General features: G+C 35.4%; 1 protein-coding gene across 1 annotated transcript; it reads left to right on the top strand.

Moving 5' to 3' along the window:
• Positions 1-19095: 19095 nt before the first annotated feature.
• sema3e (sema domain, immunoglobulin domain (Ig), short basic domain, secreted, (semaphorin) 3E) lies at positions 19096-59614 on the top strand. Its single transcript, XM_041254613.1, has 17 exons — positions 19096-19709; positions 35909-36069; positions 37267-37326; positions 37495-37614; positions 42036-42129; positions 44304-44420; positions 45546-45682; positions 47667-47781; positions 48291-48360; positions 49300-49444; positions 51951-52173; positions 53736-53836; positions 54443-54475; positions 55415-55581; positions 57707-57774; positions 58285-58424; positions 58820-59614. The coding sequence occupies exons 1-17, from the start codon at positions 19595-19597 to the stop codon at positions 59273-59275; spliced, it is 2322 nt and encodes a 773-aa protein (XP_041110547.1). The 5' UTR covers positions 19096-19594; the 3' UTR covers positions 59276-59614.
• The last annotated feature ends 12475 nt before the right edge of the window (positions 59615-72089 follow it).

Raw genomic sequence — 72089 nt, 5'->3', positions numbered from 1 at the left:
CATTAAAGCCAATATGATATTGTATCTGAAATAAATAAGGGATTGTCTATTCTGGTTCTATTTTTATAGATTATTAAATCATTACCTTTTCTAATGTGAAACATGTTTTCATATATGAAATGAGTTAAGAGAGGTTTTTATAGCTTTGAAAAATATTTACATTGAAACAAACTGAGGTGCTTCTTACAGACTCTAAAATAACCATTATGTTGTATGTTAATAAAAATAATCCAAGTTTATGACATCAAGAGAGATATGAAATACATGTATATTAAATTAATCCAATGATTTACCCAGCATGTATTGACATTTGTTATTTATGCTCTGAACTTGAGATGGACAGGCAACACTGGCCTACTGGAGCCAGGAGCTGAGTCAATGCATAAAAATGATTCTTTCCAGATAATGAATAATAGCAAAATTACTTGTTCATTACTGGAACTCATGAGTCAGGAGTCAGGAAATGATAGCTTTAACAAACAGTATTAAACATTTCAAACAGTATGTTTGTATCTGAGCTAACCTCAGGGTCACATGTACAGCCCTCAAACACCCACGAGGGCCATAAGACCCCTCTCCGTTTTTAACAAAACAGAAATGAATGATTTCCATGAACAGCCTAATCATTCTCAAAATATGCACTTTTATGACAATATTTAGTGACATGACCTACCTGTATAGACTTTTATGCAGTAAACATTTTTTTAGTACAATTGACAAAGATCCGTAAGGTGCACATCAACCAGTCATCATTGAACATCGAACTATGGGGTGCAGATGTAGAACTTCATATATAACAGAGAAAACAATGCACTTTTCCATTTACAGCTGAATTTCATATATCTTTTTTATATTTTATTTGGTTCCTGGACATAAAAGTAATTAAAAAGAAAAAACTGAAAAACAACCTAACATTTTGACAGTCAAACTGTCTTCATCAGAGGACACTTAGCACCTCCACTTTATCCAAAATATATTCATTTCACCATTTAAAACTAGAACCGTCACGGCATTCATTTTGACCTCTGAGGTTTGAGGTTTTCACATTTAAATTACTCTGCATATGTGAAAGTTATGCAGTTGTCCGTTTATGACTTTATGACTAGATACATATATTAAGTACCTTGACGGTTTTTGAAAGGCAAGATTGCGCAAATAAGAAAGGTATAATCCCGCCCACCTAGAACCACCAAATGTTTTTATTTTGACTATAACCTCCAATATTCACTTTTTGTTTTTTTCTATCCAAGCCTACTGTTATCTCTACTGGACCTTCCAGGAGAGATTTAATCTTAAAGCGAGCCACAGAGCTTCGGCAGTAACATTTCAATCAGAAAACTGCAAAGACTGACACACGCAAAAGAAAACATATGTTACTTTGTTTTTACAATTTTGTATGTACATATACCTGTTTACACACTAGTTTCATTTGAAATTTTTATTTTATTATAGTTTTGCATTTTTTGAAGTAGTGCTTTGGTGTTAGAAAATGAACCCTTTTATGTTTAATTGTTCATTTAAATATGGTGTTTTGGCTGTGCAGATGTTTGATATGACGTGCTTGAATAAAACGTTTGACTTGTATGGGATAGTTTGTGTTTCATTTTAATATTGATGTTTAAAATGTAACCGTCATAATGACTGCCGACGGCGGTTTTAGGTATGAGTATAACCGCGGCGCTTCTAGGGTTAATTCAAAAATAATATTTCATTGCTCATACCCTTCATCAAGGTGAAATAAAAATAAATAATTAGTGCAGTTACATGCAAATTGTAATTCCTGTAATTATATTTCATAAACTCATAAAAGTGTTGTTTTTAACATAGATTTTGATTTAGTTTTCTAATAACTTGTAATAGAACACCACCAAAATTATACCACAGAAACATAGATGTGTGTGTGTGTGTGTGTGTGTGTGTGTGTGTGTGTGTGTGTGTGTGTGTGTGTATAAAGGATACAGATAACTGGCAATCATTTAACAACTCCACATGAATACTCAAGTGTTTAAAGTGAGGCATCTTTGGCAAATAATTCAGAAAAACACATCTGCAGACCAGCTTCCATGGTTTGTAGTCAAGGACTCATAAAAGGCCATTCCCAAACTGAATGATGGAACTAGTTGGGAAGAAGCATGGTGATAGTGCATGACTGCATGTATGCTATTTCACATGTCATCAGCAGTAGCTACTGTGCTAAATGGTCCCTTGGGTGCAGTCATTATGGCAATATTTGGCTGAAAAAACATAGAGGTTTAGTCAGGTGGTGAAGACAGAGATACGGTTTCTGTAAAGGGAAAGGAATGTAAAAATATGCTTGTTACTATAATTCTGATTTCATTTCATCAGGATGTATTCATAGTTGTGAGGAATGGCTGCAGTTCCATATCTCAGTTAGTTCATTCTAATGTTCTGGATCATTAATTGCTTGTTAGAAAGGAAAAAAAAGTCTTGCAAACTATATGTGAATGGATCCAGAGCCTAGAATTATCATCCGTGCTTGCGCAATATTCCCTTCTAAAACGTGCATATGCACAATTGAACAGAAAGTATGTGATTTATCAAGTTTGCATGACAATGTTCGCAGACTCACCCACACTGGCTCACACGTACTGTCAATTCCTTGTGTTAAAAAGATGGGACTACTTACTGTTATACCAAATATGCTACTATTAATATTTAGGCAGTAGAGTGATATAAATATGGGTTAAAACCACCTTGATTATTACTTAATAAGCAGGAAGTAATGTTTTTTTGTCACCTCCTTGTTTCAGTTTTGCACTGGTAATTACACATTAATATGATAAGTTATAGCTGGTGTGCAGGCTATTAAAAAAGCAATTTTTTCTATAAATTCAGAAACACACTTCTGGAAGACCTTGCTAATGCTGCTTTTCAGTGAGAGATCAGGCCTGGTTACCAACTCTTTCCAACAAGGCTGCATGAATGAGAGCTCCAGCATTAACACAGAATGTGCTGTTCATTGATGTTGCTTAGCACACCACTGCTATTCATTTAGCAAGTTCTCTTCTCGATTACAAACCAACCAATACCTCCAGCCAAGAAAACTAGAGCTCTGAGATGTCAAATCTAGTACAGGGATCAGTACAGCTCAAATTAACCACATCGTTTAACTTTGTTTTGACTATGCACAGCTGGAAAGCAGAGTATTGTATCACATAAAGTAAAGGAAATATATTACAAAAAACATATTTTCCAGTTACTTATTTAGTCTTCAGAATGTCTAATAATTCTTATAAGTCTTAGTTCACTCCAGACTCCTTCAGCATCCCATGCTGGGCGAAGCCAGCAATGAAGCATTTGTGAACTCCAGGCCGAGCCAGTCAGACCTGCCTTCTCTAGGGTCAGCAGTAAATGACTGAATGAAGCTGGTTCTGTATTTGGGTCCCTAAGGGCAGTATACCCTAGCACTGATGAAAGCTGGAAAATAGCAACTTTTTCTACCTTACTATTGTCAGGGATGTAAATTTGTAAGCTTTCCCTGTGTGATGAGCTACTCAGCTAGATCACCATGATAGCCATGCGTAATATTAATTTCAAAGTTTATTATTTCTCAGTCCAGGTTCAGTCCATTAACATTCCTTGTGGTTTAAAATGATCTTCTACAATTGTATCGGAGGCATTACAATATTCTTTGTGACATTAAAGGTATAATAAATTCATTGGTTAGATTTTGATGGTCAAGTCACATTGCACCAAAGCTACTGGTTCTGTGTGTAACTGTGAACAGGGTGGCTTCAGGGGTGACATCAGATCAGAAACACAGATTCAAAATAAAGAATGGCAGGGCAAAACTGAAACGCTACGGCGTTCAGTGCAATTATTTTAAATAATCAAACAAAAGATTTAAACATCGCAAAACACCAAACAAAAGGGCACTAGGGCTAAAACAGAACACAAAGCACTAAACAAGTATATTTGAAATAGAGCAATTGTTCTCTTGATTGATTCAGACTCTCTTCTCTCGCCTCTAACACATCTCCCCGTGTAGTCCAAGCTGAAGGTTTTTATAGTGGTGACCAAGGGATTAACTGACTAGCAATTATCTTATTATCCCTCTGTCACATTTTGCATGAGTTAAATAAGGATGCGTGACTGTCAGCTAGTTAAACAATCAGTAGCTGATCAGTCACACATCCATACAGGGTCTTTACAATATATATACAAAAAAAAATAACAAATAATATTGGCCTTCGTCGTCATATACAGATATAAATCATAATATACCTAAATAATAAACAAAGGGGTGGGACACAGTACCCCATTACACTTGGAAATAATTTAGATTACAGTATGTGGGACTCCTAGACCATATGACACATGAATGTATTAACTTGAGCTTCACATATGGTTTTCTTTAAGTCTTATTAGTGCCATTCCTTTTGCCAAGAACTTCAGCACACAAATAATTGTTATTTCTGTTCAGCTGTAAAATCTTTATTTATTTATTTATTTATTTATTTATTTATTTATTTTTTACTTGAAAACTAAGTAACATTGATAGTTGGTGTGGATTTTGGTCTTGCAGATTCACATGTTTTGTTTTTGAGTAAGATGTTGTGACCCAAGAAAAACCAATTCACAACTTCATGCTATTTAATCCTTTTTTTGGATGTCTATAAAACATGAATAAAACATAGCATTATCTCATTTATTCAATACTTTCACAATACCTCATTGTAACACAACATTAATTTGGGAGTAAACTTTTTTTTTTTTAGCTCTGCAAAGGTAAAACTTAATCGAATTTCTATAATACAATGGCGTCTCATTAAGTTTATGACTGCTGGCTGCAGAGATATGTATATTATATAACTGTTAGATTAGTGGGTTCATGCCACAAACCCCAAAGAGGCCAAGTTCAAATGCTAACATCAAGTGGAATTTATAATAGGTGAGAGGCTGAATTAATTTTTCTAGCAGCAGATGTCTTGCCCAGTGGATAAGCAGTAAACCATGAGGAAAAGAAACTCTTTTCCTCGCTGAAAGCACATTTAATTTGGCTGTGGTACACTTATATTTATTTTTTACAGACAAAGTAGGGTAAGAAAAGTAAGCAAAGCTCCACAGTAATTAGGACATTAGAGGACAATAAGAAAAATGAAAAAATCTAATCCTTTCATTTAACTTTTAATCTCATTTGAAGAAGTTATATGTCACATCAGAAACATAGCATGTACTGTAAATGCTTGTTTAATGGGTGATAACCCTTCTTTGTAATCTAGTCTACAGTCATGTGCCGTTCATGGTTTCAAACCTGTTATCCTTGTCGAGGAAGTTAATTTCTTAACATTTGACTACCACAGCTTTGACTTTTCCACTATTTCATACTAAGCTTTCCATTATAGATAAGTCTGCTTTTTACATCTTAGTGGCAATGCTGCCTTCTCAATTGCTATAGCAAACAAGGCCTGGTTTATTTTATTGAGACTTTTTTTTTTTTTTTTACTAAGTCTGCCTGGCTAAAACCTGACTTGCAACCTACTATACAAACTACAGAAAATATATGTGTAAATTATTAGAGATACAGAACATTACAGTGGTTTGCAAAAGTATTCACCCCCTACCAATAATGTCACATTTTGTTGAATTAGTCTTTCAAACTAACTTTTTTTTATTCAAAGTTATAGTGGTTAAACTGAACACTGTTATATGAGGAGAAGGTTAAATGTTAGCAAAACCTGCAAAGAAAATGTACAAAATGAAACTTACTGGTTGCATAAGTATTCAACCCCTCAAGTCAGTACTTGGTAGAAGCACCTTTTGCAGCAATTACTGCTATGAATCTTTTTGGATAGGTCTCTACTAGCTTTGCACAGTAGGATGGTGACATTTTTGTGCATACATCACAGGAAAATTGCTCCAGTTCTGATAGGTTTGTTGGGGATTGTCAATGGACTGCAGTCTTCAAGTCTCGCCATAAATTTTCAATTGGATTCAAGTCAGGACTTTGACTGGGCCATTCAAGAATGTTAATTATCTTCTTATTTAACCACTCCAGTGTGGCTTTGGCTGTGTGCTTCGGGTCATTGTCCTGCTGACATGTGAATTGGCTGAGTCTTAGCTGACTCAAACAGGTTTTCCTCAAGGATTCGCCTCTACTTTGCACCATCCATTCTCCCCTCTATTGTGACAAGCTTCCCAGTCTCTGAGAAAAGAAGCATCCCCATAAGATGAATCTGCCACCACCATGCTTGACAGCTGGGATGGTGTTGACTGGGTGATGTGCAGTGTTGGGCTTGCACCAGACGCAACACTTGGAATTTAGACCGAAAAGTTCAATTTTTGTCTCTTCTGACCACAAAACCTTTTTCCACATGTCTGCAGTATCATCTATATGCTTTTTTTGCAAACTCCATATGTGCTTTAACCCTTAGCGGTCCATTTATTCAGCACTTATCAGGCATGTCAGGTGCAATTTATTTTTATACGCATTGTATATTTTACAAGCTCTGTTTAAAATATCTTTTTCAGAGTAAAACAGGTTTAAAAGACAGTACATTGCAAAGGACACTCAGTACTGCATCTCCAGCCAAACCCCACCCTTTGTTCACTGTATTTTTCACATACCTTCATAGTCGTGCATACTGATAAATCCTCTCCTGACCACTGATCAAATAATATGATCCAAGTATAATATGATCTCAATAATATGATCCAAGTCATTATTTTATTACTATAACATCCCAAAAAGCTCTGCTCCGTGTTATCTCTGTGGTGCAGGGGCTATGTGAATTGTTCAGATATGCCCCCTTTTTTTTTCTCTCACCTCCTATCAGCCTCACTCAGCTAGTGAAAGAGAAAAAACGACAAAAGACCTGTGCTTGACGTCTTTTTGATGATGTCAGACAGGGTCCAACATCGGACTGGTAAGGGAAAATTGTAACGTCGGACCTCAAAGGGTTAAGAGGAAACTTTTTGAGTAATGGCTTCTTTCTTGCCACCCGTCCAGCTTTGTGTAGGGACCAGTTTATTGTTGATATGTGAACACTGACTCCCATCTCAGACACAGAGCTTTACAGATCTCTCAAGGTCATTGTCGGCGTCAGAGTGATATTCCCAACATTGAAGGCCCCATCAGCGATCACTAATGCCATTGCAATATTAATCAAAATTTGTCTGTTACCACCATACTACAACAGAAAATTAGTACAGAGGATGTTATTAGCATAAATACATTAAGTAAAATCCTAACAACCTCCAACAACAAATTACAAAGTGTAATGGACTAAGGTAGAACTTTTTCAGTACAGTTCATTTTAAAACAGAAATTGTCAAGATTCACAGTTATAAAACTCTGAAGCTTGCCTTTTTTTCTTCATGCTGGGGATGACAACCTTATTTCTTAAGTCTTGTTTGTGAGAAACTCTAGACTGTCTGGCACCAGGGAGTCATCAATATTCAGAGTATTTCATAGAATTGGCTTTACCTAATCCCCTTCAGATGTCCTGAATCTGGTAGATCTAACAGGGGATATCAAACGGTCATGATTAGAAAGGTAGTAGGCAATGGATAAGTTTTATTTGGAAAAGTGTTTTGGCTACACAGTAACATAAAAAAAAGCATAATGTTTTTCTCAAAATATTGCTTTTTAATGAACATAACATGTGAATACTGTACCCTTTATAGGCAAATGTGACAACTTTTTAAAGTTTCTTGATTTATATATTAATTCATTTAATTATTGATGCCAATGACCTATTTTCCTCTGCCAACAAAGTAACCAAGCTACTTAACCTTGGAGCTGAAGCCCAGCCAGGCTAGTCTCTGCCTGGACATCTTACCAGTGGGAGACGCTGAAGCACTAATCATTGCTGTACTTCGACTCAACACCACTCAACTTGCATGCATACATTTCCCCCTGGTCTTCACAACATATTTTCTAACCCTTGTGTTTCCTGGATCCCCATCAAAGCACCATTTTGTTGGCCTTGCATCCAATTCTATATGATCTCTGAAGAGATAAAAGTATGACGGTAGTTTTATATTAGAAACCTTTTAGAATATTTGGTGTGGTGTTTCACAATCCTTTACAGTTGCTGTCCTTCGTTACACCTCAAACAGTTTGAATCAATCTGAAACACAATTTTATTGCCATATCTGGCATGTAGCGAATTTGACATATATACCATCTAGTTTTTTGGTTTTTTTATTGTATTAAGAATCAAAGTAGTATTGTTGCAATGGAGAGACTATAAGAAATAGCAGCAGAAATGTGATCTGATTGAATAATTTTGGTTGTTGAGTCAGAAAACATTTGAGCTATTTAAGCTGTTGAACGAAAGCTGTTGGTTGAGCTTAATATGCAGTTTTATGAAGACAATAAATACTGCACCTGCCCGCTTTAATATTGTAATAATAATCTCTTCTGTGGTTAAAAAGAAGACTTTAAATACATTTGTATTAACTTGTTTAATGACAAAATCTTTTCTGTGTCTATTCTGCTTCACTCCATATGGTAAGAAACATATTTTAAATGCAGCGTGATTTATCTTCTGTTGCGTCAAATAGCACAGTGTTGCACCATATGCTCCAATTAGAGGTAAGTATGGATCTTGAATTTAACTATCTGGGCCATATAAGACAGCTTTTTTTGACAGATTTGATTTGAAATTGCCCTGAACTGGTTGCCTGAACAATGAAATAGTTTCCAAGCCCTGTGTTTTCTTTTCCCTTTGGGTGCTAAATTGAGACCCCCAAACTCATTTCACATGTGATCTGCACTAAATTTGAACCAATCAAGAGGTGAAAAGCGGGCTAAAACAAATGGCCCACTGTACCACTTAGTCTCCCAAACATGAATTCTGATGTTTTTTAGTTTTTTTTTTTTAGTTTTTTTTTTTTTTAATGTAATCAGGTTAGTGAATACCTTGTTAACTAAGATTGCAGTCTAGAACCTGGAGCTTCACAGTCTACAACGGCACACTGTAAATCAAGAAACATTTACAGTTATCAATTAATATTTATTTTTCCTTCATGAAAAAGAAGACCAATATTCCGACAGTTTTGCACAATTTATTACATCAAAATAAACATCTGGTTTACAATATTTTTGTCTGGAGGCCCCTTCTTTGACATGCAAATAGTGTGTTGAGGATTTAAAAAATGGTGGATTTAATGTTTTATCCTTGCTTTCAGCTGTTTACTTTGAACCAATGGTTCTTGAACATTAAGAATAGGGAATTGGATAACTACATCCACCTGGAATCAGATTTTGTGTATGTTTTAACATACAAAACACATTGAAACACATTGGACAACTCTGCTCTTCTCTGCTGCAGTGATCTGCACCCACAGCCACCCTCCTGGATGGGTCTTCCCTTTCGCAGACATCCACCTGGGCAGTGGTGGCATGTCGGCTCTGGCTGCAGCTTCCTCCAGTGCTCACATCACCTTCCACGCCTTCCAATGTAATGACTTAGTAAGAACGGAAGCGTGAAACAGGACTTCTTCAAAAGCAGCAATCACTTTTATTTTGCAAAAAAGCACAGGATTCGCAGGTCAGCAATACTTCTCAACAAGACAGGTTACACAGGTTACTTTCCCAACTTTCCACACCCGGCTAGCACGCAAGCTGCTTCTTTTATATCCCACAACCGTTACAATGTGTAGGTTAACCCCGACCAATCAATGGCCACTATCAGCCACTCTCAGTTCTTTATTGTTTACCTTGCTGGGATCCAAGAAGGGGATGAGTGTCATGCTTCACGTATACCAAATAAACTTGGCTGCATTCTTTTCAGGTTCTTCATAAAAACAGCACTGCATGAATAGTACTATTACTTTTATGGATATCCAGACACTTTACAAAAATGACACACATGGTATTTCAGTTGTAATGGTTCACCTACTGTAAATAAAACACAATTTTAGATTATTTCAATATACCATGAGGTTACTACACTCTTCCATCTGATTTTTATGTGATCTGCAGTATCCACAATTTAAACTTATCTTCCTGGGATGTTGATATCATTCATCAATTGATGGAAAGTTGTGATTTTCTTGTGGTTGGACTATGTAATGATGTTGCTTTTTGATGTAATATAACTCTTACTCAAAAATGCCTTTTGTTGACATATGTGGTTAGCTTTTTTACTTCTGTATGTATTAAGGTTAGACGTTTATCTAAATAATACATGTTAAAATCAATTTAAGTACAGTGATTATGCATAGGTCTACCTAATTCGTGATTTCGTGGAAATCAGTAAATTGAGGGTCACAACGGAAATTCACCTCTTTAGGGGCCAATGCATACTGGTCTAGTATGGAGAGAGAACAAAAAGAAACCTGATTTAAATGAACTACTGCACTCCAACGCAAACTACGTATCTTAATTCTGTAGATAGCCTTTTTTAAATTCCTTCGTCAACCTGTGTGCATTTCTAATAACTTACTTTTTTTTTTTTTTTTTAAACTCCAAAGCATATTATCTTTTCTGTGACCTGTACTGTACAGTAGGGGCTAGGCCAACGTCAGTGTTGCACTGTTATTTTCATTTAGGTTTCAGAAAAGGAAAACAAGCATAGTATCTTTCGGCTGATGATTGTGTCAGGATATTTCCCAAAGAAACTATACATGCAGATGGAGATAATTGTTTTGCTCACCTTGTAATGTGTCTTTGGAGAAAATACGATTGAGCACTATTTAGCTTCAGAATCACAAATTAAACGAAAGGCTGCTACAGAGGCTGCTGAACAGAACGTAAAATAAACAGCTTTTAGAAAATAAACTGTAAAGTCAGTGCAGGCAAAAAGTATTCCTGTCAGTTGCAGCCAAGTTAAATCAGTATTACAGGTACAATCTAGCACAGCCACCTCACTTCAAACAACCTGCTGCTTACTTTTTAAACACAGTTTTATTTTTAAACACAATTTTAGACCCTAATAAACACGTTTTCTTTCTTTTCACTCATTCCTTTGGTACTAATAAAATAAATTCCTGGATGAGACAAACAACATGACAACGAACATGTTGCATATATTGTCTTTATTAAAGTATGTCAGATGCCCTTCGATAACCGAGTTTTGGGACTGTTTCTACATGATATCCACATCTGTATAACTTGGCAGCTTTGTTCCTACACTTCCAACCAATTCAGTGGCTGCAGAATGTGTAGTCTCAATGTGTGGGCTTCACACCATAGAGACAGAGAATGTCGGCTGCAACTGCTGGGGGATGCTGCATGCTTGTCTTTAACAAATGACAGCACTCTGTTTTAGTAAGGAAGCAAGTACCACAGTTTTTAGGCTTTTATAGTGCTCTGAAATATTATCTACTGAGGTTTATTTAAAGTTTAAACAGGTCTGTGAAATGACAAATATCTAAATTCTTCGCGATTTAAGTAGACCCCTAATTATGCATATAAATAACACTTTGAGGTCACTAAAAGTCCTCCTAAAGTAAAACTTCCCCTTTAGTCACTGTTTTTAAACTTGTACTGTGTTAACTTTCCTCATGCTATGCCATACTTCATGACTACGTTTTTTAAAGGTTTTGGTAGGGCAACTTCTCTTATCTATAGAGTTCTCATAAACAGTTTCACCTAAAAGTGTGACTGATTATAAATTTCTACCATCCTTTAAAATTGTAATTAAATACTTTAGAGATCCTTGAATAGCCTAGCTGTGTCGCGACGTAAATGTAATCATTAGCATCTTTTTTTCCTTTGCTTCAGGAGATTTTGTATGTAAAGACAAGCAAGACCAACCTGCTCGAAGTGGCTTCGAGATAAACTCCAATAAATTAGCTATCATATTTAAACATTTGTGTATTAGCCATGTATTTAGTGAATTAGATTTTGTTTAAAAGAAAGTAAATCCATCTGTCTTTATCTCATGGCTGTGTCTCTCACTGTTTATGGCTTGATTGGTTGAACTTTAATGTATGTGCAGTAAATTATTGGGGGAAAGATGACTTGTCTGTCTTCAAATGATTGAGTTGTAATACGTGCTACTATCAAATTTAATTGGCAGCTCTCTACACTTCACGAAAAAAATGACACATAATCCAAATGAAACTTATTTTGTCTGAACAATCTATCATTTGCAAGCCTAACAGTAACCAAACTGACCACTTGAGACACAATAAAAATGCATTTATGAAACACTGCAGCTGAATCCTTATTCAGTAACAATGAGATCTTAAAGAAGAAAACAAAATAAGAGGTGGTACTAAAGGGAGATATAGATGTAGATGGAGCGTTGGCTCCAGTGACGATTGGTTTGCTTTTAATACTGTAGCATAGTTTAGGATAATGCAATCTAGTTACCAAACAAATGGAAAAGGAGCCTATTTATTTCTTGGTCTGAGATTAGCAGCATCCTGGCTTTCTAATGACAAACTGTGTATTCAGCTTTGCCAGACAATCCAGTAATGTTGTGTGAGCGGCTGTTTTGAAACCCACAACATATGTTTTGTGCATGAGAACAATTTAGAGTTGGTTCTAATAAAGCACTGCCTATTTTGAAAAGCGCAAACATGTTGCTTTTAAGCAGCCTTCAGGATATTTGCAGACATTTATTTAAATGCTAAAACATGGGGCTGATGTTCCCTTTAAAATGAGGAACTCACAAGCAAATTTTACATTAACTTTTGAAATATAGCTTAGCATCTAAACATAGGTAATGGCTTACTGTTTAATGAACAATTTTTTAAATATTTTTATTTATAAGCATATTCGTGTTATTTTTCAGTGTTAAAGGTTTAACTTGGTTAGCCACCATAGACAGATAGTGTGTATAGGTCCAGCTAAACTGAGCTCATAAACTTTAAATAATATGTCAAGGCATGTTTTGTGAACATTTGTTTATAGTTGGTTTGCTCAGTAAAGAGTGTGTGTGTTGTGGCTTCAAGACAAGGAGGTGTGTGCGTAAGTAAGTGTGTGTGTTTAGAAGATGTAGATGGTCACTACTGTGTGAAGAATAAATATCTAGACTCACATATAAAGAATACCAAACGTTCAGTATAATTAGTGACCAGAGGAGTTAGAAAAGGTCAATTTAGTATGTTTTGATTTTGCCCAGATGAACCACAAAGATCAAAGGTTCAGATAATCTCCAAAGCTATATAACACAAACAATGTCTGTTTAGTTTAGGGTTTTTTTTCTTGTTGAGTGTACTGTTTTTTCTTTCACTTCACCCTCAGCTAACCCTTAAATGGTCTAGATAGTAAATGATCAGTTGTTTAAGAGGATATTTATTGGGAGGTGTTATTGGCATAAATGTTCTGTTTAGACAGTCATATCCAAGATTTAACAAACATTGTTATTTATATTATCTCATGACTTGATTATCTATATTAGGATGTAGAACATAGAACTCTACTTCTTTTGCTACAAACTTTTCATAGACAAGATGGCACTCTCCCTATAATGTCGGCTTATAATATTGTTTTTTTAGATTCTGTACCTTTATAATACCATATAACAGCAGTCAGTGCACCAGCTATGACAACAACATGGATTTGGAATTGCAGAGTGTTCCCGATAGAGTGCATACTGTGACTGCATTGCATTATTTCTGTTTCATTCAGGTCAAATTTTGGCATACATTAGTTCTCACATATATTACAATAAACTGCCTTAGTTTTTGCAACTTTATTTTATTAGATGCTTCCCTGGATTCTGGGGGCGAGACAACAGTCCTTTCTATAGGTCCTATCAAATCCAAATCTATAAATCAGTCTTTAACTTTTTCCAACCTGCTGTTTTGTCTTTTTTCTGCCATCCCCCTATTTTCCTTGTTATCAGTGATATCTCTCTACGGGGTGGGGTTGTCAATTCCACTCCTTAACCCTGGAGACTCACGGCACGCATTTTTAGATTATTGTTACCGATAATAATAATAATTTGAGTATTATAATATTATTATTATTATTTATAGTATATTAAAATATTATTAATATAAATTTTACGCATGCGTGGTCCCAGTGGGTCTCCAGGGTCAAGGAGAGGAATTGAGGATATATTTCATATATGTATATATATATATATATATATATATATGCTCAATATAGGCTATGGAAGATATGTAGTGCATAGTGATTGCACTAAGTTTGCATAGTGAGTAATAGATATGTGAGTAATGTGTTGACAGAAGTATTGACTGATTCCCCTCGTGGTCACAAGATAACAATTGAGTGAGCACATGAGTGATCTCAATAGTTTTTTGATAAACAAGATGAACTCTGGTGGCACAAATTAAGAAGATGACTTTATTAGTACTGGACTAGACTAAAATGATCACAGTGATACAACACGATTAAATATCTTGAGTAAACCACCCCTTTTGTACGTTGGTTACAGTGGCTGCCTTACCATTATTTTACATTTATATAGATTAAAAAAAAAAGTTTGTGAAAAGGTGTAGTTATGTTGTGAATGATACAGATGGCAGGTTGAGTTTCTCTACCGCACAGTACTGTGTCAGAGGTGTGTGAAAAGAACAATTGCTTCCAGCCTTTGCAGATAATTATGTGCTGATAGAAACCTCACCTTTGCACTGTACAATATGACATGGCATTTATGGCCCGAACTAGTTTTTTCGTAAACTCAGGTATAATTATAGATCTATTTTGTATAGTGTGTGTGTGTGTGTGTGTGTGTGTGTGTGTGTGTGTGTGTGTGTGTGTGTGTGTGTGTGTGTGTGTGTGTGCGTGCGTGCGTGCATGCGTGCGTGTGTGCATGTGTTATACGTGAATTTAATTAATAAAAATATGTATGTTTGTAAAGAAATGACCTCATAGGCCTACTATAGCTTGTGATTTTTCTTTACTTAATGTATTCTATTATATGATGGTTTGTGTGGCTGACCCTGGAATGTATGTTGGTATTAACGGCATATAGGGGCAACAAAAAAAAAAAGTGTTTGAAAAAATTAAAGTTCATGTTCTGTGTTTGTTTTCTTATGTCATGTTAAGTTTTGCGCAAAAAAAGAACAAAATCTTTTTTTGACATATTGTTTTCACTGCACTTCACACAAACAATTGCTGCAGATGAAAATATAGATTACAGTTGGAATGCTACAATATTGAAATAAAGTAGACAGCTTTATATAATTAAAACACAATAAAAAGTACAAAAATGGTAATACATTAAAATGACACACACATGCCTTTAATTTTTGCTTTAATACCAAGCAATTGGGCAATTTTTGTTTTAATACTGTAGTGCTATTGTTAGGATTTACCCAAAGGAGAGAGGCAGACACTGGAGTTAGCTCTCTTTATTAAAAGCAGGCAAACCACCAGCCAGCTAAGCACTTAAGTACCACCCCACCCCCACAGATTAACATTGTACAGGCTTTCAGGGCAGCACATGCCACAGCATGGGTGGACAACAAAACTAAGCCAACAATCTTTGAATCATATAGCACAATAATAGGAACAATAAATGCAATCACAAACAAAAATTAAACAACACAATAACTGTAATAAACAACACGTTTCCCCCAAATCCTAGCATTGTTTGTGCTTATTTACATTGTTTGCATATTCCTCCCAGGATTCCCCTGGTAGGTGTCTGCTAGAGTGCAGTATCCCAAGGTTCCTCTAGCTGGCAGCAGGCAGCAGGAAACAGGTTGGCCATACAAGTTACAATACCAACATTTATTCTGCCTTAGCTGAGGCAGAACAGAATGTGCACTTAATCTGTCCCTGTGTCTACCTTATTAGTGGTGTTCTGATGGGTTGTATTTTCATTTTGATATTTTGATATGTACTGCATGTGCAGATACAGTATAGTGCAAATAGGCAATGACATGGTAATATTAGGTGATGATAGTTACATTTTTACGCCAAAGCATAGAAATAGTTTCCAGTGGTAATATAATAAAGAGCACAATCAAAATAGTGTTGCCATAACCACACCCAAATAAATGGAGAGTATGGTACCATAAAATGCAAGTGGTTCCAAAATATTAAACCTAAGTACTGCCTTTAAAAGTTAAAGCCAAACCTCTATATACTCACATGTTATGCCAAAAACCAAACAAAAGGGAATTGAAGGTTTTGCAGGATTATTGCAGGAGACAATCCTAATATATTTAATGTATTGTAGCAGAGCAGCCAACTAGAAAAGGTAGGAATATTTATTAAGTTATTTATTTTTGTGTATAGAACAGCTAAGGAGAAGGAGAAGCCTGGAATCAACATAAATAAATGAATGAATACATTATTATTATTATTATTATTATTATTATGAAGAAGAAGAAGAAGAAGAAGAAGAAGAAGAAGAAGAAGAAGAAGAAGAAGAAGAAGAAGAAGAAGAAGAAGAAGAAGAAGAAGCCATGATAAACTCATATTTAGATAAATATGTTTATGCTGGTTCCTTCATGAGTTTGTATTACAAATGCTAACAATTTGCAGGATGAAGGATGTCATTTAGTGGGCAACTGGCCAAAGGTAACTATGCCTCCACCTTGAAAAATTTAGATTTTTATTTTTTTTTTTTGCCATGTATCACTTGCTCCACTACCTAACCAGCAGTTTAAACAAAAGTTTGAAAACCACGCAAAACATCATTATGAATAAAAAGGAACTGATTTTTTTTTTAACAAGCAATTTATAAGAGTTACATTTCCAAGCCACTGAAAAATCTGATTGTCCTTGTCAGAGTGAATAATGGAAATTTCAGCCTGCAATTGCTGTAACTGTATACTGTCCTGGACATTCACACACAAGTGTTGTTTTCGAAGCTTGTACTTTTTTTTTTTTTTTATCAAACAGCCCTATTGATCTTTTTTTATTTTTAAATGGGTCTATTGAACTGGTACTTTTTTATTTCAAGTTCACATCCAACTGCTAAAATGTGAACGACCTCCTCTGTGTAAAGCTCCCAGCCTTGACTTCAGAAAATCTAAACTTTTAAAATGTATGGTAAACAGATACTATATAGAAGTTATATAGAAGCATTTTAAGATATTGTAGGGAGAATGAATCAACACATGATTTTGATCAAAACTACTTTATATGCATAAAAGAAATGCTGTTAATACAATCATATAAACATTGGATACAAGCAAGCAAAGACACGCAGGTCACAGCATGAACCAATGTATATGCTTGCATCACAACACAGACATCATGTGGAGTCAAATCAAGGAAGTGACTGGTGATTTAACAAAAACATTACATTAAGTACTATGAATATTAACCTTTCCACCCCCATTTCTTCCAACCAGTACGGATCCACCCTACTATCACACACCTTCAACACATCTGGTAAGGGGGCGAAACTTGTCCAAATCTATAACATTCTATAGTGTGTCACATTTAAGCATTTTACAGACTGTCTTAACCTAATCTGCTCTTTGTTTGTGATGTTCTGTTTTCACACTGTGTCCACACATCTTGATTAGACATCTGCTAACTTTGGCTATCTGCACAGATGCCAAGATACAAGAGACTGCAAATGTCTTGCTTAGCTAGTTACACATGCTTTAAGCTATATCAAAATATGAAAATAATATATAAGAAACGTATAATCAAATACATAATAAATACTTCATAAAGAATGTCATCTCCTACAATATTTTTAAATACGTAAAGATATCTCTAAATCATTTCTAGATATCTCAAATTGAATTACAGATATATTTTATTATACAGAAATTAATTTTAAGATATCTGTAAATCATTTAGAGATGTCTAAAAATAAAATGAAGATATCTGAAATTGATTTACAGATATCTTTAAATAATATGAAAACCCATGTGGTCAAACTGTATTAAGAGATATCTTAAAATTAGGCTTTTAAAGATATCTCTAAATCATTTGAAACTATCTCTAAATGACTTCCTGCTCATTTAAAATATATCTCAAAATCATTTAGCGATATCCCTAAATAACTGCCTGTTCATTTGGAGATATCTTTAAAGAGACAGGAAGTCCATTCACAAGAAGTAATTTAGAGATATCTTACAACACTTTAAAATTACAGTTAACATCAACAAAAATTTAACTTGATAAGCAGTTCTGCGTTTAAAAATAAGCCAAACAATTTTAAAAATGAAAATTAAAGAGACAAAATAGAATTGCATTTGAAAAGTACAAAAATATATTGAGAGCCCAGGAAACAAAAGAGATCAGAGCAGAAAAACGTTGTGAGACCACATCTACACAAAAAATGTACCCTAAAATGCCAGAGAAAATATACAAATAAGCTTACCTTAACAGTTTCTAATAACACTGATTGTCTTTTAGTATGGGGTTTGTAATAGTGTAACTCGTTTTTCACATTTTCTTTAAGATTTAGAGTATTGATAAGACTTTTCAATTGCATTATTTACTATAACATACACTGGCAAAGGTGACATTGATAATTTAGTAATAATAATACTTATTATAACATTATCTAAATCTATTTAAAACTGATAAAACCTAAGGAAACCTCACAATAAAAACAACACTTTACTCAACATTTTATTCAGAAGCACTGAAGTTTAGGCACATGGAAAATATATATAAGATATACATTTTTCTTTCTAGTCCTGGGAATGCATACATAAATGAATTAACTTCTTTGCAGAAAACAAAATATATTTCTTTGGAAAAAAAAACTTTGTACCTGCCGGTGTCTGGAAAACTATTATTTTAGAACATGTTATGATTTAAAAACATGTTCTAAAATATGCTCCCTGCAATTTCTAGACCAATATATAATATATCATAATAGACTACAATTTACTTATCTAAATATAATTTCCATTTATAAAAAAAATGTCCACAAAAGTGTTTATCCAATGCTAATTGTAATGAATCAATCTTTCTGATTGTAAAAGTATTTGTGTATACATAGGGTGTAGGCTCTGTATAAACACACACACACTACGTTGACAGAGAGCACATGTCTCACAAAAACCTCTCTTACTCTCTAAAATCGAATCAGAATTGCTTCTGTTAAAAGAAACATGCTGCTCAAGAGAAGTGCTGTCATAATCAAGGCAGTAAAACATTGGCCCCAGTCCTAGACACCAGGGGATCTGAGAGAGTGGAAAAGAAAGGGCGGATCAGTGAATGGCACGTGGATGAGAAATGTTTTGGCTACAGAGCATACTTCAGTTCCCAATGTACTTCTCTACTGAGGACTGCTGCATCCCTGCTGGGTGGAGCTGCTGGATCTGAGACACACTGGGACTCAGCAAGGGAGAGAAGGCTGCTTTCTTCTAGTTACCAGGGGTGAAAGGTGAATTAAAATACTTTTTGGCAAGTAAAAATGGCTGCAACCAACTGACAAATAAACCAGAGAAGCTTTGGAATGCTGTTTGCTATGCACCCAGAAAGAAGTAACAAAAAATGAACAAGGGTTGCTCATTGCTATTTGGAAGAAGCCTCACAGTTGTTGAAAGCAGAAGACAACAGATAAAGGCTGAGTGATACTCCTGAATGCTCCTATCGAGAGAGAAAGAAGCAACACATTACAAGGAACTATTAGTTTGACCTTGTATTTAGGCATTAAGCAACTTACATTCACTCCTTCAAATGGACTGACTGGACTGTTACTTGTTTAATATAGTTTTGAACTGAATGAAAGTGATTTAAGGAACCACAAGACAAGATACGAGTTACACTAACAGGATGGCAGTGGCACACAAGGTGCTCACATCAATGCTGTTTCGCTTTTGGTTGATTCTGGGGAGTGGAGTGCTGGCAGCCCATAGCAGCCGACCAAGGTTACGGCTATCTCACAGAGGTAGGTGAAAGTGCCAAGGGGGTCACATATTGTATATTGCACAGAGAGACAAAACAAATAATAAAACTTGCAATCTCTCCTCTTACAGTAGTATTTAGAAACTAAGTAACAATGAAAATAAAAACGGTAACAAAGATGTGATTTATCTGCTATGATTATTTGAAATGAACTGTAGTGTATTTCTTGCATTCAGCACTGACAACTGAAGTTCAATATGACACTGATTATTGATTCATTAATGTAATGTTTAATAATAATAATAATAATAATAATAATAATAATAATAATAATAATAATAATAATAATAATATCATACCTGAATTCTACATTACTCTACCGCTATTAAATATGTGCCAAATCAATTTATCTCAATTCTTCAAGTGAGCACTTTAAGGGTATTTCTTTACATATAAGTAATATATCATATTGTTGTGATGAGCAAGGTATATGCTAAAAACTCATAACCTAAGTAGGACATGTTGTTTCTGTTGTATATATTTAGGTTCATTCAGTTTGTCTGGATTCTGGTTTATAAGGCAGAAGGCAGTAATGCTAATGTTATGGCAGTCAAAACATGTTCTTAATATACAGAGAGGTATAGTAAAGTATGGCAGAAAAAGAACATGATGAATTATGCTATACGGTATGTACAATAAATCTCATTCATGACATTTATATATTTATCACGCCCCCCCCCCCCCCCCCCCTCCAGAACCTCTCTTTCTTAATCCTTTCCACCTGTAGGTTCTTTCGATGTCACATTTCTGGAAGCTTTAAAAGCAGCCTGTGTATATGCCTCCCAATGTCTCTTTATTAAGAAGTTTATTAAACAGCTACCAGCTTGTTTCAAATTGGGACTGTATACAATGCCCATATGCAGAAATCGACCAGTCATGCCTGCAAGCTCCAGCAAGCACCACACTGTAATTTTGGATACAGTGATTTAGATATAGTGTAAGCCTAAGTGCTATGATGCCGCATAAGATAAGGAAACAAAATGGTTCAGGTCCAGATCAAGTGTGGAATGTAGTTACTGAAACCTTTATCAGGCTCTGCTGTACAGTATAGAATTGCATGAATTCCGGTCATGCTATTTTGTTAAGCTAAAAATGTCTGGGCGTGTTTATTAAAAAGTTATATCACCAAATGCATTAGTACTGTGATATATGGACTGAATCCAGTTTCATACCTGTATGAGTGGTATAGTAATAGATTTACAATGACGGGAAGCTATTTATTTTATAATTATGTATGCATTTTTGCGTTTTGCTTATCTGCCAGTAGAAGAAAGCAAGTACACTTAAAGGATTCTCTGCTGTGTATTGATATATCTTGCAGCAAGTTGAGCTGGTTGGTCATAAAGTTGTATTTTGCACTTATGATATACATGCTTGACTTAACTTGCAGCTCATCATTCCCTGTTGTTCCAACTCCCTGATTATTTGTTTGCACTGGGAATTATTGTGTTTGCCCTGTGAAGTGGGTTGCCTTAAAAGATTAGGCTGAAAAGGACTACTTTCAATCTGGCCCTATTGTATATTATATTATATAGAAGTCCTATGTATACATTTAAAGTTAATAAAATACACTGTAAGAGAAACACTATTTATCATTATAGACTAAAATTTGCATAACTTATCCAAATGACATTTAAACTTGTCAGACATCCAGGCTTTTCTGGTTAGCAGTTCCAGAGTGGAACATTTTCATAATACTGGCAAAGTTTATATGTTGAGTGAGAATTTCTCTTGCTATTGTTATGGAATTTTAATGTACCCACCCCGTTCTCAAGATCCATCTGTTCCATTGTAATGATGACGTCAATACCCACTTACTGACATAATGTTATTTAAACTGCAGGAAAACAGTCCTGTTAAAATAAAGCAAATGTCCACTACAACGTGTTACCAAATATCAAATAAGTGAATTAAATATATTTAATAATACAAATACCCCCCCCCCCCCCCCCCCCCCCCCCCCCCCTATCCCCTCTCTCCTCTCTCCTCTCCTGAAGCAGCCCGTTCCTAATCAGGTTGCTACAGTGTTATACCTTCAGTACTGTCCTATATCGTATTGAGGAGATACAATGTGTTTGGTGTTTAGGAGAATGCAAACTTGTCTTGTGTCTTGTGTGAGCTCTGTATATTATTATATATTATTGCAACTGTATAAGAAAAAAATGAAATCAGATATAAAGCAGGTGTACAAGATAATTGCCTCTAGCTTGTAGTGCTGAAAGAACAGCTCTGCATATAGAAATGTGTTCCAGTGACAAAAGCCTAAACAAAACATACAGCTACAACATATAGAACACATCTGCGATGTGGCAAATTCAAAAGTCTGAAATGTTTTTGAGGCCACTTCATATCACTAGTGATAATAATGCATATTGTCTAAAGGGAACACTTAGCTATATCATATCAAAAATGCAATAAAAGTGTATATATATATACACACACACACACACACTAGCAAACCATACAGTACAACACATTACTTTCACAGTGATGTGTTTGCAAAGCTAAGAGTACACCTCTTCCTGTAAGAACTTTATTCTGAAAATGCTGTGATTAAGAATGTTTAACAACTATTTCAGGAGAAACTTTATTTTCATACTACATGTAAACCTCGTGGTCAAATACCTTATCACAATAGTTACTATAATAGAGCTAAAATGATGTTATTCAATTGATCTCATGTTCATGTTAAGTGGATGATAATTATGCATAGTTATACAGTGTTATGTAGTTTTAATGATGCCCAATAAAGTGTTACGTGAAAGAGTACTTTCTTGGTGGTTATATCTACTGCTGCAGTAATGATCATTTCATACTCAATACCTCCTTGATGGGACTGGGGTTCTGTAATAACAGTTGCATGCTTGGTTAACTGAAAAGTCATTCAATGTAACTTGTTCAAATAAACACCCTTCACTATGAATATTATTGCTGTATTTTTTAGCTCTTGAAAATGTACTCTAAAGACACTAAAAGCACTCTTGGGCTATGCAGTATGTCCGCACTATATACATACTGTTCTATTTAGCTTGTACTGTTTATTCATTAAATAGTTTAACTAGTTTAAACTATGATAATCTATTTCATCCTTTCAATTGATGGCAGTTTATAAACTACACACACACACACACACACACACACACACACACACACACATATATATATATATATATATTATATATATATATATATATATATATATATATATATACCTATATATTATAATATGCTAAGAAATTTTATGATTTTTTCAAAAAAAAAAACTATTACGTTTGACCTGCCTGGCAGGTGTTTATCCAAACTGTACTGTGTTGTGTTATCACAAGACTTGGAGTCTCAATGAAGGCGAATAGCAGAAAGATTTCACTTGTCAAATAATGTTGGATATTTACAATAATAAAACATTCAGCACAACTAAGTGCAGCAAAGAAGAGCAGCTTCTAAGTTCACCCCTTAAGCAGTACCAGGCAGAGACTTTAAACAGTAGTATTTGTAGTTAATATTACTTACGATTGTATTCACTGTGTTTAGTTAAATGATATAATACAGGAATGCTATTAGTTTGAATTCTACTTGAAAAAAAGGAGAAAGTGTGCACCAGTTTGCATTTTTCTAATAAGGCTACTACTATTACAGATTAAAGCAAGCTAGCTGAATGTATGTCCAATTGCTTTTGTGGTTCACAGTGACCAACTGAATTCTGCTCCCTTGTCTTGATCTCAATAGCTCAGGCTTTCAAAGACACTACAGGATCTATCTCACCCATTACACAAAACTTTGTTTTTAATTGTGTCATCTACACTTCATTGCCAGATAGCCTGCTCAACACAAAGCCTACAAACAATGTTGTAATTGCTGTTCACTGAGGGGTAATTGACTTGAGTGGAACCCTAGTGACTTGACCGACAATCTGTTTCTCCTTGTATTACGAGGAGTATCTCATATATCTATATATATATATATATATATATATATATATATATATATATATATATATATATATATATATATATATATATTTCTATATCATTTACAAGATATGTAAAGTCCATTGTTAAAGAACAATATAATCAGAGCATACCTATGATAAATGCATGCCAGTAGATTTATTTTCTTTCTGATAAGACTGAAAGGATTTGGCATAATTCATATACAACCCCTAGGTACATGCATATTTAACACTATCTATGTACATGCATATTTAAAACCATAAGCGTACAAGGTTTCTTACCTCATGTGTTGTTTAAACTGAACTATGAGATTCAAGTCAGAGGCACCTTTTTTTTTCAAGAGATGAACTAATCTTCTGATAATGGAAGACAACTGGACGCTTTGGCTTTGCCTGGTAACAATATATTTTTCACAACTCACATATAGGAGAAATATCAGAAAGAAAATATTGATTTCAATACGTCAGTAGCAATGAAAATAGATGACATAGTGGATGGTATTTTTTATGTTTTTCAATACATTCTGAAATATAGCAGAAATTCCATCGTACAATAGCTTAGGTTTACCGTTGATCGTGACAATGAAGACAGCATCCCTGCGAGAGGACTGGACTTTATTAAATATACTCTAAAGATAAAACTTGGACTGTTTGAAAGTCACAAGTTTGCATGACTGTTAGTGGATCCTTCAGCGAAACAAGAGCCACATGTTGTCAGTAATCAATTATTGACATCCGTGAAGCATTAAGCACCTGGAAGTCAAGGAGCATTAGTCAATTTGATGGAAAAAATTGCACATGATATGTTAACAGGTTTTGGGGATGGATTGTTGGTCAACGTCTTTTGGAAAAGTTATAAAGGTTATGATGCTTGTTGAGTTTTAAAAGTCGAAAAATAATATGACACGTGAAGAAAGATTATGTTCAGTTAGAGACAGGGATCTTCCAGAGAGATCAAAACCAATATTCAATATCCTGGTCAGAGATGTACAGTATTCCAAAATCTCCTCCTGCTAGGTAGTGACTTTCATGTTACATTTCAGTTCTTGCTGTAATATGTGAAAGGGCGTCTGACATTCTATAACAAAGGCCTGTGACAGAGCGAGACAATGATTCTTGGTGGTAAATCAACCCACGGATTACAGATAAGCAATACACGGCGCTGTAATTATTTACTGTTGTTTACCAGCAGGCATTTGGATTACAAATTACAACCGTTAAACAACACTGCACCTGGATTATAATTGTCTGTCTGTTTATTGATCACCTGAACCTGCAAAATCTTAACCACTTTGCCACAAGGCCATATATATGCAGCACGTTCATCGTCATGTTGTTTGGCCCCTAAAGAGGTGAATTTTGTGGTGACCCCTCAGTTTCCCGATTTCCGCGAAATCGTGAATTAGGTAGACCTTTATCTTTATCTTTAAATGTCAGATTGATTAAGCAATATAACCCTGATTAGGTGGTATGGTTTGCACAATAACCAGAGTTTTATTGCAATTTGAAACTGGTAAACAGCCTGTATTGTTGTTGTACATCTTTCATTTACATTTACATTATTTAGGTTTCTTTATAGAGATATGGTGTGGTAGTGCCCTGCAATGCTGCTTTCTAATTGGCAGATCACAGTTTTGAGTTTTCTAATAACAAGTATTGCTCCTTAAGTACCCACCCTATTTATTAAGCAAGTAAATGCAAGGGGTCTTAAGGAAAAACAACATGTTAAATAAATGTCCTGACTGTGGATTTTTTTCTAAATAAGAGTACATTTTGTTTTCACTGCTGCTAATACATGAAAAGATAAGGATCTCCCACACTGAAGATACATATTAAACTTTTTTTTATAGTATATAAGTACAGGCAATTTCCCTGTGTCTGTTTGTCGATGGTCGAGGGCTCAATGGGGTGGTGCAGAGAAACAAAACAGAATTCCAAACAGATTTAAAAAAACAACCAGGGTTGTTTTTGTTTATTTATTTATTTATTTATTTTTGTTCAGTTAAGCCCAACTGAGTTGAGGGAGGGCAGGTGCCAGCGGATCCTTGTAAGGGAAAACCATCAGATGGTTCAGCTCCCTCTAATAGCAGGAGGTTGAATTACAGACCGGACCCTCCTTTGTCCATCACACTGTTACATCAAAATCAGCCAATAATTCTGGAAACTGTTCATAACAAGGTTAGGGATGTTCAGCACTACTGGGGCACATGATTTTAGAGATAAATGCTGTATTTAAGACAGAATGTGTATAATAGAGTTTCTTATTGTTTTTATCATTATAAAGTTATAATATTAGTATCTGCCAAATTACTTTTTTTGTATAAAAAGTTAAATGTAGAGGGAATTAAAGCAGCACAGTTCCATTAATGTACTGTACAAAATACTGTTTAGACACATGGGATATACCATGAACAAGCTGGAGCAGCTCAGTGTGACAGTCAGAATTTTTAGAAAAGGGAGATCGCGTCTAACTAACCTGCTTGATTTTTTTGAGGCTGCAACATCGACAATGGATAATTGCAAAGCACATGACATGGTTTATTTAGATTTCCAGAAAGCTTTTGACAAAGTCCTGCATAAAAGATTAATTCTCAAACTGAACACAGTAGGGAGGCAAGGAAATGCATGCACATGGATTAGGAAGTGTTTAACATGTAGAAAACAGAAAGTACTGATTAGAGGAGAAACCTCAGAATGGAGCGAGATATCTAGTAGAGTACCCCATGGATCAGTATTAGTTTCTCTGCTCTTCCTAATCTACATTAATGACTTAGATTCTGGTATAGTAAGCAAACTGGTTAAATTTGCAGACGACACAAAAAGAGGAGGAATGGCAAACACCGTTGCGGGGCAGCAAAGGTCATTCAAAATGATCTAGACAAGATTCAGAACTGGGCAGACACATGGCAAATGACATTTCATGGAGAAAAGTGTTAGGTACTGTATGCAGGCAATAAAAGTGTCAATTATAAATACCATATGGGAGACAGTGAAATTTGAAGACAGAATCTATCTAAAAAAGATCTATGAGTCTTCATTTAGACAATGTGGGAAGCTGTAAAAAGGCCAACAAAATGTTTGGATATATAGTAAAAAGTGCTGAATTTAAGGGAAGTAATGTTAAAACTTTACAATGCATTAGTAAAACCTCTAGAAAGAGTGCAAAGAAGAGCAACCAGAATTATTCCTGTTTTAAAAGGCATGTCATATGCAGACAGGCTAAATTTTTTTTTAAAAAATGTATTCAGTCTTGAATAAAGGAGACATGGCGATCTCATTCAAGCATTTAAAATTCTAAAAGGTATTGACAATGTCGACCCATGGGACTTTTTCTACCTGAAAAAAGAAATAAGGACTAGGGGTCACAAATGGAGATTAGATAAAGGGGTATTCAAAACAGAAATTAGCTGCACTTTTTTACACAGATAATTGTGAAAGTCTGGAACCAACACCCCCAGTAATGTTGTTGAAGCTGACACCCTGAGATCCTTCAAGAAGTTGCTTGATGGGATTCTGAGATCAATAAGCTACTAACAACCAAACGAGCAAGATGGGCTGCATGACCTCCTCTTGTTTGTAACCTTTCTATGTTTTTTATGAATTGCATCATTATACAAGGCTAGATGTTGTTGATATTAAGTGTCTGGAAAAATGAATCCTAAAAATGGAACTCACTTGTTTTGTTAAAGACTGGGACAAGCAGATAATTGCTAGACTTGCTTAACTGAAATAAACACTCATTCCAAAGAGGAAACAACTTGAAGAATCATCATTACCACACCACTATCATTCTGGTGTCTGATTAAACAGAACCATTTTAACAGAGCAGACTTAGATCTAAGAGTAGATCAAGTGTGGTCATTTAAAAAAAAAAAAAAAGAAAAATCAGCTGCATAAAGAAACAAGATTTAAAGACATTGAGAAAGACTTCTAGTAGGAAAGTTTATCACAGTATCACTAAACATACCACAATTGCGTTTTTTTATGGCTGTTTTTTTATGAATGATTCTCTTTACAGAGTCTTTCATTGTATATGATGAAACTTTTGTTCACAGAATATCTGCACTCTTCTTAAGTTGTTTAATTAGAAGATATTCTTAAGGCATTTAATTAATTGCATAGGTAGGGTATGTTACGCACTACTGCAACCTTTATTTTTGTAAAAATATATTTGTGTAGAGACCTCTCGGCAAGGACAGCGAAGTGCCAGCAAATCATCCTCAATTAGCCAATATACTACGTTTGCAGAATAACATCTAGAGATAATGTGTCAAATATAGTACACACTACAGTACGGATGTTATACAAAAAAAAGGTATAAAAAATACACTTTTAGCATGCACCCTTTTAAAAACTAGAACACTGTGTGACTAATTCCAATGTTCTCTAATAAAAAACTAAAAAAAGAACTTTGGAAGTTGCTCAATGGCAGATTTTCCAGCAACCACTAGAACTCTTTTTTTCTATTAACATCCTTTATGTCAAGATACAGAACATAGTGCAGAGTACAGCCATTAAATGTTACTGAGTTTTAGAGATAATCCTCTGAGAAGGTGGCTGCAACATTGTATATGTGTTTAGAACATGTCAACATAATCTTTAGGATAACCCATTGCATTGATTTTTAATTCTCAATGCATTTAATTTAATTTTCTGGAGAATAACATTGTTTCGAGTAATATATGTGCTTATCTTCGCATGAAAACTTGTAGATCACCCAGTCTCATTTAGAGCATCCACCTATATGCTTTATTCTTACTTGCAAAAGAAAGAGCCTTGCACACAATGATAGTGCAGCTTTGCATTTACAAAATATATCTGAGAAATAATCCAGCCTTACACAAACAGCTTTCGCATTGTGGTTCTGTCCCTGTAACTTGTTTCTAAATAAAACCAGAAGCTTACTCTTGGAATTTTTATAAGTGTACGTTTCAGCTGATTGATCAACAGGGGTTCTTGTACTGTATCAAATTACTGTTTTTTAAGGAAAAAAGTGGTGCAGTAAGTATGGTGTTAAATCAAACCTTTATATCTGTCACTTTACTGTATTGGGATTTCTAAGGAGGAAATGTAGTGTTACAATAGGCTAGGAGGTACAGGTTAGTTCACTAGTTTCCTGTGGTTAGGTACGAGGGTTTGAAACCAGCTCATGTCACAAGTGAAATGACGCCCCCCTCCCTTAAATGAATAGGACATTTTTGTAGCTTGTTTTGCAAAGAATGAGTCATAAAAAGTATATACTTTAATTCCCACCTAAAATTGCATTAAACAATTCTATCTGTTTAAGAATCTAAGCAATATATAGATTCAATCTCTTGTGATTGATAATCATATAATAAATAAATCCTTTTTAATTTTATATTGGTATTACATATGCCACACATTACATTGTGACAGGATTACATTTGTAAAGCTTAAGAGCAGAAAACATTTTGAAAATGCTATGCTAAGCAGAATGCAGACAATAAAATAAAAAAATAAAAAAAAAACAACTGAACTTCCGCAAACTGTGTTAGTATTGGATCCATATGATTAACTTCAAACTGTAGGGTGTTCTTTAGGGTCCCATCTTTAGTTGTAAATGTTTTTCGAACATTTATAGAGACTTTTTAGTACCAGGGAGTAGCTTTAGGAAGGTTGGACCTTCCTTTCAGTCTGTACTCATGTGCAGTTTATGTTGAGTGATTATGTCTTTCATCACTGGCGTTTTCATTCAACTTGTGATGCTATTTTCAAGAAATACATACTTGTAATGTGACAAAGTATAGGATTGATATGACTTGAGCTCAATTTGTCACACACATCATTATATTGTTGAAATTAAATTAAATACATTTTAAATAGTCTAAACTACTAAATGTTTTTTTAAAAGATTATATGCTATACTTCAAAGCATTTGTATTTTAGGCAGAGGGAAATTAGCATTCTTAATCTGTCATCATATGGTGAATGTGTCCATTGTATTTGCCTTGTATAAATTGGCTTAACACGGTTTTCAAAGAGGAGGACATGTCAGCAGGTGGATTTAAGTAGTGCAGTTGTAAACTTAGAAAACTGAAGTTCTTAATTTGAGATTGTGCTGTCAGAGGAATGTTGAAGTGTATGTTAAAACTGATATATTATATACAGTACAACTGGTTGTGAATGTAATATACAGTTTATTTAAAAAATCACTTGACCAGTTCACAGATATCATAAGATACAAGTATGCACTGTAGATTAATACAACTTGTCAGGGAGCATCAGTAGACAAGAGAAGAAAATGGTACTGTTGACAGCTTGAGTCGTATGGGATTCATGTCAATCTGGTATGCAAATCATGTAAAGACAGAACCTTTGACTCAAAGTGTCAACTATAATTATAATGTTTTCATTTTCTGTTACTGCTAGCAAGTTCACTTGTTCTATGACACACAGTGTTCCAAATTCATGGTAAAAGTTAAATCAATTAAGAGACCAGATAGTAAAAGTGGACAAAAACACCCCTATTTTTAATTTTTAAAACAGTGTGCAGATTTAAAGACCTGGTTCACACTAAGATAAAGTTCTGTAATGAAGAAGAAAGTTGACATGCTCACCACAAAAAATCTTTATTTAAAATTGGTGCTGGATCCCTCCAGTGACTTTTTTGTATTTCTAGAGTCAAATCTAATGCATCAGAATATGCAATATACGGTAGAACAATACCCTAATCTAACTGCGAAGTCAACATCGTAAGAAGGGATTGTGTGCTGTTTTAAATTGGATTAATGTCACACAGTAATATCCCTAACTAGAAAAATGAAAAGACAAAAACGTTCAGTACCACAGTAACACACAGTAACAGCAGAGACGACTGCTGATATGACGAATGCACTACGGTGCATTTATTTAAAAATAAACATAACAGGACACGGCACCTTAGACCAAAATAAATAAACAAACAAACAGACTAACACAAAACAAGACAAACTCCAGTTCTCCACACACCGAACACACAACCCAGAGTGAGTGACAACATGCTACTTTTATGCAGCTGTGCCGAGACTCAATTGCTAATCAGTCATTCAATTGGAGTCTCGGTACAACTGCACATGAATTAATCAAGTGTAATTATACATTAGTACATTTTACCTGCATGTGAAGTGCTGTGCAATCCTCGTGCCTAAATACAAATATACATTTTAAACACTTGTGCTCGTAACCCATATTATATCCTGTGTACCAACTACAATACACCAACATTAACACCATACATACAACAAATAACACAAAAATATGCATAGGGACGGGGCACACTGCCACAAACATGTATTCCAAATAAATGACCAAATAAGTTTGATAATTCATATTGATCACTTGGAGACTAGGTTAACAGACCTTCTGAACTGATATGGATCTAGTGGCCATTGCAGAGTGGTGTAATGTTCACACACTGACCTTTTCAATTTAGAATGTAATGATATCATAATGCTTAAGGCTATGATAAATTGAAAAACATGGTCTGTAATGTGTTACAGCTTAAAGAAACAAAAACTGTAAAAAAAAAAAAAACAACTAACCTTTTGTTAATGCAGTCTGTTTTTTGTTAAAAAGGTTAGAGGGGTGTATTTTTTACCTTTTAAATTGTTCTCACATAACAGTTGTTTTTCATAAATAAATAAATTGTGTGCATGGATAATGAAGCGCATGGTTAACAAAGATTTTGGTTTAGGAAAGTTACATGCTGTGTTTTTTTCTAAATACAGTAGTGATAGGAGAGGTGTCTTTTTGCATGTTGAACAATGAATCTGAATCCCAAACTCCTCTTTACGTCCCAATATATGTCTGGCTTACTCAAATACCTCTTTTCCACTGTACAACCGAGCCGAGCCAGCCTGGTGCAGCTTAACAGGAGCCTGGTTGTTTTCCCACTGACGTCACACACAATGAATATTGATGGTACAGTATTAAGAGGTGCCGTATTTGAGTTGAAAATGGCGACTCCAGAGGATATAGTTGCGTTAGACTTCATTTTTGTTTTTGAATACAACTGAAATGTAATGATATGGGGGGTTTATTATGCAAAAAGAGGAGACAAATGCTTCTCAGAGAGAGCATTGACCTGGATATGACAAGCAAGATTCTCGACCTTAGATGCCTCAACGTAGTGATGAAATTACCACAGGTACCATGAGGGCCTTGGGCAAAAGGGAATGTTATGCCTACCACTGCTTTTAATGCATTTTCTTAATTACTGTATTCTTAATTATATTCCTTCCCAATAGGGGTATGCCAAAATGCGGTACTCGCACCCAGAATTGTCTTCAATAAATTCATTAAATAAATCCATCCACTATCGTGTTGAATTAAAAACATGAAAACTTGATATCCCTCATGTTTACAATTGAGTACCAATCAATGGCAATTAACTCTATCCAGGGCGCTGACAGTTTTACTGCCATACTGAGGCTATATAGTAACAATGAAGAGGGGAGGCCATTTGGTAAATTACGAAAGTAATATTTTACTTCCCTCCATGCTTTAAAATACTGGTTTTATCCTCTTTGAATGCTAAATATTTGTAACTCAGTGATCAACCAGCTTACTTGCTGTATACATACACAGGGAACAGTGTGATGCTTGTGGATTCTTAAATGTGTACAGTCATCTCCAGAATGCATCTGAATAATGAAACTAAAAACTGAACAGTCTAAAAGTCAGTTTAGTGGGTTCAGTTCTCCAGTCCAAACTGCTGCACACCCATTGCATTGTACAGTTTTCATTTTAGGACTCTGGAATTATGACTCAATCATCTGTTTCATTGGGCCCAATTCAATTAACTTATCTACTACTGTTGCTGAATTTACCACATATTTCCTTTTGAAGAAAAATCACCAAGGCAGGTTATTGTTGTTAAATAAAGAACAACAATTTCTTTTGACGTAAACAACAACAAGTATAAAATACAAGTGTTTTTATTTAATTGGATATGTCATGGCAGTTTAATAAATATGACTTTAATACAGTTTTTTTTTTTTTTTTTACCCCCAGAGGGAATTAGGCAACACAGAAGTGACTGATAGTATCTTAAAATGGGAGATTCAAGTGAGTTTGAATAAACAACAGACAATGTATGTTGTTTCAATTAGTATTCAAAAAACAATATTCTTCTGTGTATTTTGGTTTTATTTACTTTCAAAAGTTTCTGGATTATAAAAGCTCTGTGGAAGTAACCTTTGTACTTCATCAATAGCACATAATACTCTACAAATCATAGGTTCAATTTTTAGATGCACTGAGTTTTTAAAATTCAGTTTTTAAAAATAAGAAAAGAAAATAAAAAAAGATAAAAAAAGATCAGATCTTACAGACTTCTTCTATTATGGACCTTTCCTGCTACTTTGAATTAACTAAACCTGATAAAGTTATGATGGAGGCTTTCTCATTGATTACTTTGCAAGAGCTGACAGCGTTAGTTAGGCATATGAGACCAACCATTTGTGCCCTTGATCCTATTTCTGCTAAACTATTAAAATATGTATTTAGTGTTGCTAATATGAACATTTTAACAATTATAAGTGAATCATTTTCATCTGGTATAGTTCCCTCTGCACTTAAGGTTGCAGTGGTTAAACCCCTGCTTAAAAAAAAGTAATTTGGATCCTACAGTTATTAACAGCTATAGGCCAATTTCCAATTTTCCATTTTTAGCCAAGGCCTTGGAGAAAGTTGTTGCCAATCTCCTTATCAAATGTTTAGCTTGTAATGCTTTATTTGAGAAATTTCAGTCTGGATTTCTGCACATAGCACCTAGACGGCTCTTGTTAGGGTAGTAAATGATCTTTTGATAAGCTCCAAATCTGGCTTTCCTTCAATTTTAATTATTCTTGATTTTAGTGCTGCCTTTGACACTGTGGACCTTTCCATTCTATTAAATCGCCTTGGGAATTTAGTGGGTTTGGTAGGCGGTGTCCATTCTTGGTTTAGGTCTTTCCGATCTCCTTATCTTTATCCTTGTCTTTCCGAGGTTTCAGTACGTTTCTGTCGGGGAGATGATTTGTCAGAGGTTGTCTGTGGTGTTCCTCAGGGTTCTATTTTAGGTCCCCTGTTGTTTTCATTTTATATGTTGCCATTAGGTGATATTATCCGCAGGCATGGAATGAATTTCCATTGTTACACAGATGATTCTAAGCTGTACTTGTCTTTCAGTCCAGACAATCCCTCTACTGGGGCGCTATTAGTTGCTTGATTTGCGGACATTAAGTGTTGGATGTCATAGAATTTTCTGTTGTTGAATTCTGATAAAACGGAAGTCATGCTTGTGGGTTCATAGCACCAATTAAAAAATATTGATTTATATAAGCTAGATCTTAGCAGCCTCAGAACTAAAACTTGAAGCAAGAAATTTGGGGCTATTTTTGATCCTGCTCTATTATTTGAGTCCCATATTAGGAACATTACTAAACATCTTTTCATCATTTCAGAAATATAGCTAAACTTCCTTCTATTATTTCTGTATCTGATGCTGAGAGGCTAATGCATGCCTTAGTTTCATCGAGAATTGACTATTGTAATTCACTTTTTCTGGGATTCCAAAGTATTTGGTGTCTCGCTTGCAGCTTATTCAGAATGCTGCTGCAAGAATTCTAACTAAAACCAGAAAAGGTGAACACTGTAAAGAGACCTTTCTCTCTCACTGTTGATAGCATGGCAGCCACTGTCTGAGCCAATGAGGAACCAAGGCTCCTGGTATTTTGGATGAAGGTCTGTGTTGCTTTATGATGAACTATAGTTTCTTTAAACTAATACATGACTTAAGAAGCTTGTCCTACTTCTACCTTTCTAGTTTTATACCATCTGTGCCTTTGAATTTGCCTCAAAATACTCATTTTCAATAAGCAGATCTTTTAAATTATATGAAACAGATCAAACAAGATTATTTTAATTTGTACCCAAACCCCCATCTATTCCGTTCTATACATATAAGGAATGCCTTAATAGTTTTCCATTGTCAACAATGACTTTTGGAAGAACTAGTTGCACCCTCCAGGTCTTTATCCAAATAAATTAAACTGACCATAAAAACAAACTGCAGGAATGTTGCTCTGCTATAATTTATAATGTGCTTGTGTGCGGGTTGGTGATCTCATTTCACAGTAGTTGATGGTTTTACTGGCAATGAAGTTGAGCGCCAGTCTCATGAGGCCTTTACAGCCAGCTACAATTCATTCAGAATACCACTTTTTTAGTTTATCCAAAAAATGTATTGAATTGTGTTATGTGTGTTATTGAACCACAGGGGGTGCATTATTGAGATTGTCATTTGCTTCATTTGGTTCAGAGTTGGTTGAAGTCATCCATGGAATACAAAAATCACAAACAGATTACAGATTTTGCAAAAAAAAAAAATTTCAAACGCATTCAAATTATTTGTCCCGGGGACCCTGATCATGGAGCTATTCACTGTGGCCTGATTGAACAGCAATGGATAGTACATGTCACTATGAATAGATACTATACAGGAAATGAAAGAGAAAAGAAATGTGTGTTACTTACCTTACCGTTCATGCTTGCTGCTGTGTTGCTGAATAAAAGCTGTTGGATTAAATTACTTTTCCTCTGTTCTCACTACACAACAAAACACAAAAAACAAATACATATAGAGAAATACAAATACAAAACACAAAAAACACACATATATATATATATATATATATATATATATATATATATATATATATATATATCGGAAAAAGAGGTCCTTGTGTCTTCGATGTTGCCATTTCTCTTTTGTGTGAAAATGTTTGTTTACTGCACCGAGGTAGGTCTGTCTTACAACGCAGCAGTAACGATTCAAAGCGCTCACTTTCACTGCTCTATACTGCCATGGTCCAATAACAAAAGTACAGCAGTAGAACCTTGTTTAGTGTATTACCAGCAGGGCTATCTCTCACAGTCGCTGAGTAAAACAATTTAAAGAGCCAGTTTGCCAGTGGGATTTTTTACATTAGGCAGACCCTAGGTTTCTTAATACACACAGCTATAGGTATGGTGTACATATATCCATTTTACGTGCCCCCCCCCCCCCCCTTAATTCTAATAGCAGTATAAACTGACACTGAATAAAAAATGCAACACATTGAAAACTATAATTTGTACTGTCCAATCAGCTCTATTAAGACAACACTTACATGGAAATATTAACAATGTTAATATTTTTAAAATAATCTTTAATTTAGGTATCACAAAACATACTTCTGTTGCTTTTACAGAGCTGTGGGATTTAAACCGAACCTCGGTTTTTTATGGCCCACGTGGTTTTTTGGACCTACGAACAATGTTTCTGGATGAGTATCAAGAACGTTTGTTTGTGGGAGGTCGGGACCTTATGTATTCTCTGAACTTGGACCGAGTTAACGAAGAATACAGAGAGGTATGGTAACTGAAGTCATTGGAGTCCCAAGGGAAGACTCTCTAACACATTTCTTTCTTCCTTTTGACTTTTTGAACCTTTTATTTAAGATAAAGAAACCTTTTTGACATAATTCATGTTTATGTGGGGCAAAAGTATGACACAATATGCTCAATCATTTTTTTATTAAAAGATAAAGGATCTCCTCTTCTGCTTAACAGGAAATTTTGTTAAATCTAATATAAAAAGTAATACATTAGCTAACCCCTCCTGTGCTTACTTGTATTTCTTTTTATGTATAATTGAAAAGTAACTTTTTATATATATATATATATATATATATATATGTATATATATATATATATATATATATATATATATATATATGCTATTTAATGCTTCTAATAGCTTGTACTTATCATATAGTGTGTACCTGTCAGCCTGATTTTTGTCTCCCACAGAACTGGATATTTACCTTTTATAATAACTGGTCCCAGAATTAAATAGCCATTCTGTTTAGAGATGTTTTAGCATGAATGCCTCAAAGGAACCGCCATATGGGACAATTCACAAATAATCTCTAGCTACTCTTGGTATTGGGACAAATGGTAATATAGATATTATTGGTATTCAGAAGCATGCCTCTTATAATGGTAAACTTGGTTATCATTTGTGAGATATGTTGTCCTTTACAAATGTCTGTCTCCTTTTTAAAGAGCCTCATAGGAATTTAGGCAACCTAGATGAGGTTTTGCAAAACAGTACTTAAAATGAACTGATCAGTTCAAAGACCACCATTGTTTCTGGCTTCTTATCCTGATTCTGAACCCAAGGGCATTGTTGGGTTAAAATGTGTGGGGCTAAATCCCCAGATCTTTTCCTACAACCATGATTTGTTTATAGTGGTCAGCAAAGCAAACCATAATCACTGTCAAATGTTATAGCTGTGCTTATCCACATTGAGCTGTGTTTTTGTGGTTAATGGTGATAAATCTTATGTAAACAGTACTTAGATGCTAGCGGACAATAGAAACAGATTTGAACACACTCCAATTCAGTTTTAATTTACACAGTTATGAACAGAAATTATTTCTTGCTTAATAGAACTCTTTCATTTTACTAAATTGCTTTAATATAATGTTATATTGTGGGAGTTATTGTAACATTTTCCTTCTTAAATTCTATTGACTTGAATTTTTTTTTTCTGTTTCATTACAGATACACTGGCCCAGCACACATGCTCAAGTGGAAGAATGTCGAATGGAAGGCAAAGATGTGGTAAGTATAATCTTGTGACCAGCAAGCTTCCAAAAAAAACAACTTATTTCCCCAAAAATATACACAGAAACCCTACTTCTGATTTGCAATTGCTGTTAACTGTACATTTTGATTTACTGAAAAATGCTTTTGAGATGTTGTTTTCATTTCTTCTTTCTCATTATCTAGGTTGAATGTGCAAATTTTATCCGGGTCTTTCACCAATATAACAGAACTCATCTTCTGGCTTGTGGGACTGGCGCTTTTGATCCTGTATGTGCCTACATTAGGGTGGGCCATTGGACAGAGGTACGATAACGCATTATTACAAATGCTAATATTACTTGATAAAAAGACAATATATATGTTTTAGTAAATCTGTACTTATTCAAGGAAAAGTAATCTAGACTCCCCCAAAAGGAATTGCTATACTAAGTGCTAACCCCAAAGGTAAAGTTTCCATAGGAAAAGCTGTCCTAAAGACACACCATCTGGCCCCCCACGCAGTTCTGGCACACAGCCAGATTGGTGGTTTATGACACTTGGGATAGTATTCAGTTACTAGGTCTGCCCTGGTTGGGAGTACTGTAATGTTACAATATGAATATTCTGACATATAGTATTTGTAGTATGGAAGCAGTCAGTATACTGCATTGTCTAGCAGTGTTTCTAAATGGTCTACCCTCTATGCATTCTATTGAACTGCAGCTTCGCTCCTGATGTGATATATTTTTTATATTTTTTCTAGTCCAGTAATTGCAAAATACTATACTACATTAATAGAAAGGTATATATATATATATATATATATATATATATATATATATATATATATATATATATATATATATATATATATATATATATATATATATATCAAGATTGGTATGGGAAATATTTTGGTAATAGGCACTAGGTTATGCAGGAGGCAAGTGGCCAAGAAAGATGTAAGTTTCTGTTTAAACTCTCATTACTTAGAATGGTATTGAAATTCTAATTGTCTAATCAGAGCAGAGGATAATTAAGTACTGTACCTTTAAGTACTGTATTTTATTAATTTTTTTCCTCAGGGGGATTGTGTCTCCAATGATTTACATCTTTTCCTGTCATTTAGCGAGTTTATTTTTGTGCTCCTTCAACACTTTGCTCATTTTCAGAAGATGATCTGAACCAACTGACTAGGAAATGAAAACAAATATTCCACCATTCCCAAAGGGAAAACTCAAATTGAAAAGAATCTCAGTAACAGCGCAAATGACTTGCTTGCCATGTGTATAACCTTTTATACTCACATACAGGTCAAGTAAAACCGTTTTTTTTTTTTTTTTTTTTTGTTAATATAATGTGATTAGTGGAGAAAGCTACAATTCAATGTACTCCATACTGGCCTTTTATATCACCAATCTTAAAGCATATACAGTTATTAACATCTATTTTACGAAGAACATTAGATCCATATTGGTTTCTAGAAGTTCTGGGGTATCAGACAAATAGAACATTCAAAACAAATGGAACATTCAAATGGGAACCTTCTTGCAGAAATTCAAGAACTGTTATTTCCGAACTATATACGTACTGAAGCAAAAATTATGAATGAAGTTTGTTTTTCAAACTAAACTGATTTAAAAAAAAAAAAGGCTTGGAAAGTACATTACAAAAATAATTTACAAAATAAAATAAAATTACTTCTGTTGCATCTACACATTAAATTGCTTCACTGGTACAGTTTGTGATAAGTACATTGAAAAGTCTAACATACCTTTTAAGTACCATTTGTACAACATTATGCTCACAGCTGTCATCTCACTACTATGGAGACTTTTCCTTTAGGGGACAACCAAATAGTGTGCATTTTAGCAGCACTTCAAATCATTTCCCTAATGAATCACACAAATAACACTGTGGATTCAACAATGCAATGTTTCACGGTTACTTGCAATTTTCATTACCACTGCAAACCCACTGCATGCAGACCATGCACTGAAATCTCAGGCTTAGATCTCTGTCCATCCTATTGCTAAAAGAGTGAACCTTTAACAGCTCACACCCATACAATAAACAGATCCCTTCACCTAATCAGCCTATGTATCTGTAGTCTTCAGAAACTGCAGTACTGCTTTTTATCATTTAACATTGTGTTTGCTTCTAAGTATTGTAACCCAATTGAACTGGGGATGATGCCATGCAAATTTCAACCACATTGGGTCAGACAGATTTTAAAGCAGCTGCATGGATATCAGAGGATATACAGTAGGGTCTTAGTATGTAAGAAAATGAATGCACACTGCCAGTTGTAGTTGCCCAGTTTCTGATGTTTTCTCTGCATGTCAGCAATACATTAATTGTGATCTCAAAATCCATGTTAGAATTATTATGTGCCCCCTTAAAGACATTATTACTATATAAAGCAAAGTCCAAGTACATTTATTTTCATATTGTCAGAGTGCTAAGCCAGGTTCATTTTCAGTTTAGGTCATGTTTTTAACAATTCAATAATCCGTCAGACTTTACTCTTGCAATATACATTTTGTTTTTTAAACTTGATGCTAGAATCAGGTCAATGTGAATCTGATTTATTTTGTTTAGTATGAGTTTTTTTTTTTTTTTTTTTAAAAAAAAGCTTTTACTGTTCAAAATAAGTAAACTAAAGTCACATTTTTGGCAGATCAGAAACAAACACTATCCAGATGAGCCCCTGTCAACAAGCAAGTATGACATGTTGTGGATGAATATCTTGTGCTTTTGGAGCTTTTTGACACAGCAATATGATTTGTTTTTAATTTAATAAGTCCATGCTGGACACAATGAAGTATTAATATTGTCAACGAGACTTCCATTGCAATTTATGGGTTGTGTTTTATGCAGAATTAATTTAAAAAAATATATAAAATTATTAATATATTTATGGTAAAAAACATATGAACATTAGCTCAGCATACTCAGCAACTGGACTTTGAGAAACTGTTTCCAGAAATATCTTTCCTTTGGTCATTCGTCAGAGAATTTCTGGTGCTTCCGCTGAAGCTTGTAAGATTTGGACAGCTGCTAAAATCAATATAAATGCTATAAATTTTTTTGGACTGTATAATAGGAATGATCACGCTTTTCCATGGCACATGAAAAAAATAAAATAACTAAACATGTTTCCTTGTTTATGATGGGTTTAAGTCTTACTTTTTACAAAACAAGATTGTTTGACTAAAATGACTAACATAGGCAGCTGCAATCCTGGATTAATTCAGTGTAAACTCATTTTGTTGTGATAGTTGTTGTTTAGAGCTAATGAGAACCCCCAACAAGAAGGATAACCCATTGTATTATCACTCTGCAAGGTGAACACTATTCACTCTACTTCCACTAAACAGTTTGCAATGGGAACGTTTTTTTGGTGCCGACCTGAAAAAAGAAACAAAGACCAGGGGTCACAAATGGAGATTAAATAAAGGGGCATTCAGAAGGAGGCACTTTTTTACACAGAGAAGTGTGGGAGTCTGGAACCAACTCCCCAATAATGTTGTTGAAGTTGACACCCTGGGATCTTTCAAGAAGCTCCTTGATGAGATTCTGGGATCAATAAACTACTAACAACCAAACAAGCAAGCAGAATGGCCTCCTCTCATTTGTAACCTTTCTTATGTTCTTATGTGTTAACTGTGACACCCATTAAAGGTCCGCATTAGCCATACCTAAAGTAGATTGGATGATATATAAGAAATATTAATTACTTCTTGCTTTAAGTCTGGCCATAATGTATTGTTGATATCATAGTGTATCACACAGGTTAAAAGATTGTCATTAATACTCTTCAGTTTGAGTTGTCTGAATTGAAATGAAAAGACACTTAGCAATGTTTGTACAGGGGTTGTATCTTTAAAGTTTCAAACAAGTTAACCATGACAGCCACCATATTTTAAAATATACAGTCGCTGACAGCTTCAATAGGCCCTGTGGTGATTAAAAATAATTTGTCACATTGCTTTCTTATACTAATTTGAAGTTTAATAGAAAAAAAAATGTGTTCAAAATGAGATGAACTAATAAATTATTCCATGTTTTTATTTATTTTTATTTTTAAGATTGGTTATGCCATGAAGGCTTTAACAAGTATTACGTTGTCATATAGAAGTGCATTATTACCATAATAAAGTTTAATAATTCTTATCAGTGCTCCTAGTGAGTGTGAATGTCATATTCAAACTGTTGTCTAACTCTGCCTGACTGCTGAATGTGTGTCTTCGAGGATTCAAAAACAGATGCCCCATGTCAAATCAAAAGGTGCAAAATACCACCAGCTTCAGGCCAGTTAAAATATACTTACATAAGACATTTGGCTTCTAAAAAACATTAAAGTAAACTTGATACATCTGATGCTAGTACAGATAATTATGTTAGATGTTCCATTCCTTTGAACATTGCTGTCTTTTCAGGCTGATTCGAAACACTGATCAAAACCAGGTACTGAGATAATGCATAACTAGTTAGTATACTGTTCAGCTCTGAGTTTATCAAACAACTCAATCAAAAGTTAAAGGCTGAATGTCTTAGTGTGTATTATAGTAGTTCTAAATGGTTTCCACAGACAGCTGGATCTAATTGTGCCAACATGATACAATTTTCTTCTGTTTTACTTTTAGTTCTTTAGTTTGAAACAGTTGATTTTTTGTATTACAACGTATCTCACTTCATGAGTTACACTATACAGTGTGTATGACTGTATTCTCATTCTTTAGGACAGGCTGTTTAAACTGGAGATTAACATGACTGAGAATGGGAGAGGCAGATGTCCATTTGAGCCAAACAGCCCTTGTGTTTCCACCTTAAAACGTAAGACAGATTTATTTGTTATCACTTTTTTCCTCATATAAAAATTGCAGTTTTAAACAAAATGGCATATCATATGGTGAAGCTAAAATAATTGAATCTATTCAATCTTGAACAAAGAAAACTACGCAGTGATCTGATTCAAGCATTCAGAATTCTAAAAGGTATTGACAGTGTTGACCCAGGGGACTTTTTCAACCTGAAAAAAAAGAAACAAGAACGAGGGGTCACAAATGACGATTAAATAAAGGGGCATTCAGAACAGAAAATAGGAGCCAATTTTTTACACAGAGAATTGTGGGACTCTGGAACCAACTCCCCAATAATGTTGTTGAAGCTGACACCCTGGGATCCTTCAAGAAGCTGCTTGATGAGATTCTGGGATCAATAAGCTATTAACAACCAAAACGCACAAGATGGGCCGAATGGCCTCCTCGTTTGTAACATTTCTTTTGTTCTTATGTGTTAACTGTGACATAATCCAAAGAACATCAGTTCTAAAGTGAGTGGCATTGTTTTGTGCAGTTCTCCAACTTTCTTTTGTTTGTTTTCTTTGTAGCACTAAATCATACTCACTGGGAATGTGCTATAAACACAACCAATAGAATTGTTATGATTGGGAAAGAATCAAGTTCAATTATTGATGCAATGTGCTTACTTGGATGCCTCTTTTGTTGAGCACAGCAACACCAAATGACAAGACGAGTAGGTCACAAACCCTACAAAAGACAGTGAAGAGTATGGTACACTTATTATTACACCATGCTGTAAGCACATACTATCTTTAATAAGCAGTCTTCATATATTGTACATTGAATCCACAAGCACACCCACACACGGTGAAATTAATATAGTAGTTTATGAGCAAAGCTGCCGAAAATTAGTTGATAAATGGTTTCTCTTAAAGATTTACTAGGCTTAGGTTAATTGTACCATCCCTAGCAGGAATAACATAATGAATTCCATTTACAGTCATACTGAAGTCAAATCATTATATGAGAGAGTAACTACCATGCTATTTCACCACATCACTGCATCTATTTTCAATACAATTAAATCGTTTTAGCCATACTATGAATAAGGGTGTAGTCTGTTTGGGAGAATATGCATTTTAGCCAACTGTATTTAGTTGCTTAATCCTATCATTTTGACAAAGGATGTAATAAATCTGAAGGTAAATAATATATTGATCTATTTTATGTTTTTGGACTTTCCTGCCAAAAAAAAAAAAGCTGGAGTAATCTTGCTTGGTGAAATCGGTGAAGTTCCTCCAAAGGGGCTCAACTGAATTGTTAGCCTGATAATAAGCAGATCAAGGGAAGTGTGTGAAATCCCTGGGGAACTCTTTATACCAACCCCTGACCCCTCTATTGTCTATAGATGGGACATTGCTGTCTGAAATGCATCTGCCAAATTATTCAGGCATGCCCATAAAAGAGAGGCCAAACCAAGTCATTGTTCACTTTCAAAATGAAGGCTCTTGATTTAATTTAGGCTGTGTTTAACATTCCTTGGGTCATAATTTGCTGTATATATTTACTTTTTCTGCCACATTATTATGAAGATGAAATACATGTTGCAAATAACCAACCTTGTGTTGTGTAACCACTTCTACTTTTAGTTAGTTTTTACTAACTATAAACCATGACAAATCCACCACTACCAGGTCCTGGCTGGCAAAAAAAAAAAAAAATGTTATGGTAGTCTTTATTTTGTTAAAATCTTCCTCCAAAAAAATGTGCAGTGATCCAACACTGCTCCCTTGTGGACATTTATTTTGCTTTTCAGTACAGTAAACATCTTTACTTTTATATAAATGCACATTACTGCAATACCTTGTTTTGGTAGTACTGTATACTGCAGGGATGGACAACCCTGGTCCTGGAGAGCTACAATACTTAGCATTTTCTGAAGAGTATAAGTTTTTGATCAGTTTAGCAAATTAATGTGTTCAATTAAATCAGAAGTGGTTAGCTCTGGTCCACGAGACCAGGACCAGGTTTTTGTTCCAAATTATTTCTAAATTACTAAATTGAACAAATTATCTGCTTAACTAGTCAAAATGAAATTGTTCCAAGTGTTTAAGAATTGATGATTAGGGGTTACCTATAAATCAGTGTATATGTTGTGTATGCATATTATGATAACCCTTTGAATGTCCTGCTTTTGGTCTTCAGGGGGCGAGTTATTTGTTGGGCTCTATACAGATTACTGGGGACATGATGCTGCTATTTATCGAATGGACCACCTTTCCTACACAAGAACAGAATGGAATGATGAACGGCAATTAAAAGGCAAGCCCTTTTAAAGTACCTTAAAGCTGTATACTGTACCACTATAAAACTGTGTCCTTACAGGAATGATAACCAAAGAAGCAACATTATCACTGGTATCCTTGTCATTGTTTTAAAAAATCATTTAGTTTTCACTTTGTTTTTCTTTAATTCAAAATTGTATCTATCACATTATTTTTTAAAACATTAGCATATCCCAAAGCAAAGTATAAAAACAGGCAGAAAACCAATAGAGACATGCTTTTGTTTGAGTTCTTATACTGCTGAATGTTATATACTGTAGCCATCACTTGTGGTATGTTACTACACTGTAAAACTAAATATTTAAGAAATAAGCACAATCATATACAACGGAATTTAAACACAGTTTTGTATTTATTTTAACAATTTCAAAAGATGCTGTACCAAAAAAAAAAAACCAGTACAGCGCAAAGTAAATAAATATTGAAAATAGTGAAAAATGTGTTGAATACAATTTTTGTTGGGTTTATTACAATCAGTGCAGTTTTAATGTGTCTAATCCATGGTTACCAGCAGGTGGCCAAACTCACATAGATCAGTCAGCTTGCAGGGTAGCACTGAAAACATCTTCTGCCCATGCTAACGCATTCCTTGGCAAGTGATATAAATTAAATAAGTGATGGTCCGTGGTAATAAAAATGAAAAAAAAAAAAAAATTCAGGGACCCCTTAAACTGAAGATGGTATTAACCACATGCCACTATAAGAAATAATATAATGTCATTTAGACATGTGTTGACTGAATTTTCTTTTTCCCCACCCTAAATATTTACTTAGCTTTCTTGAAATTCAAAAGCAAAGTACTATCTGAGAGGGGAAATACATCCAACTATAATAAGCAAAACAAGTAGAGTAGATTAAAGCAGGTCATTCTGTTATAATGCTATCCAACTGCATTGTATTGTAATGTACATTAAAATTACAGGTACTACAGGTTTAATTTTACAGTTTCAATACCACTTATGCATTTTATTCTAGAGAGGTTGCAAATAACCGTGTACAGTAGTTCTATAGTACATTTGTTTTTTGCCCTGATGACTTCCAATGTTGAAAATGTCCAAGAGGGTTTGTTTTAGATTATTAGTTTATTGTTTTTGTTTTTCAGAACCCAAGTTTGTTGGCTCGTATGTTATCCCTGACAATGATGACCACAAGGATGATAAAGTGTATTTCTTCTTCACTGAAAAAGCAATTGAGGTGGATGGTGGTGTGGTCTATACCAGGGTTGGGAGAGTCTGTGCTGTAAGAAATATTATTATTATGTTATTGTGACATTGATCAAATGATTGTTGGTGTTAGATCTCCCTCCCATCCGGCACTATGTAAAGGGTATAGAGTACCCTGGACTGAATGGACCTACAGTTCATTCCCAGGGTTAGGTGGGAGTCTAGAAAGGGGGCAAAACTACTGTATACTAAATCATTGACCCGGAAGGAAAACGATGTGGCATCCGCAGATTGGAGAAACGGGTGCACTCGTTAACCAAGGGGTCATGGTTGACAGTATTTAAGGGGACATAGTGATGTGATCTGTTCCTTTATGAATGGTTAAAAGTCTATATTGTTTATTGTTATTTAGATGGCTAATATGATCCGGAGTGGTCGCCTAAGGCTAGCACAAAACCCAGATCAACACCACTGCACTTTGTATCACCAGAACTATATTTTTACTACGAGCACCAGAGCATGCACTGTGGACTTGTGTTTGTGTTTGTGTCTGTGTTACATGTGGGTGAATAAGAACAGGACTGTGTATTATTTAGAGCAATACCTGCCGCTGTATTGCCTGTTGATATTGTTATTGTTTGCTGCTGTTTCGCCATCAGGCAATTGGATTATAAAAAAAAACACCATTGCACCTGGACTATCGTTGTCTCTCTGAGTATTGATCACCCTCACCTGCACACTGTTAACCAGTTTGCCACACATGGTGTCAGAACACGGGATGGATCACGTATCATTTTCAGCGCTGCTAGAGGCAGTGGAAAGCGGACAAGAGGTTGGGGAGCGGTACACAGCACTGATTGAGAGGGTCGGTCTGGCAATACCGTCCATGGTAACAGCAAGACCCTTGATGACGGCCCCTAAAGCCAGGGCGCAAAAGATGATGGCCAAAGGAGTTCTGGGCAAGCCAGCAGGGAACCTGCCTGATCGGAGAGGCTCAGGCAGCTTACCAGGCCATGATGGACAACGAAGCCACTCAGTACGACCTGGTAAAGCAAGCTATTCTGCTCCATTTGAAATACCACAGAGGAAACACACCGTACATGGTTCTGGGAGAACAAGAGGCCCCGGATACACACCCCAGGGTTGTTGTACAAAAACTGTGCACTGGCTCAACCCCTCCCAGAAAACAAGCCTACAGATGGGAGAGGCTATTGTGGTTGACAGTTTTGCCACGTGGTCGGCGCCGATACACAGGTGTGGATACGGCGCCACAATCCCGACACCCTGGAAGAGACTCTGAAACTCGTCAAGGACTTCGAGGACTCCCTGGTTTCCACCAAGGCCGGCGTACTCACCTCTCCAGTGCAACGGAGCAGCCGAGTACCACCTCCTCTCTCTGCTCCACCATTAACAGGACCGGCTCCGAGACCTCCTAAACAGCCGACCATTTTTCATGTTCATTTTTTTATTGTTTTAATTAATTGTATTGTATTTTTTGTTTTTATTGACTTATAAAGCACTTTGAGATACTTTTATATAAAAGGCACTATATAAATAAATACACATGCTTACTTACTAACTTGTGGAAATCAACATTTAATGGTTCACAGCTTTTTGAAATGTTGGAATACATAATCTAATAGTCAGTGTACTCCAAATAACATCATTTAGAGGCAGACTACTATGCTGATGTCTTCTTCATACATTGGAAAATGATAGGTTCCCAGAATTATTACACCATTCATTAATCTACTTATTGTCTCATGACAGTATACAGTTTATAAACTACTGTAAATAAAAGTCTAGCCACACTGCTCATTCAAATAGGCTTTGAAAGGGTAATGTCGCTATGTGCTTTAAATAAACACACAGAGAGATGCAGATCTTCACCACCTTACCCAATCAGGCACTTCACACTTCTGAAATGAGAAAGATGAAAATTAAATAGTATTTATGATTTTACATGGAGGTATCAGATGCCCAGATTGATGCTGTCTAAACTTATCCATGGTCAGGTATTTGGGGTATTATCAACATTTTAATTTTTGCTTTCTCCTCAGACTGATCTTGGAGGACAAAGAATGCTGGTAAATAAATGGACCAGTTTACTCAAAACACGACTTATTTGTTCTGTGCCTGGGCCTAATGGAATTGACACATATTTTGATGAACTGGGTAAATACAGCTTTGTAATATAAATTGATTGAAGCCTATTTCAAATAAAATGCATGACCTATTGATATGGTAGCTTATTTCTATAGATGTTAACGTATTCTGCCCCACTCCCCCCATTATCATAGTTACAAAACTATGATATTTGTTGTTTTTTTTATTTTTTATATTTCGTCCTCAGTAATACTGATATGATTTGAAAGACATGGGAGAGGAAAAACTATTGGAGCAACTGCACTGACAGAAAACATCACAGGGTCTAGGGAGATCTGTTACAAGAAGAAACTGTGGGAAAGTTGTTTTAACTGGTGTTTTAAAAAGAAATCAAATCACCTGGACTGTACTTATTGACTTCACAGCAGACTTAACCAAATTGTGGTATTATGGAATGTTGAGTGTGTACTGTGCAACCAGTGAGGTGAAACAAGTTAAAACACCCTCTTGCCCAATGTGTGCCTTTGAACTACAGATTGACTAAAATAAATACAACCATATCTTCATATGTTTTCCAGAGGATGTGTTCCTACTCCAGACACAAGATGATAAAAACCCTGAGATTTTTGCCCTATTCAGCACTACAAGGTCAGTGATTTGAACTAATGTACAGTCATCATGTACAGATCACAACCATATCACAATTTGCTGAATGCAAACTAAATAAGCAATGCAGATGAATTATATTTCAATTTCTAAGTATTACAATAGCTAAATATATTAACAAATATAGTACAACCACAGCACCCCAATTGACATGGACCTACCGCCCTCTAGTGAGCATGGAACAAACCTTTCAAGGCTCATTAACCTCTTTGTCAAATCTAAACTTCATGCAACATTCTCCTCCAAAGCTATGTCCAAAAAAATAACATTTTAACAAAACAAATAAATAATTAATTACCAGCATGTGTGTAATACATATTTTTTACTTTGAAAGATTAATTCAGTTGAATAGATATGTATGCTCAGGTAGTGTATGTGTGCATACGTACTGAATATAGGCTCTATTCTCCAAATTATAATATATCATTATTTCTGAAGTATGCTAAACTAAGAACACACAGTGTATATTATAATATTACCTTTCTCACACGTGTCTTTAAAATATATACCGTATACCACTTGTTCTTAAAATCCTACAGTACAACATTGTAATTAATTTTTGTATTATTGAACAAGAATAAGTAAGACAAAATCAAATTTAAAGCCTTTAGTACATCTCTTGGAAAATGCCACCAGTTAGTCTTAACCTTTAACCTAACAGTCAACATGTGCACCGATCTGAAATCTTTTATTAACTGATAGCATATCCGTTGTTTGAAACATGTACTGGTGTGGGACTGAGAGGGCAGAGCTTCAAGCTGCTAACAGACTTGATATTCATGTAGTAGTTACTTTTCTTTGAAGCTTTCCCATGCTCCCACTGATCTGGGTGATTTATATTACCATAATGTAAATAGACATTCACTGCAAGCATGGGGAATAGTCTACATGCATGCACTGCTATTTTGCTTTTTTTTACAGCAATGTATTTAAAGGATACGCTGTGTGTGTGTATCGTATGGCTGATATTCGAGATGCATTCAATGGGCCATATGCACACCAAGAAGGACCAGGATACCATTGGGTAGCATATGAGGGAAAAGTGCCATTTCCAAGACCTGGATCAGTAAGCCATTTTTTAAGCCTTGTTATATATTATTAATATATTAATATATATTACTAATATATTTCTGAGGAAAAACTTTTCTGAAGTGAAACCTTTCAGCTAATGCCTTTGTGTCTTATAATAATGGATTTTTTTTTTTTTTTTACCAACTATTTTGCTTTGTTTCGAAAGTTCACTTGACATCGTGTTGCCCACATACATCATAGTGATAGCAATTATATAAGCCTTGTACTGATGTATACAGTAGTGCACGGTGAGTTTAAACCTAGCATAAGCCAATAAGTGAATTTTAGGCACTTAAAGCTTGGCAATGGCAGTAAAATCTTCTGGAATAATGAGGTCAATATTACATAATTTCAAATACTTTAAAAATGCCAGAGTAATAAATTTAACTCACCCACTCAATCAGTTCTCTGAAATGAAATTAAGTTCAGCACACTGAGACCAATCTTTGTCCAAAATCACTTCTGAGCAACATGGTTCAAACTTGTCTTTAGATAAAGTGTTATTTATTTGCAAGCAAGTCATTTGGAAGACAAAAAATTAGTTTTTTTTCCTAAGTAGATGTCTGCCTACATTAGCCCTTTCCCGTATTATTACCTATGAAACACTATACTGAATGCTTGCTGGCCTTTAGAATATCAAAAGATTAAGATATTGTGATATGTGACACCAGCTTGAAAAATGAAAGAAAAAAGAAAACTATCCACTTTTGTAATGCCTTCTGTTTCCAGCCTAATAATGTCTTACTTCGTAATTCAAATAATAGAGAACATACTGTATGTCTGGCCTGACTCTTCTTTTCTACCCCCTTGGTTTGTATCGGATTTTGTTTCATTTGATTGATTTGGTTTTAGAAAGGGGATCCTCCATTTTGGCTTTCAATCAATGCCTCAGGAACGACTCTGGGAGAGTTCTGGGGGGATGTTGTGCAACCATAGTACAGCTACCTTTATCAAAACATCACAACAGAGGAAGTTTAAATGGGAGAACATTTTAAAATCTAAAAGTCTTCTTTCCTCTCGTTGCAATTACATTGTTTTCCGTTTTCTGATTTCTTATCTAGGTATAGTGGCTGTGGATTCTGTAAATTGCAGAAACACTTACAGCAGACAGGCAGTTTTAAAGAGTTTTTACTGAGCATTGTGTACAGTAGCAGCAAAACAATAAAAGTGATGCACTTCTAATCTTAGGCTTGTAGTTTTGTATTATAATTTAGGCAAATACCTGTATGTAAGGTATATGATATCCCCTTGATTGAGATGACACCTGAGTTATTGCTGGCAAATGCCACATTCAATTTTACAACATAGAAATACAAAAAAAAAACTTTGGTTGCTATTGCAAGTGACAGCCCAGGTGTGGGGGGCCTTCACAGAAACAGTATGAAGTGTAGCAAGTAGACACACATGCACACGCACACACACACAAACACAAACACACACACATTTGCATTCCTATATTTGTGGGAACTTCTCAATGACTCTCACTATATTTGTATTTACTATTTCTAACTCCAGTCAGACAAAACTCCACACAGGGTGAAAGCCGACAACAAACTAAATATTTTGACACTTCTATCTATTTATTTATTTTTTTGAAGGCATATTTCATTCTTAAAAACATGACTTACAAAGTGGGGATGTCCCCACAATGTCAATTTTTCAGGGGTTACTATCTTTGTTGAGACATTTTCTAAAATGTTGTCGCCATGCATTTATAATAATACTTGCCCCCCCCCTCCAAACACTTACACAAATGCAAAACAAACCAGAGTGAAAACAAAACTAAGAAAACAAAAGGTGGCCCACAAGTGGCTAATCTTCTAGTAAAAGGAGAGTCCTGCTCCTGGAACCTCCTGCGTTACACAAATCATAAAATCCCCAAAACTATAAACCATTCTTATAGACGTCCGGGTTGAACAGATAGAGACAACTAAAATGAACAAAGCATTCCCTTTGCATAGACACTCAGTGTTGTGGTTCATAGCCGACCCGTCTCTCTCCAAAGTATGCATCTGGCTGGAAAATAATAAAGGAGTGTGTTCACTGTTTTTTTATAGTCAGGCGCTCATCGAGACATGCCCACCAGCCAGTCAAGGATTACTTGGTCATGCTTTCTTGTGAAACCACACATCCGGCATCACTTCTGATGCCAAGCATCCAAACTCCACTTGCAGCACCACGCATAAGCCAGAAAAGCCTGTGACAGGACTCTACCTGCTACACTATACTAAAGACAATATGTTTATTACCTCCTTATTATCCCATCAGTGTTACTAAAACAAAACAAAACAAAAATTTAACCAACTACCGAAAAATGATATGTTTATGTTTTTCTTTTATGAACATGTGTATTAATATAATATTACCAAAGTAAAACTAACCATATGTTGCTGTTACATATAACATAATGTACTATAGTCCTGCTTGATTTATGCATATGTACCACTTCCGTCCACCTGACAATGCTTTATAATCATTTATTCTTGTTGTTTTCCCTTCAGTGTGCCAGTAAGATGAATGGAGGTCAGTACACTAGTTCCAAGGGTTACCCAGACGATGTCCTTCGCTTTGTGCGTGCTCACCCTGTAATGTACCAGTCTGTCTACCCTGTAAACAAGAGACCGGCTCTTCTAAAAACAGATGGGAAATACAATCTCAAACAGATTGCTGTGGACAGAGTTGAAGCAGACGATGGACACTACAATGTTCTTTTTGTAGGAACAGGTAAAAGAGAAGGGAGACATCTGCCAGGACATTTTGTTATAAATCAAAGGAGGGCCAGCCTTAGGCTGTGTGGGGCCCTAGGCGGTGATGATTAAGTGCGGGTCCAGAACATCAAATGAATGCTACAGCAGCAACCGTTTCTTAAAGTTAGTATATCAGGTGCAGTAGGCCTAATGAAAAATACTGTAATGCCCAACTATAAGTGGGTTCTGACATGTCAAGAATAACCAGGCAGAAATAAATATATAAATAAATAATACTAATAACAAAAAAAATCGCTCTTTGACACTCTATGTGCAATGTCTAGTGTTTTGTGTTACAGTAAATAGTATTAACAAAATTTACCCCATATCTAATCACACCCATATTTGTAATATTGTGTAAAAAGGAAATTCTGCCACATCTCTCATCCATGGCAAAACTCATAGCAGCCTGTATTGTTATTATTATTATTATTATTATTATTATTATTATTATTATTATTATTATTATTATTATTATTATTATTATTTTTTTTTAAGAAAAAATTATTTTAATTTAATTGTCACTATTATTATATTACTCCATTCAGAGTATTTTACTATATATAATAATCTCTTAACACCAAAACTGAGTAGCCTGGCAGACCTGACTGACATATTAACTAAACAATAGCTTGTGAATTCAGCTTTATATTAATAGATTATATTTACATTAGCTGCTGCAACTGATTTGATTTTAACATAAATCCATTATTATATGCATCTAACCAATCAACAAAATGTGTTTATAAACTAGCAAAGCTTAACTCTCACAGTAAAATGAAGTGGCTTACAAACACAGAACATTATTTTACAATTATTGTTACCTATTAAATCAACTACTTGCCCATATAACTTTTTGACTTGCTGAACAAAGATTTAATTGATTCTGTGTAAAATTGTGCTGGAATGTTTGCTACCACTTTCCCACACAACAGGAACCTTCTCTCCTGTGTGAGTGGGCCATGTGAGTAGTCCAGACCGAATAAGAAACTATCATCATCTATAGTTGCTATGGAATAAAAATATATATATATGTATGTCTACTGGCGCCAGAATGTAATGTTGCTGGTGCTATATGAGGTACCCAAGTGATAGAATCTAGCACTGTAGCATCAAATGTGCACCCCTGAGCATTTTGCATGCACATCTCACGGCACATTAAATCTCACAGGTTGAGCATGGGGCCCCCTAAAGGGTGGAGGCCCTAGACGGCCACATCGCTCACCATGTCTTAAGGCCGGCCCTGAATCCAAGCATTTTAGAGGTTTCCTGAAGCATACATACTGTCTGGTCACTGGCAAATGGATTTTAGTACATGTGACGATTGTTAAATACTGGTAGTGGTACTGACCAGGGAATCTATATTATGTGTCAGAAACAATTTCAAACCTTGCACTTCAAAAGGTACCTCCTTTTATTAGTTATTACAATGAACCTAGTGACACTTACAATGATAACTGGTTCTGAATCATAGCTTGATGTTGAATCCCATTTTATTTATTTTGTATTAGAGAATTTTTGTTTTTATTTATTTTTCAGACAATGGCGTTGTACTAAAAGTGATCACAATATACAACAAGGAAACTGAAACTATGGAAGAAGTAATTCTGGAAGAACTGCACATTTTCAAGGTAACTTTAGTATTTTATTTGAATTTTTGATATGGTCATATCTTGTGAATTCTCCAGTGTGACTCATCTTGTATTTGTGAGTCATTTATTAGAGACATTTCCTGTGCTACAGTATTTTACATATTTTGTAGAAACAGTGGCACTATTACAACCGTGATAGAGCATTTGTGACATGGAGTACATTACAGCTCCACTGTGCTAAACTCGCTCCCTCCAGCCACACCCCAGCTGCACTTATGCACGGATATAAAAAGTTCAAGTGATGTCTCTGATCATGGGTCTTAGTTTGTTTTTCTACCAAACATGCAATTATATATTTTTTAACTTTAATCAAGGTTATTTTGTTGCAAATGTGTATTATCCTCTCTCCAGTTCATAATGTAATAATATTAATAATAACAGTAATCATTTTATATTTCTTTTGTGACATGGAGTACATTACAGCTCCACTGTGCTAAACTCGCTCCCTCCAGCCACACCCCAGCTGCACTTATGCACGGATATAAAAAGTTAAAGTGATGTCTCTGATCATTTCAATTATATATTTTTTAACTTTAATCAAGGTTATTTTTTTTTTTTTTTTCCAGTTTATAATGTAATAATATTCCTAATAACCCGATAGTGGCAATGGAAATTTCTGTTAAAAGGGTAGGCTCATTGTATAACACTATGTAACACAATTTGTGTTCCTGGGTGGTAAGTGTTATTTCCTAATTGCTTATGCCTCAAAAGTATAGAAAATGGCTATTATTCCCCACAAACTTTGCTTTTGTGACCAGGACAGTGATATTTCAAAATATCACTATTTCCAATGGGAAAATGGGCAAATGTGTGTCTTTTCGTTCACATAAAGTCAGAAAAAAACAACATATAAATCCAAATTAACATGTATTTATACTAAAGTAATACAAAAATGACTACAAAAGATTTAGAAGTGAGTAGTTTTCGAAGTTTACAAATATATAATATAACATTTTAATATGTTGTTTTTTTCTGACTTTATGTGAACGAAAAGACACACATTTGCCCGTTTTCTCATTGGAAATAGGTACATTTCAAAATATCACTGTCCTGGTCACAAAAGCAAAGTTTGTGGGGAATAATAGCCATTTTCTATACTTTTGAGGCATAAGCAATAGGAAATAACACTTACTAGGACAATGATGGTCCTTTTTTTTTTATATAAAAAAAACATGTGTCACAAAGAGATAAAATTAAAGTTATTTTATATTTAAAGATGTCGGTAAGAATTTCTAAGTTTTTAACTGTTACAAAAAAAATCAATATGTAAGACTTTTTCTTGTCGAGATTTTACGTCACTTACTTAAATGAATTTTGCAAAACCGATACGAGGAGTTACAATATATATATATATATATATATATATATATATATATATATAATATATATTTTAGATAATATATATATATATCCTATATATATATATATATATATATGTGTAAAGTGTAACATGTTTTGTTACCCAAATATTGAAGTCTTGTTCAAGTTTAATAAACTTAGTTCTTTTAAGTATGTTCTGGGAACAAATGTTCAAGGAACTTTAACACTTTAACAATTCCTTTAAAGCAACAACTGTACGTCGGTTCTGAATCTGGAATAGCTCAGGTAAAGCTCCATCAGTGTGATGTGTATGGAACAGCATGTGCTGATTGCTGCCTGGCTAGGGATCCATACTGTGCCTGGGATGGGGTGACATGCTCCAGATATTACCCAGCTGGAACACTCACTAAAAGGTAATGCACATGTTGTAAGCTTTATTTTTTAATAGAATTGGTTCATTAAACTCTTTCTTTTAAATGAAAAGTTATTTTGTATTTGGAGGTACAGTATACTGTTCCTTGAGAGTTCACTTTTCATCTTCAGTTCTTCCACAGTGCACGTATTATTCTGCCAATAAAAGTACAAACATAAGTACAACTCTTTCCTGTAAAGAATTGCAATTTACACACTGAATCCAGGGTTCTGTGTCCTGGATTCATTGACTTATTGGTTCTTAACTGACCAATAAGTCAGTTTTTTGGTGAGCAGTGCCTAACAAGTGGTAATCAGTTTCCCTCACTGTTCTAAAATGTTTCCTTGATGCTTTAATCATGTTTATAGCTTATGGCTTTTGGGTTCTTATCAAGGTATCTTCTGAATTATCAAAGCATTTTCACTGAGCAAATAGAAAACAAGTATAGCATACATGTAGCCTATGCATTCTCAACCAGCCTCTTCATTAGGCCATTCCGTTTTGTTTGAACTAGTGTGTGCTCACATAATGCAAAAATGTCATAATTACCACTATGGCACACTTCTAACAATCTTCTTTAAGAGAAGAATATGAACAGGCTGGCTGTAGGGTGACGTCAGGCCAGAAAGGAGTACACAGAGAAAAGCAGTACTGGAATGGAAACTGAGACGCTGTTGCACTGATTGAAACAAATAAAATATTTAAACAATAAAACAGGACACAGCACTTGAGGCCAAAATAAATAGACAAACAAAACGTATTAACACTAGACAAACAACAGACGAACAGACAAACAAACACGTTGGGTCCGAGCAAACACACAAGTATGGTGCTGGTCCTTCCAGCACGAAATAGCAATTATATGCTTGAATTTACTTTACTTTGTTTACTTTCTCCTTCTCCACACCCGTTCTCTGCTCAACCAAACACACAACCCCTACTGAGTGAAAACGTGTTGCTTTTATGCAGCTGTACTGAGACTCGATTGCTAATCAATCATTCAATTGGAGTCTCAGTACAACTGCACGTGAATTAATCTAGTGCAATTTCCCATGCTCACATATTATTACGTTTTACCTGCACGTGAAGTGCTGTGCAATCCTAGTGCCTAAATACAAACATTTTAAATCACCTGTGTTATACAGACCCATTTATATCCCGTGTACTAATGACTATACACCAACATTAACACACAACACGCAACATATAACACACAAATACACACAGGGGCGGGGCACAGTGCTTCAAAGACACAGCTTTATTTTTACTTGTATTAGTTGTGTCTGTTAAGTAAGAAATCCTTGTTACCAAGACGTCTCTTGAAAAATTGTGTAAGACTTTGTGAGTGATCATTTTTTATGGTCCCGGGGCCACTGTTTGTCTTGCAAAGACTAAACAAGAACTACATTTCATTCACATTATTTAATACATTTCTTCCAAAAAAAAAAAAATGAAAATTGGTTCTAACTTGTAAGTGCATAAAACAATTTTAGAAATAATAGAAAACCATTTGAAGAAACTAATGGGTGTTGCTTCACTCCTAGCAACCAATGTCACCCTGATTTGTGAAGCACATTAATGATAGACCAAGAGCTGGATGTTCACCATAAAAAACATATTAGAGACATTTTTACATCTCTATGGATACAGAGTAATTACTTCAGCATTTTCTTCCACGGTGGCTGTGAAAAGACTAATTTAGTGGCATAGCTGTGAAAGTCAACAAATGTCAGACGGCAGGGTGTCCTAATTGCTGAACTGCATGTATTGTCTGTAGAACCATGATTTATAATAATACATACTCTTTAGAATTATTATTAATTATTCTTATTTATTATATTATTATATATTATTATAATTATCAGTACAGTGAGGTGAATACTTATACTTAACTCATCCCTATTATATAGATATATATATATATATAGATATATATATATATATATAATATATATATATATATATATATATATATTATATATATATACTGTGGGCATTTAATACAAAAAAAAAATCCTCTGGCATGCTGAAATGAAAATAACAAATGGCCCGTGGCTTTAATATTTAAAATGTTGTTTTTATATTCACTGTATATTTCTCATTTGTGTTGCATATTATTAATGCAGACGCTTCCGTAGACAAGATGTCCGTCATGGTAACGCAGTGCAGCAGTGTCGTGGACAGCATATACACGGTATGTACCTCAACAAAACTGCTGTAGTTTATGGTATGCCACTGCCAGATAGGTGAGAATGTCAGGAATGATCTTCTAAGTATATATAGAAGGGTGAACCTTTTAACATTATTTATAACAGTCACCTAAATTAAGCATTTACTGGTTCATACCAACCAGCCAGTGTTTACTCTTACAAACGTTAATTCCCATGGTTATACTACTGTATGCATTGTTGCTTTGCCTTTTTTTTTTCAATATGCTTTACTGCAACTCTCTGGGCTTTACAATGCTTACCTATGTTTCTCCATGCTTTTACTATGCTTTATTACACTTTGCTATGTTTTTGCTGTATCTGCCTAACAAGGCAGTTCAATAAAGAAGGCACTTTCTGTTAACATGTTAAACAAATAAATAGTCTCTCTTAAAATAAAATATGATTTAAATTGCTTGTAGATGATTTGATTTCAAAATAAATAAAAACATAACAAAAAAAATAATACTGTATCAATGAAATCCCATTGTTTCTAGGGGTGGTTTCTGAAATGACAGATGAGAAGCTGGTTTATGGTATCGAACACAACAGTACACTACTTGAGTGCACGCCAAGGTCGCCACAGGCAAATGTTCTCTGGTTTATACAAAGGAATTATGACAACTGGAAGGATGAAGTAAGGCTAACTTTGCATAAATTCCACACTTTGCAGAATGGTTTTTAAACTCTGTCTGTGTCTGTTCCTGATTTATTATTTTTATTCCTGCCAGTATTTAACATTTTAAGTTTACAAAACTGTTATAACCTTATTCAGTAGGGTATGTGTTAATACATATTCTTCTCATATCTGTAATCCACAATAAAGCTCTCCTTTGGTCAAATTGTGGTGCAATAGTAAATGCTGTACATTATCAAAACGTAAAACTTTAAAAAGTACTTATAAAAGTCATTGTTTTACGCTAGGTTTGTGTGATAGAAAATGCTATTTTATTTTATATTCTATATTATATACAGTGTCATATACTGACACCCCCACAACCCCTGCCCTGTGCTTTTCTTTTATGAATTTAGGTGAAAACAGATGAAAGAATTGTAAAAACAGACCATGGCCTTTTATTCCTGAAACTGCATCGAATGGATGGTGGGACGTATATTTGTCAAACAGTGGAGCATGGCTTCATCCACACAGTTACTAAGATCACCCTGGAGGTCCTGGAAGAGGAGAGAATTGAGGACATGTTTAATAAAGACGACAAGGAAGAGCTACACCATAAAGAACCTTGCCCTGTACCACCGGGGTTGTCTCATGGGTCCAATCGGCTTTGGTACAAGGAGTTCCTTCAGTTGATAGGATACAGCAACTTCCAAAGGGTGGATGAATACTGCGTCAGGGTCTGGTGCACAGACAAAAAACGGCAAAAGCTCAAAACACTACCAGCCAAATGGAAATACTCCCAAATACAGGAGAGGCAAACCAAGACAAGAGGGGAACGCCACAGAAGTCCTAGAAATGCCCAGGATACTTGATGATTATAGGAATTTTACTGGACATTTTACTAGTAAAATGTGCTTAAGAACATTGTGACCTTTATATAATGTTGTGTTATGCTTTGTGTATTAAAGCAACATTTTCTGTAAGTACTCTGAAACTGCACAATGATATGTCTAACTGGAATATACTCAAGCTATGATACTAATTGAGAGCTTAATTGTACAAAGATGTACTACTTACGGAACAAAATGTTTCTGTTAATCATCTTACAGGTCATTGAATCCGGGTGTGTAAATTCTTAATTGAAAAGTGCAGGAATGGTGACCAAATACAGTATTACTTATTGTAAGCTACTAAGCATTTTGTTGCCTTAACTGGAATTAAATAATGTGAAAAATTTATAATAAAAAAAAAAAAAAAAAAAAAAAAAAAAAAGAAAAGAAAAAAAAGTTTTAAAGCACTTTCTTAGCTTACAGCATTTAAGGAAATTATAAAAAAATGTTTATCCAGAGTCTGGACTGTAGGCCACTTTCTATCTTGGTCTACAGCAGGGGAAAATAACTTCACTGGCTTACAGGAGTGGAATAACAAAAATTATTATCAAAAGTTATTGGCACGTTATTATAGGTGTGACACCATCAGTGTTCAGTTACATAGCAAAACAAAAAAAATATTTGCATAGATCATCAAGGTACAGTGTGCATGTCTTGATAAAGTGCCTTTAGAATTACTACCATAATGTTAAGTAATTCTAGTTTTACATATCATACTTATCTGTTTGTAGAAAGCCTGTTACTAATCAATAGGGCTGTTTGCCTCCAGCTTTAGAAAAGCCATTATGAAGCAATGCGGTGTGTTGGTGACCGATCAAGATTTTTGCACATGGCTGACAGCTATGCCACTAACTTAGATTTTAAGGGCTATGCACACCAGGAGCGAAGCAAACCGACACGAGTACAGCATGAGTACATTAAAAAAAAAAAAAAAAAAAAAAAAAAAAACATAAGTGTAGCTGGTAATGAAAAGAAAATATTGTCTGCTTTTGCTAATTCTGTGGAAATGAAATGAAATAAATAAAACAAAGAAATAGTCTGGGTACACCACACACTAAAAAAATACATTTAACAGTGAATTCTTATATGTGATCTGCTTTAACATGTAAATTATTCAAAGGGAATACATCTACACGTATTTCTTTGTAAATACTGAGGAAAATTAGTTTAATATACTTTTTTTAAATTGATTTTCAGTTTTAATAAAATCTTCAGTTAGTGTGTGAATGTGATTATTATTACTGGTCAACATTATTAAAACAAAGAAGCGTAATTTTACAGAAATATGAAACCAGTGTGTGGTGCATCCTGTCACTGACTAAAATTAAGGTGAAATTAAAAGATATAGATATACCGTCAATTTCCAATTGTTCTGTTATTTCTTACTATATGGTGATTTTCTTTTTATTGTCCTTATAACCACTGACACGGGCAATTATATTTTTTTACTTTAAAAATGTAATTCTTATTGATGTCCATATCTCTTTCTCTGTGAACGAAACAGTGACAGCTGACAGTCTCTCCTTCGACTCTGTCCAAGTAATGACATGTTGTGTACAGACACATAGAAGGCACGCGGAGACAAGCCGTCCATTTGAGATAACAAGGCAATTCTATTTTTGGAGTAAGGGGGGAGTTTGTGTGGCAGCTACAGGAATACAGAATGGTAATGTACACCTCTTCATGGTGACCCCTCTCCCCCTGCCTGATGATGTAATTCTTGATTGTTAAGAATGCAGATAGGTAGTATCCACATTTTGAAAGCATACTTTGATTCTAATACTGCATACTCAACTGATGATGAAATTGTAAACTGTGGCAAATGCAACTCAGCTTATCATTTGCATGTGCTGAAAAGAAATGCAGTCTGAAGATGAATGGCTGCACATACTGCATAGCCCCTGATACTTGACAATATGCCAGTAAATAACTATCGATTGACATAGAAACTAAGGATTCGATACAAGAAAACTGTACCACCAATGCAAAGTCTGCCTGTGGAAGGGGTGTGGGTAATTCACTGACCAGGAGACAGACAGGTGTATTTGGAAACACCACACAGGTGCCCAGTTTTATTTGGACCGGTTCTTATTTCTCTCCGGCAGAGGGCACTGTTGACCGTGGGCTGCCTATCAACGATGATAGACAGCACCACGGAAATACCACAGCTGGTACACGAACAGCAAATGCATTCGCAGGTGCTCAAAGAAATAATAATGAAAACAGAAGGCGAAAAGAACAAGGGAAAATAAAACAGTAATAAAACTACAAATTAAAGGTGCTGCACTCGGCAGCGTTATCCCGGTCGCCGCTACCCGCACGACCCGGATCACCGTCCTACTCTGTCGGCTATCTAGCCTGCTCTTTTACAATACGCCGGGGTCTGCCCAAGGGTTCCCCGCTCTCTCTCTTTCTCGCTGTGAATTTCTTTTCTCCCGGCTGATTCCCGGTCCTGAATCAAAGCTTCCGCACTCTTGGTGCGTCTAAGTGGGCAGACCTGAGGAAACAACAGAGCGTTATTTTATAGGACCAACAATCACCCAAGACCCGCCTCCCAGCCATTCAGAGAGGGGGAAAGTCCACACACACCCTTTCCCACCTCCCCGTGTCATTGCCATGACTCACAGGCGGCTGTTGGGCGACTGCCGCCCTCTTCCTGCAGCCCGTGAACAGGCCAGCGGAGTCAGCACAGATCTCTCCCTGTTACACTGCCTTTTCGACAAGTGGCTTCAAATGTCATTTTAATTGTTTTTAGTTTTTACATTTCCATTACTGTTTTGGTGTTTGCAACCATTTTCAGTGGTTCTGGATTCTGTTGCTCCTTTTGCTTTGAGATTGTCTTGAGTATCATAAGTGCTAGAGAGGGAAGAGAGTGGTGGAGGGAACTGGTCTACCTATGGCTGGGAAACTGGATAGTGATGGTACTGTGCACTTCTTAGAAATCCTTAGAAAGCTCACAGGCACATAGCTTCCATCGCCGGGTCGTCAAATGAGTTGAAACATTGTGAGCGCAAAATTGAAATTAATTTGGAAAGGATGTCTGTAGATATGAGTAGTCTGGATGGAGATTACAGGGTAAGGCTCTTGGAAATTCCTCACATGTGTGAGGTGCACAGTAGCATAGGAGGACCTGGTAGATGGAGAGATGGCTGATGACATGTATTCTCCTGCAGATGAGAGTAGACTGGAGAGTGTGGGGGTATATTTAGTGTGTGTCTGTGACTGCGGGGTAGTGCAGAGCGTGTGTGTATCTGTGACTGCGGGGTGGTGCAGAACGTATGTGTGTCTGTGACTGTGGGGTGGTGCAGAGCGTGTGTGTGTCTGTGACTGCGGGTTGGTGCAGAGCGTGTGTGTATCTGTGACTGTGTGGCGGTGCAGAGCGTGTGTGTGTCAGTGATTGCGAAATGGTGGTTCGTTTTAGCCCAGGGATGTTCATATATTCCTGGACTAAATCTAACAGATTTTTATGCTCTATAAAAGTTGAGATTTGGAATGAGAAAAATGATAGTTAATCCACACCTGGATGTTTGTGTCAGTGATTGCGAAATGGTGGTTCGTTTTAGCCCAGGGATGTTCATATATTCCTGGACTAAATCTAACAGATTTTTATGCTCTATAAAAGTTGAGATTTGGAATGAGAAAAATGATAGTTAATCCACACCCGGATGTGTGTGTCAGTGATTGCGAAATGGTGGTTCGTTTTAGCCCAGGGATGTTCATATATTCCTGGACTAAATCTAACAGATTTTTATGCTCTATAAAAGTTGAGATTTGGAATGAGAAAAATGATAGTTAATCCACACCCGGATGTGTGTGTCAGTGATTGCGAAATGGTGGTTCGTTTTAGCCCAGGGATGTTCATATATTCCTGGACTAAATCTAACAGATTTTTATGCTCTATAAAAGTTGAGATTTGGAATGAGAAAAATGATAGTTAATCCACACCTGGATGTTTGTGTCAGTGATTGCGAAATGGTGGTTCGTTTTAGCCCAGGGATGTTCATATATTCCTGGACTAAATCTAACAGATTTTTATGCTCTATAAAAATTGAGATTTGGAATGAGAAAAATGATAGTTAATCCACACCCGGATGTGTGTGTCAGTGATTGCGAAATGGTGGTTCGTTTTAGCCCAGGGATGTTCATATATTCCTGGACTAAATCTAACAGATTTTTATGCTCTATAAAAGTTGAGATTTGGAATGAGAAAAATGATAGTTAATCCACACCCGGATGTGTGTGTCAGTGATTGCGAAATGGTGGTTCGTTTTAGCCCAGGGATGTTCATATATTCCTGGACTAAATCTAACAGATTTTTATGCTCTATAAAAATTGAGATTTGGAATGAGAAAAATGACAGTTAATCCACACCCGGATGTGTGTGTCAGTGATTGCGAAATGGTGGTTCGTTTTAGCCCAGGGATGTTCATATATTCCTGGACTAAATCTAACAGATTTTTATGCTCTATAAAAATTGAGATTTGGAATGAGAAAAATGATAGTTAATCCACACCCGGATGTGTGTGTCAGTGATTGCGAAATGGTGGTTCGTTTTAGCCCAGGGATGTTCATATATTCCTGGACTAAATCTAACAGATTTTTATGCTCTATAAAAGTTGAGATTTGGAATGAGAAAAATGATAGTTAATCCACACCTGGATGTGTGTGTCAGTGATTGTGAAATGGTGGTTCGTTTTAGCCCAGGGATGTTCATATATTCCTGGACTAAATCTAACTGATTTTTATGCTCTATAAAAGTTGAGATTTGGAATGAGAAAAATGATAGTTAATAACACATAAAAGAAAGGAAAGATAGAGAGAGAGAGCAAACCCAACTTTCTGCAAGGCAGTATGCTGAATATGACATTGGTATCCAATAGCAACATGCTGTCACATGATGTATAAACATTTGATCCTTTAGTATGTACGTAAAGATATTGTTTTTGCAGTATTATATAAATTGGCTACAAATTAAATGACGTTAAATGATGTTCACTGATGATGGCCATTTTTATTATGTTATATAATAATATTCATTATGTATATTGCCAAATTCAGTATGTGAAGAAACTCAGTTTTCAAGTTTTATGTTTTGTTCAAGTTTTAATGGTCATCAAATTAACTCCTTATCTAGCCATATCTCCGGATATCTCCATTTACTAAAATGTGGCTCAGGGGGTGTTTTATGTATAATGTATCTATTTAAGTTTTGGTTTAAGTTTACCACTCGAACACCATGTAAATGAAGATATTTTGAATTTTGAATTATTCATTATTATTAGTAAGTCAATGGCAACAGTTCCAGTAAATATTAATTTTGCTATTATTAAAACGAGCCAAATACTTGTTTGTGTCTGTCACAAAGATAGCCGGAGTGGGTAACATCAGACCAGAAGCAGGAAATAAAACGACAGAGAGGTGGAGTTTGGTGGAGCTGAGCGAATGCTTTTACTCAGCATTTAATAAATAAACAGAACAGAAAATAAAAAGGTTGTAAGACAAAAAACACACAGGACATGGCACTCGTTACCCAAAACAAAAAGACAAACAAAACGAATTATACAGACAACACTCAATTACTATACACTATGTAACACAATTTTTGTTCCTGGGTAGTAAGTGTTATTTCCTAATTGCTTATGCCTCAAAAGTATAAAAAATGGCTATTATTCCCCACAAACTTTGCTTTTGTGACCAGGACAGTGATATTTTGAAATGTACCTATTTCAAATGAGAAAATGGGCAAATTTGTGTCTTTTCGTATTCCATATGAATCCAAATTAACATGTATTTATACTAAAGTAATACAACAATGACTACAAAAGATTTAGAAGTGAGTAGTTTTTCGTGATTTACGATTATACTGTAAATCACTTTCACGAATCAGCCCCCAAATGTAGTCTCCCATCATATTCTCGTTATACTGTCTTTGGTAGCGACGTTCAAAGTCCAGTATATCCTGGTGGAAGTGCTCGCATTGCTCCTCCGAGTACGCTCCCATGTTCTCCTTGAATTTATCAAGATGAGCATCAAGGATATGGACTTTGAGGGACATCCTACAGCCCATTGTGCCGTAGTTCTTCACCAGAGTCTCAACTGGCTCCACATAGTTTTCTGCCTTGTGATTGCCCAGGAAGCCCCGAACTACTGCAAAAAAGCTGTTCCAAGCCACTTTCTCCTTACTAGTGAGCTTCTTGGGGAATTCATTGCACTCCGGGATCTTCTTTATCTGTGGTCAGACGAAGACACCGGCTTTGACCTTTGCCTCAGACAGCTTAGGGAAGAAGTCTTGAAGGTACTTGAAGGCTGCCGACTCCTTATCTAGAGCTCTGACAAATTGTTTCATAAGGCCCAGTTTGATGTGCAGTGGTGGCATCAGCACCTTCCGGGGGTTCACCAGTGGCTCCCACTTGACGTTGTTCCTCCCCACAGAGAACTCGGTCCGCTGTGGCCAGTCCCGCCTGTTGTAGTGCTCCTTGGTGTCCCTGCTGTCCCAAAGGCAAAGATAGCTGGGAAACTTGGTAAAACCGCCTTGGAGACCCATCAGGAATGCTACCATTTTGAAGTCTCCTATGACCTCCCAGCCGTACTCATCATACTTCAAGGCGTCCAGCAAGGTCCTGATGCTGTTGTAATCCTCTTTGAGGTGCACCGAGTGAGCCAGGGGAAGAGACGGGTACTTGTTACCATTATGGAGCAGCACGGCTTTGAGGCTCCTGGATGAGCTGTCAATGAAGAGGCGCCACTCATTCTGGTTACAGGCGATTCCGATTGCCTCGAACAGACTGGTCACATTGTGGCAGAAGCAGAGCCCATCTTGACGGGTGAAGAAGCTGGAAAAAGGTTGGTGACGCTTCCTCTGATCTGCGACTTGCACACTTTCATCCAACAAGTTCCACTGCTTGAGCCTAGACGTCAAAAGCTCGGCATTGGACTTGGTGAGACCAAGATCTCTAATCAAGTCGTTGAGGTCTTTTTGGTTGGGGTAGTATGGGTTTCTCTCCTCAGCTCCACCTCTGAAATTGTCATCTGGATCTACAATGTCTTCCTCGCTCTCTGACTTGCTGCTCTCTTCTAAAGACGGCTGCTCTCTCTCCGGAGGAGTGGGTACGGGGAGCTCATGGCAGTGTGGCACCGGGGCGATGGATGAAGGAAGGTCCGGATACGTGATAGCAGGTGCATTCTTGCCAGTCCGACGTTTGGAAGGGTCCACCATGCAGAAGTAGCAGTTGCTTGAGTGGTCAGTGGGTTCCCGCCAAATTCTTGGGATAGCGAACTTCGTGGCTCTCTTTTCCCCTCTGTACCATCCTACAAAAATACATTTATTTCACCCATGACTAATGTGTAAGATATTCTCGCAACATTTTTCATATATGATATATTTTTTCAATAACATTGAAAATTGTAAAACATTTTAAAATTAAAAACTTTTACAATTTTAAAAATGTTAACAAATTTTATAACATAAAATTCTGAGCAACAATTGTCCATCTTACCTTCCAGAGTTTTTTTGCAGTGCTCGCAGGTGAAATGAGGTGCCCAGGGTTTGTCTTGATCCCCGACAGGCATGCCGAAATATGCCTTGTAGGCCTCACACATCTTAGCAGATGCTTCCACTGAGTACTTTTTCGCTCTTGTCTTGATAAATTGGCCACAGACATAGCAAAATGCGTCTGCCGGATGCTTGCAGCCTCTTGATGCCATCTCAGAAAAATGCAGATATGTATCCACTTAGTCAGCTGGAACTAAACTGAACTGGTGGGCTTAAGGCCCCTGTATTTATACTACTATTGATATTACTGGAAAGTTCTAGAAAGTTCTAGAAGTTACTCCAAGTTTACTCAGCACTGAATCTATCTGGAATGTTCTGGAAAATAGGTACATTTCAAAATATCACTGTCCTGGTCACAAAAGCAAAGTTTGTGGGGAATAATAGACATTTTCTATACTTTTGAGGCATAAGCAATTAAGAAATAACACTTACTACCCAGGAACCAAAAAAAATATATATATATTGTTACACGCTGTTATTGTACGATACACTTATTACCTCCGTCTCCAATTCTGTTCTCCACTCACCAAACACACAATCCCGAGTATCTGAAAACATGCTGCTTTTATCAGCTGTACCAAGACCCGACTGCTAATCAATCATTCAATTGGAGTCTCAGTACAACTGCACGTGAATTAATAAAGTGCAATTCCCCATGCTCACATATTACATTTTAAACACTTGTGTTACACAGACCCGTTTATATCCCGTGTACCAATGACTATACACCAACATTTAACACACCACACGCAACATATAACAGAAAATACACACAGGGGCGGGCACTTTATCACAGTTTCTCAGTGCAATCATGAAACAGTTAACAAATCCAGTGGATTGTATCCCTTACAAAAAAAGTACCATGGGATTACAATGGTAGTACCAAGGTTCTGCATGGTACCTTGATGGTACAGCAGAGGACTACCATGGTACAATAATTAGTACCATGGTACATTATTGGATTACAATGGCACTCATTATAGATACCATGGTGCTTCTATTGTACAAGAATGGTACAATGGTGCAGCATGATACAGTATGCCTATATGACAATAGTTATATAAAAGTATATATTTTGACTAATTGTACACTGTGATGTTAACACTGTAGGACACAATATGTGCACAAACTATAGCTATTTAAATATCTGAACATCTGTTTATATGGTTCATTCCTTTTTTTTCAGTTATTATTTTAACATGAAAGCCAAAAAAAAAAACATAAAATACCAGAACTTTGTTTAATTAATCAAATTAGAAAACATTCTGCACTTACTTTATACCATTGTACCTGTTGTAAAGAGTGCAAGGGTTCTGTCAGTATTTGAATTGTTTAATCTCTTTGACAATAACTGATTTTAAACATAGAAACAATTATATAAATGAAATGCTAATTTTGGGAATAATTTACTTTCCAACAAAGAGTTTTATATATCTATAGTTTCAAAATCCTTATCAGTTACCACTATGTATAAAATACAATTATTAATAATTATCAGCATTTTAGAATACATTTCTGAATGCTATTCTGAATGAAGAATGCTATCTACAGTGCGTTACTTATTTTGTTTAAATTGTTTTACATTTTCTACCGGAAGTACTTTTGTTCAGCATGTGGCTGTAGATGTACATTTTAGGAAGCAGTGATCCCATAGGCTTTATTAAGAAGAAATGATTCCCATAAAGTAATTTCTCAGTTCAATGTATGTGTACTGCATACTGTATAAGAAAGCAGTGCTTTCTGAATATACTGAGCACTGACTATTCTCATGGTCAAATACGACGGTGGGGTATTATTTATAATAATGGAGATTGTCTGCTCAACCTGTCAAACAAGGATTAAGTGGTGGGAGGTCCTGGTTTTAATCCTGCACAATAAAACTTCTGTCAATCCAGAATCTTTCATGTTAGCAGTTAAGACAACAACCTCTGCTCCAGCCCAGTTTATAAACCTTTCTCTGTGGATCCTTCTTCCTGCGATTACATCCACACAGCCACTGGTTCTCAGCAAAGACAGAAGCAAAACTAACATTAAATCATCTGTTCTATTTTTAATCCATAGATGCCAAAGACAGGGAGTCAAAGGGTAATTCCCCATCCAGTTTTTCAATGTCTTTCCATACATATTATTTTTTTATTATTATTATTATTATTATTATTATTATTATTATTATATTATTATTATTATTATTATTATTATTAAATGGTAGAATGTTGTTTAGTTTCTGTAGCACTAATTATATTGAGCTACTTTAAGCACAAGTAGCAATACATGTAAGTAGCAGTGTTTTTTTTTCAGTGCGTAATGTGTTTGACATCTGTATTGCTCATCAACAACACACTTACTACAGTAGACTGTTTGTAAAGAGCAAAAGGCACATTGTTACTGTCAGATTTAAAAAAAGCTCACAGCACCACCTATTGTTGGAAAGTAAATTATTCCCAAAATTAGCATTTTGATTATATAAAAGTTTCTATGTTTAAAATCAGTTATTGTCAAAGAGATTAAACAATTCAAATGCTGACAGAACCCTTGCACTCTTTACAACAGGTACAATGGTATAAAGTAAGTCGTATTTCATTCAAAAGATTAAACTAATTAATTAAACAAAGTCTTGAACTAAATAAATTATATATATATATATATATATATATATATATATATATATATATATATATATATATATATATATATATATATATATATAGATGAAGGCTATATTTGCAACCTGAGCCTTTCGAAAAAAAAGTTATAATACCACAATAGTGATGTCCAAAAGTGATCACTCCTCTAGAGGAAAATATACTTGAACTTTGACCCATTTGACTCCTCGAGACCATCCCTTTCAATTCAAACACAAAATGGCTTATTTTCAATCAATCGACAACACCCACAGTACAGAAATGTTCATTAATGATCAACAAAATGAGAATACTTTAAAAGAAAATGATGTAAAGCTGGTACATTCATATCTCAGAGAAACTGGAGAGGAAGGGGAAATTAAAACAAGGTAAGGCAATCATCCAAATAAAGCTGAAGCAGTAACGGAAAACGACATATAACGTCTGTACAGCACTGAAACACTATGTTTAAATAAACCCAGCCGTATTGCTGCACCTTGTCTTCTTAATATTAACATTACAAGGGTATCCATGTATTATAAAAAAATAATAGATGGACCTCTTCAGGGAGTTACAGGAAAACAATTCCATCTCGGGTTTCTGTGACAGTTTACAAACTACTCGACCGGTCTCGTAATTTATGGCATCACAGAAACCCTGGATTATTTTCCTGTAAATTACTGAAGCCTATATGGTTAGAAGATGGTGACAAAGTAAACATTCTGCTATGTCTGATAAAGCTGAAGCCAATATATGCTTATTTTTGTCTCAAGGACTTGGGTTTATACTAACTGCAACACATAGATAAGGGACTGTGACAGAGACAAAACGATTCTTCGTGATACATCTCCCACCCAACATTGTGAGGGCGCTGTGTAAAGGGAACAGAGTGACCTGGACTGGATGGCCAGATAATTCATTCCTAGGGTTAGGAGGAATTTGGTCATCCAGAAAGGGGACAGAGCTCTGGTACACTAAATAATCGATCCGAAAGGGAAATGATGTAGGCAGCCGTGGATTGGAGGAGCTGTTGCATTCGTTAACCAGCGTGTCATGATAGACGGTACAAAAGGGACGGAGTGAGGTGATCTGTTCCTTTTGCTGTGGTTAGTGCTGAACTAGAAGGAGATACGTCTGGTGATATTGCAAGTGTTTGCTTGTTTTTGTCGTGTCTAATACTGTGCTTGTTTGTGATTTGTTAGACAGCTAAACACGATCGAGGAGCTGTCGCTTAAGGCCAGCACGAACCTAAACAACACTGCACCTTTGTTCACCATAAACTTTAATTACACCACAAGCATTAATTCACTCACTGTGGACTTGTTTATGTGTTTTTTGTTTCGTGTGTGTGTTTAAAGAATGGGACTGTTTATTATTTCAGGAGCAACCCGCAGATTACAGTAAAGCCATACACGCAGCTGTATTGCTTGTCATTGTTATTATTTAATATGTGTTTTGACAGTTGGATTTAAAATAAAACACCATTGCGCCTGGATTATCACTGTCTGACTGCTTATTGATCACCACTGCACACCTGCACCTGCACACTGGTAAGCACTTTGCCACAGGGACACAGAAATATGCTGTTTTTGGAACCCCAGCAGGATTTATTAAGAATTGTTATGCCTTTGCATATGACTGGTTTAGCCTAGCACAGAAAAAAAAAAATAATAATAGGGTTAATATGAATTCTGTACAGGCACTATTAAGAAGATGTTGTGTATTTTCCCAGCCATATAAGCAAACTTGTTAACACACAGTACAAATGGGGAAGCTGTTATATTATTATGTACAACAAGTAACAGTTTGTGTAATTTTCAGCCAGTTGCACACATTTCTACAACATGCCATTTGGGATGGCTAAAAGGTAAAATCTACACTTGTACTTAAGAATGGGACTCAGATTTGACTTTGGCTTTCGTCTGCTGCATCTCAAGAAGTTTCAATTAATATAATGTAAAAAAAAAATAAAAAAAAAAGCTGTCACTGTGGTTGCACACAGAAGCCTTTTCAAAGTGTAACGTGGGATTGGGAAGGCCCTTGACATTTGAAATTCTATGTATTAGCACTACTCAGATTTACAATGCCTGGAGCTGTGAAATGTAACAATTCTGTTACTTATATATGTTCTGTGTGTTTAATTTTCAAAAGGTTTTAGTAATGTTTGCTTGTGGATGCCTATGCATGTTGTGGGGGTTTTGAGAAGGTATTGTCTTGCCCTGGGTAATAAAGCCCTGTTTTCTGGAGTCTTCTTGATAAATATGAAAATACATAACTAAATACATAATAATAAGCTTTTCAAGAAAGTTTTTTTCTTAGTCAGATAATATACAGAAAGATGAGCGTAAACATTTTAAACATTTTAGAAAAGTACTGTAACTAACCTCCAAGTATCCATATTCAAGCCTTTAGAGGTTGTTGCTTAATGAAAAATAAAACTACAGGCAAGATTTTTAAAGGAATTTGTAAGTTAAGGACACCCTACATGTCATTTGGAGTTGTATATATATATATATATATATATATATCTATAATATATATATATATATATATATATCTATATATATATATATATATATATCTAAGAGTTTTTTATAGATATATAGATAGATAGATAGATAGA

This window comes from Polyodon spathula, chromosome 7 (genome assembly GCF_017654505.1).
Source record: "Polyodon spathula isolate WHYD16114869_AA chromosome 7, ASM1765450v1, whole genome shotgun sequence".
Lineage (NCBI taxonomy): Eukaryota > Metazoa > Chordata > Actinopteri > Acipenseriformes > Polyodontidae > Polyodon > Polyodon spathula.
The sequence above is the reverse complement of the archived record's forward strand: the minus strand, read 5'-3'. Positions and strand labels throughout refer to the sequence as shown.

Excerpts from the sequence above, each read along its gene's own strand:
- sema3e (XM_041254613.1), top strand. The coding sequence starts at position 19,595 with ATGGCAGTGGCACACAAGGTGCTCACATCAATGCTGTTTCGCTTTTGG. Across the intron at positions 44,421-45,545 it reads TGATGAACGGCAATTAAAAG|AACCCAAGTTTGTTGGCTCG; the intron begins GCAAGCCCTTTT and ends TTTGTTTTTCAG. Across the intron at positions 48,361-49,299 it reads GCCCTATTCAGCACTACAAG|CAATGTATTTAAAGGATACG; the intron begins GTCAGTGATTTG and ends TTTTTTTTACAG.